At 39.2% G+C, this 72,089-nt stretch overlaps 1 non-coding gene and 5 pseudogenes across 1 annotated transcript; all 6 read right to left on the minus strand.

Moving 5' to 3' along the window:
• Positions 1 to 15,997: 15,997 nt before the first annotated feature.
• On the minus strand, positions 15,998 to 16,153 carry LOC145593395 (5.8S ribosomal RNA). The gene has a single exon (XR_014102727.1). It is a non-coding gene; the product is annotated as a 5.8S ribosomal RNA (ribosomal RNA).
• A 227-nt stretch (positions 16,154 to 16,380) lies between these two features.
• On the minus strand, positions 16,381 to 18,057 carry LOC145593373 (18S ribosomal RNA; annotated as a pseudogene).
• A 9,082-nt stretch (positions 18,058 to 27,139) lies between these two features.
• Positions 27,140 to 30,299, minus strand: LOC145593378 (25S ribosomal RNA; annotated as a pseudogene).
• A 234-nt stretch (positions 30,300 to 30,533) lies between these two features.
• On the minus strand, positions 30,534 to 30,643 carry LOC145593407 (5.8S ribosomal RNA; annotated as a pseudogene).
• A 2,480-nt stretch (positions 30,644 to 33,123) lies between these two features.
• Positions 33,124 to 33,790, minus strand: LOC145593374 (18S ribosomal RNA; annotated as a pseudogene).
• Positions 33,791 to 35,923: 2,133 nt separating this feature from the next.
• LOC145593377 (18S ribosomal RNA) lies at positions 35,924 to 36,223 on the minus strand (annotated as a pseudogene).
• Positions 36,224 to 72,089: the final 35,866 nt, after the last annotated feature.

Raw genomic sequence — 72,089 nt, forward strand, 5'->3', positions numbered from 1 at the left:
AAATTTCAGTATGCTCACTAATTAACCCCTCTTATATTCTTTATACATAGAGCTTTTTCTCTAAATTAATTAAATAAGTGTAATAGTTTTGCTTTTGCTACGTAGCTTAATAAACTTAATAGGTGATTAGGGAGTAGTTATATCTGAAATTGATATGAAAATTTGCTTTCTATTTTTTTTTCTTTGATGTGATTTATTATTGGTGATTTCTCAACTTAGCTGGGATGAATTCAATTTTCTAAATAAGAAGAGTTCTTGATGATGATATTTTTTTTTAGTTGCAGATGAATTATTTCAGATTTAGTGTTAGATTCTAAAATACCCAGCTTCATTATTTTGGTTGTATTGATTTGCATTTATTGTTCAAATATTGCTTTCGTTATAACTATGCTGCTTGTTTGGAGTGCTTGCTTGTTCTAATTGTCTCTGCTCCCTATGTTCCCATTATTGTGAACTGTTAATTTTGGGTAGCGTTTTGCTTTTGTTTTTCTTTAGACATGCCGTAAGTATTACAGCTTGAGGACGACACTGTTACTGTTATATCAAATCCTAAAGATTTTCCTAACTGAGAGGCTGGCTTCTTACATAGAATTGTAGGTTGAAAACTCTACTTTGCTGAAGAGCTATGGTAAATTGCATTTCTTGTACATTAGATTGATCTTTGTGGTGTTTAATTTGGAGCTTTACATGTTTGTGAAACAGATTCTAGTTCAACTAGAATTTTTCATCAGTATTTTGTACCGTGTAGTGGTACATATACCATGACACGGTGCTTTTTCCGTGTCTTTTTTGCGTTTTCCCACGCGTTTATGAATCTGGACGCAATTTTGGGTAGGCTATGCACCGTGACACGGCGCCACGTACCACGCCACAGTGGACAATGCCGCGTTGCGGTGTCCTTTGCCGTGTCACGGTACACTTACCGCGACACGAGATTTGTCTGTGTGCTCTCCGCATACAATTTTCACGCGCTTTGTCAGTTTACACGTATTTAGGGCAAAATTGTGCACCACAACACGGTAACCTGTACCGTGTCATGGCACCCTCTTACCGTGTCACGGTGCCCCAAATTAGGGTTCCGTGTGATCCCCTACTCATTTCCTCTATAAGTACGAGCCTCCTTTCTGCAGTACGGGGCACCAAATCATTCTCTCTTCCTCTCTTCTACACCAAAAATCATTCTCTTCTCTCTTTCTCATACTCTAAGACTTAAACCTATACTCCTAACCACATCATTCCTTCCCCTAAGCACTCCAAGGAGTCCATACTTGACTCGAGGTTCTGTCCTTAAACCAAGGCGTGAAAGGTATAATTAACTGAGGGTTTGGACCAAATCAACTCAAATTTTTATTTAATTTAATTTCAATTTAATTTATTTTTATTGAAGTTACTAACAATTTATTCATGATTTAGAAAATTCAAGGAAACGCGGAAAGTGAGTAATTAATCACTTAATTACTCTTATTTTTACTCTTGTTGCTAATATCAAGATTAGGTTTATTATGATTTGATTTGACTAAAAATCTATTGTTGAATTGATTCCATTATTAATGTTAATTTTATTATTTTTTATTGATCACCATATTGCATGTTTAAAGGGAATATGTAATTGAAATCATGCCTAATAAGATAATTTGGACGACCGGTTTAGGTTCCTTTTTAATCTTGCTATTAAATCAAGTGATCACAATATTTTAGAATTATGTGTTTCATTAATATTCAACCAATTTAGCATAATTATAGTTTGGAGCAAATTGAATCTTTGTTTGCATGCCTTTGTGATCGCAAGAATCACTTTTCATTATAAGAATCGAGTAGAGGCCAATACAAGCGAAACTGACTCCATGACTCACTTCGTACTATCATCCCCGATCCTCCTTTTGTGGTTCCGAATCATATGGAGTTAGTAATCTCATGCATTATGAATGGGGTATAACCTTCACGGGTCAATCGTTGTTGCCTTTCGTTGTCCCTTATCGTGGTTGCCTTTTATGATCAGTGAACGGTTTACAAGTTCCTTAAAAACTTGTTGGCGGCTCCCTACTTTGCTTTGTCCCTAATTGTATACGTTAATTCCCACTTCCTATGAGTACCAAGCATATTCACAACATGCTTATGTAGGCGCACTTCAAAAGACGCCTACAACACAAAACCCTAAAACATGCTCAAGATCCAACTACACCACAACCATCCCCTTAATGTGGAAATTACTCACTAATCATGCCAACACCAAGATTAATTAATAAATAACCAAGCATTAACATGATTAACAAGCAATAGTAACAACTTAATTAAAACAAGAATAAAATAGCAAGATAAAGAGAAAAGAGTAAGGATATGCTCATTGATTGAAGTTGAAGGTCTACAAAGAGGTTGATTAAACTTCTTCTTCAAAATCCAAATTCAACAATGGAGAAACCCTCACTTTCTCTCTCTAAATTACTCTAACCCTAATCTAAACCTAGAGAGAGAAGCTCTCCTAAAACTAATTAAGAAAAATAGAATAATAGATGATTGTTTAATTACCCTAAAAATGGGTATTTATACAAAGCTAGGAAAATAAGAAAAATAAAAGAAAGGAAATAAATAAAATAAAGAAAATAAAGAAAGAAATGTGAAAATAAAGGAAGAGGAAAAAGAAAAAGAAAATAAGAAAAGGAAATTAAAAGAAAAGAAATTAAAAACAAAACAAACAAATCCCCACAAAACTCATCAGACCCCCATCCCCCTCTTCTTCGATATTTCGGCTGCTCTTGAATCTTCATCACCGCCGTTCATACTCCATCATCAATCATCATCAGCAATTATCATCTTCAATCGCACCGTTCATCATCATTAATAAACACGTGCGAAGCTCGTGATATGTTCAAATTGAACCCAGACATGTGCGCCCGCGAAGACGTTGTGCAAAGGTCGCGCATTTGCTACTGCCTACAATCTGATTTCAACACTTCAATTGCGCGTCTTCTCACAATGCTGTACACCCGCGAAAAGCTCCAATCAAATTGGTTCGAAAGTGGTGGCCGGAATTCGCTGAAGCGTGGGCGGCAATGGTGGCTGGAGTTTGGGCGGTGATTGGAGTGTGGAGATTAAACGCGTCTGTGAGCGGTTATTGGTGGGGAATGAAGGCAGTAATTGATGCAGGTGTGTTGTGGTTGCGCGGAGAGGTTGCTGTGTGCATGATAGAGTGACGGAGGTAGGTGGTGCGGTTGTTTTTTAGTAATTGGTGTGGTGGCTGAAGCAGGGGGACAAGGGCTGCTGCTTGGTTTTGTTGGTGTGGTGGAGGCTAAGAAAAAGGTGGGGTGACGGTTAAGGTACTTGATTCGGACCCAAAGCTCCAAATGATATGATCAATTACATCACATAACTCGATCCAAACCATACCTACTAACACCAAACAAAACCGAGGGTGAAAGCGAGACAAATAAAATAGTATAATAAAATAGAAATAAATAAATTAAAATAGAAAATAAGATAAATAAAACTCAAACTAGCAAAATTAAATAAAACTATACAAGTAAATAAAATCAAATAAAATAACAAAATAAACATAAATTTAAATAAAACATGAAAGTAACAAGAAAAAAGAACGAAATAAAATAAATCCAAAGCAAATAAAATACGAAAATAAACTAAAACTAATTAAATAAAGAAATTAAACTAGAACACTCCATAATACCAAAATAAAAGAGAAAATTTTTAAATAGAAAATAAGAGAAATCGAGCCCGAAAATGACTCTAAAACTACTCCCTAAGAGTGACATGAATGTCACTCATCAAATTCCCCCAAGTTAAGTTTTTGCTCGTCCTATTCAAGCAAAGAAAATAAGATAGAAAGAATGTACTTTAACTTATTGTCGTAGGAATCACGAATGCATTTAGCGTATACATCAAGCCCTTTAAACCCCAAAGTCGCCAAAGAGGACGAGTAAGCTCTCGTGAGGGTTTACTAAGACAACTCTTGGCAATACATAACATTCAAGGCAAAAGTGAAATCAAGAAAACTCAAGTTTTGATATTTCAAACCAAACACAAACGACGGGCTAAGTGCACAAGAATACAATCCTTCTAGACATTAAAGATAGCCAAGCAAAAGAATATCTAAGATTGGTACACACATAAAGCATGCAAAGGGTAGAGAACTTAGAGGGACTTACATTCCTCCTTAACTCCAAACAAACTTCCGCGTTCTCACTAGTTTTGCATCCACTTTTAGGGTGATATCTCGAGATTCCTCGAAGGAATCGGAAGAAATAAACAATGAAAAACATTTAGGCTACCCCACATCTTGGCATCGATAGCTCGCTCAATAGGCTTGGCTTGATTACCCTCCACCAGTAGTAACTAAACCTCACTAAGGTCAAAAGGTCTTAAAAAGGATTGAAACGTTTAGGCTAGGGTAAAGGGTATGGAAATAAACTTGGAAATTGGTGGTGAACTTAGAAGTGAAGCAAGGTTGATCATTCCTCAATTCAAACTCAATTAACTACCAACTTTCAAATAAAAAATTCTAGCAATAGATCACAAAACAACTCTTCCCCCAAGCATATTCTTTTTCAACAAAATAACAAATATTTTTGTATTTTCTCAATATTTTTCACTTTTTTTTTATTTCTTTTTATTCTTTGCTCTCGCATCTTTTAACTTTGAGCGGCTTTTTCTTACTTTCCTTTCTTTTCTTCTCATTTGCTAACTATTCAACATAACAAATATAATCACAAGTACCAAAATTTCATTTTTTTCACTTCTTTTTCATTCTTTTTCTCACTTTCATTAACCAAACATACAAATCAAGTCCCAAGAATGCTTCACAAAAAGTAATAAAGGAGAAAATAAAGCGAAGGTCCATTGGTTTGTAATGTGGTGATGCCAAAGAAGGGAAAAAAGCTCAAATTGGGGTACTAAAGCAAATGCAAAAGATAAAAAGAATAGAAAATAATAAAACAAAACAAAAATCCTAATTGCCTTCGTCTTCCCCTAGGTTAGTGCGGTCTTGATCTCGGGTAGAATCAAGCCAAATTCTCGATATGAGCTAGTAATGCCAAGAATCCAAACGCCACACATGCAAGAAATGTAGAAGGCTAGAACAATATCGATACATCCTCACAAGAATGACGGTAGTGGAATAGCACAAATTACCTTTAAAGCTTCAACTAGCTAGAGAGCGATAACCATCTTACCACAAACCAAGTGAGCTAAGGTCTCATGCATAGCCCTTAAGTTCTACTACCTTGGCAATGTTATATGTGTGAACCAACCCCGACATCCAAGTGCATGAAAACCTCTAACAACTAGGAAATAGAGTATTCTAGGTGCTAACTACTAGAAAATTGGTCTTTAGTATCGGAAATTTTTCAATACTAAAGGTATACTTTCCGTTACCAAAGGTCATTAGTATCGGAAATAATTTCCGATACTCAACCGATACTAGTACCTCCGTGGCTAATGTGTTGGTATCGGTTTTATAATCCTATACTAAAAAAGGGCGCCTATAGTATCTGATACATCAATAGTATCGGATAACTAGTATCCGAAGTTTTAATACAAATATCATGTCTTGTGGTATCAAATATTCTTCCGTTACTATATATATACTACGGTGTCAAAAATATTTGATACAAAAGAGTTAAATCTTTAGTATCAGATTAGTTTTTGATACTAAAACATCCCTAAAGTGTCCGAAATTACTGATGCAATACTTTTTCCTAGTTTTACAAAATCTCTTTAGTATCCGAAATTTCTGATACTAAAGATTTACTAACTAACCAATAATTCTCTAGGGTATTAGAAATGTTAAGATGCTAAAGATTGTTTAGCATTCCCTCTGTTTCATAATGTTAGTTCCATATACTATTTTGGACGTTTCAAAAAGATCTACCCATATTGAATATATTTCATTTATAACTTGATTTTTTTTGGAATTAATTGATTGTGTATCATTGATAACATGACTCTAAGTAAGAAAATTTTTACCTTAAATTATGCAATTATGACTTGTGCTTTCCTAATAAAAAATCAAAAAAGTTAAATAAGGTAAACTAATTATGAATTATGTTGTACTTTAATGTTAGATTCCAAATATATTTGTTTTCTTATTTTATGTGATTGATTTCATATGGAACTAACATTATGAAACGGAGAGAGTATCAAATTTTCTAATATCATTATTCAACCAATTTATACATGATTCAAAATTAAATACACAAGTCAAGTACTTGTACAAAAGTTATATATATATATATATATATATATATATATATATATATATATATATATATATATATATATATATATATATATATATATATATATATATATATATATATATATATATACATACACAATTTTACATAAAGTTGTTCGAGTACAAAATTTGATGTATACATGCTTGTAACATTACTTATTCTTAACAAAAGTATACAATAGATACTTAATTTCCAAAAACCTATACTCTTCAAGTCTTCATCATCGATCATTGAACTTGGACATTCTAGATCATCAAAAGATTTAAGCTGCGATTGGAAATGAGAAAAAGCATCACATGTAAAAGCCTTCAACATAATTAACATCTGAAGCATCATGTAATGAAGGCAACATGCAATAATACATAACCAGATACGACAAGGACAAGCTTTAAAAATTAAACAATACTCTAGACAAGATTGAACAAGGAATAAAGTCACAGAAATAGTTTTCTATCATCTATTGTAATTTAATTTCTTAAGTATGGTGGGAAATGTAGTATATAGTTTGAGCATACATAACAATTGGTAACTCAACAAGCAATCAATATTGAAAGTGAGTTAGAAATAATACGCAATTCAATATACTATTATTTGAAGATTTTAAATTTCTATGAAGAAGACAAGACAAAATGGAGAAACTCATGAAGTTTTTCTAACATGAACTATAGGACGATAAACAAGATATGATATGCGTATCCATCAAGAGAGGAAAATGTAGCACCAATTTGTCCAACAGAGACATAATAATAGCTCCTCCACCTAACAAGCTATGAAGGTGTTAGTCATCTTAAATACCCCCTAAAACAAAAATAAAAATAAAATTCAATCAAAGATATACATTTTCTATTGAATTTTTATAAGATCTTACCTCAGATCAAGTGCTCACAACAAAAATCCACGTGGTAATCTCTGATGTTTTCCTCCTTGTTTCGAGCAATTTCCTTAGTGAGTTACAGGATAATCTTCCTATAAAAAAAGTATACTCACATTGTTCTCTCTATTGCTGGCTTGCTGCATAAACCAATTAAATTCATTAATAGACATAAGAAAGTTTACACTATAAAAAGATAAAAGTGTATTCATTAGTAATAAACTAAACCATGCTCCACTAGCCAAACTAAAGACAACAATGAATGACGATTGTTAAGAATAATAAATATTTGCTAGAATAGAACAACTAAACCCCTTCTTTATACTATGTAATAGAGATTAGAGAACAAGAAAGTCAGATCACCATTCAAATTCAAAAACTTTATAGCTATAACAATCTCAATTTATTTGTACCTGTTCCAATATTCTATGACAATTTGCACCATAAATCGTAATTTTAAATAAATAATTTGCAGAGTTATCAAGTAGTACTTGGAACAATCCAACATAAATCAAGCAACAAAGTAAAATTAGAGTAAATAATAATAATAAAAAATAATAGCAGCAGCTTACATAAACTATCAGCTCATCCATCATAAATCAGTCCAATTGTACAAATAACAAAATAGGTTTAGGTAATTTTGGCTTTTAATTTAGCAAGGATTAAATGCAAAGCAAAATGTAAAAATTTAAAAATGTTCAAAAGTTCTAACACCTCCTACTTGATCTATAAGAATTCTTCAACTTCCCTATTCAATACTCAAAATTACAATTCGCACTAACCTTATTCAAGAACCAACAATCATCGTTTTTCCGTCAATCCACAAACATTTTCTCAACATAGAATGCGGGAGTATGTGGCATCTAATTGCTTGACTAAAACTCTAATTAAGTTCATAAATCGAAACCTCAAATTTTATCACCAAAGAAAAATTAGGGTTTATTTTCATAAATTGAATTAATTGTTAAAAAAGAGTGAAAAAAAGAGAAAGAATTACTTGTTTAAGGACATGGTTGGTAGTCAACGATCGATGAAAGAGCAGGGTTTTCGAGCAAGATATAGAGGTTGTTGAAGCTTGTCCAGTGTCGAAAATGGTGGCTTTCAACTTGACTATGACGGTGTTAATGATGACAGTCGCCGGGACGGAAAGGGCCGCATTGGTCGTTCACCGACACTTTCCACATCATCAGAAAGAAGGTGTTGAAAATTTGAGATTAAGAGAGGGAAAGATAGCTGAAAGGGGTTAATAGAGATTAACAGTGGCGTATCCAGGAATTCCGAACTGTGGGTTCGGAATTTTTAAAAAAATGATGATCATATATTAACTAAATATTCAATACATAAGTTCATTTTTTTTTTTTAATTACAAATGGATGGATTTTACAAAAAAAAAAAAAAAAAAAAAAAAACACCTACAAAAGCATTTTTCGAGTTTTCATAGTTTGAAATTAAAGCGTGCTAATACATTACTACTTCTATAAATCTATATTTCTATTGCAAAAAATCAATATTACACATAAAAATAAAAATAAAAAATCTCAAGCCCCCAATAAACACAAATTTAACAATGTAAACTTCTTCTAATTATCAATTAAAAGACCAAGTAAAAATTTTAAATTCTAAGTTTCTACAATTCAATTTGTCAACAATTCAAGTATTCAACAATATATCAAAACCAATTAAAAAAATCAGTATGTAATTAACTAATTATCACTAATTTTAATAAAATCAACCATTAAATAAAGATTTAAGAATTAAGAGGAGTAGAGGAATAAGAGGTCTCACAAACTCACGAAGAACGGAAGAACTCGGAAAAAAATTACAAAAAAGAAAGATAAAAACATAAAATGAGATTAACCATTAAATAAAGATTTAAGAATTAAGAGGAGTAGAGGAATAAGAGGTCTCACAAACTCATAAAGAACAGAAGAACTCGGAAAAAAATATCAAAAAAAAAATAAAAACATAAAATGAGGGCAGCAAGAATCGAACCCAAGACCTAAGGAGGAGATTCAATGCTCTAACAATCACTCCCTTACCAATGTGCCAGGCTTTAACATTTGATTATTTATCTCACATAAATTATTTTTAACCCTTTTTTTCATTTTTTTTTTTAAAAAAAAAAATTAAAACTTATAATTTTTTTTCCGAAAAATCTGTGGGTTCAATGAACCCCCTTGAACCCCCCCTAGATCCGCCCCTGGAGATTAAAGAGTTGAGAGGGAGAGATGGCTGAAAAAGTTTGTTGGCTATTTTCTTAAGGGTTTCGTTTAATATATTGTAGGGTATTGAAATAGGAGGGAAATAAAAAAAAAAAAAAAAAAAAAAAATCATGCGCCTAATTCAAATTTCTTAAAATTTCAATGTGCCACCAACACCGAGTTAATGAATTTTTCAAAAGAGATATTCTAATGGGCTTTAGTATCGGAAAAATTTGTTACAACAAGTGTCTATTAGTAACGAAATTATTTTTGATAGTAAAAACCTAATTAGTATCAAAACGTTACTAATACTACAATATCATTTGTATCGCATCAAAAAACATCTGACATTATAGTAAATTCTAATACTTAGTTTGTGTTAAAACATAGGAATTAGTGTCAAAAAAAAATTATCTGATACTATTGACTTTTTTAGTATCTGAAATACTATCTGATACTAAATTTTCTGATACTAAAGACCAATTTTCTAGTACTGTATAAAGCCCGAATGTGTCCAAGATTGAAACAAAACATTTTGAAACTTTGCCTTAAATGCCATGGAAAGACACTATACACACGAATATTCACAAAAACAACAATACTCATGAATGCATATACAATTGTGCAAGAAGAAAGCATGATCAATCAAAACTACATACACCAAAAGTCAACTCAATAAGGCTCTTATGGCTATCCAAACATAGAAAACCAATCTCAATAATAGACTTTGGCAAGTATGAGAGAAATAAATCAAGCAATCAAGAGGCTATGGATTAAGGAACAACCAAGAGATATAGATAACCCCCCAAGTTAGTGAATAGCTACTCCCTGAATCTAGAATGAAGCATTGTCTTCAATGCTCAAAATAAAGGCACAAAGGGTGGGAGGGAGGGGAAGAAAGAAACCACATCCACACAACAAATCATAATTCATTCAATCCACATGCATATAAGAAAGCAAATCTAAGATGAGGGAAGAAGGAAAGAGTAAACCATATTCGAGGTGGGTGTTGAAACCCGCAATTGAGCACATTGTTCACATTTTCATCTAATTTCTCGTCTTTTGTGCTTTTCCAAATGCAAGCAATCATTGGTGCGCTTCTTCTCAAGGTTCTCAATCCAAAATCTTTGCACATGAGTATATGCATTAAGTACCTATACACATACACAAGAGAAAAAGAAAAAATGAAAAACGTAAAAGAAAGAAAAGGAAAGAAAGCAATAAAACACGGGTTACTTCCCGAGAAAGGCTTGCTTAACGTTCAAGCATGACCAATCCAGAAAATAACCCGACAAAGAGCGCAAAAGCTTGTCATATGCACCGGCAAACATATCAAGATATAGAGCATACGCGATGCCCATATGACAAGCAAACATAAAGTTCAAGAAAACTCTATGCTTAGGAGAAGGGGGAAAAAAAAAAGTAAAAGAATCAAAAGAAAAATCAAGAAAATAAGAAGAAGAAGTAGAAGAGGAAGAAGAAAAAGAAAAATAGGGAGGCAAATTCCCCTCATAAAAATCTTTATGGTTGACATTATAACTCTTTTCCTCATCAACAACCAAAGAGTTAGGGGCTTCAAAAGCATGAATAGGAAGAGGATCCCTAAGAGGTTCTTTGAGAAAAGAAGGGAAGAACATAGAATAGTAAGGGATATGGTTAAACCTTTGGAAGATAGGTGTACGAGAAAAGGGAAAAGGGGTAGCTACTCCCTCACCACAGGATCTCACATCAATAATGAGGGCAAAGGTCCCAAAATCGTGCATGAATGGAGGTAGATTCATCTTAACCTCATCTAAGTCCCAAGAAAAATTCTCGATGAAATCATCCAATAATCTATAAGTCCTCATATGACTCTCGAAAAACATTTGGGACATTACCTCAAAAGAGTCTATATACTCATAGATTGAAGGGTCATAAACATACACTTGAGACTCATCAAAATGGTAAAGGGGGTTAGGGCTCAAAAATTCAACATTAGCTTCACTCTCAACTCCTTCACCATCACTCGAATGCTCTCTATTAGGATCCTCACTTATATGGGGGAAGGGAGAAGATGAAGGGGAAATAGCTCGAGCTTGAGCTAGGTGGGAGATTTGGCTCTCAAGCGCCTCCATCCTAGCTTTCATCTCCTTGTTAAATTCTTTTTCTCTTTCTAGGTGAACTTCTCTCATCTCATTATCCTTCTCCATCATCTTCATATCTTCTCTTCCATCAAATTTACAATAGAATGACCCTCATAAAAAGATTCATTATAAGCATAAGGGGAATGATTTGGTGCCATGTAAGAACAAGAAGATGAAGAGGAAGGAGCATACATATTATTAACATGAGCATCATCACATTGGGGAAAGGGGACATAATCAAGCAAATGAGATTCATCATCAACAATAGGAGAAAAAGAGTTGAAATCACTTGTTCTAGGTTCACAAATGGGATCATAAGACAAACCATGGGGATTCATGCCACCACTAGAAATATTATCATATTGAGAATCAAAATTAGCAACATTACATGCCTTATTGCGTACATCCCTAGCAAACCATACAAAAAAGTTCCAAGCATCATGAACTGTTAATGCTCGAAATTCGCCATTAAACCTTCTTTCAACTTCATATCTCGTTTGTTCATTCATGCCATAATAACAAATCTCACAAGCCTCACAAGGATTACAACTATTATAGTTCAAAAGTCTTATAAGTTTATGGAAGTAGGTATAAAAAGACTAATCATCATATGGAGGAAAAGAAAAACATGGCATTTTTTTTTCAACAAAAGCAACACAAAGAAAAACCAACTAATAAAATGAAAATTATATACAAAGGACTAATCTCAATAAGATAACATAATAGTAATGGAAGCCGTTTCCCGGCAACGGCGCCAATTTGACAAGGGAATAAACGCGTCGTCAAATGCCTATCCCTAGATCAAATACAATTTATACAACCTAAACAAACCTAATACGAGTATAAGACAAGCATAGGGGTCGAACCACAGGGAACGATTAAACACCACCAAATATTATCAACAACTAAGCTAGTCCGAAATAGGGGATAAGTAAACTAAAAGTCTAAAGATGCTAAAACAAGAATTAGAACACAAAGGGAAATGGTTTAGGTATAGCATTCACTCAAGCATAAACAAAAGAATGGAAGTTGAATTAATCATGAACTAAACGTGCTTGAATATCGAAGTAAGGTCCAATCTAGACACCTGTGAGGGTCAACTGGCTTCTCCTAACATAGCCTCTATGTTATCACATCAGAACCATATTAGGAGGTGCAATCAAATAACAATGGATACAAATAAATCTTGCTAGGTCCGCTATTGCATCATCAAGCAATAATTCATCCTTAATCAACTAATTAACAACATGCATTTTGCAAGTAGATTGAAGAACATCAAGCATATAAAGACTTTAATCACAAACAAATCAACACCAAACCTTAAAACATGATCAAGATCCAACTACACCACAACCATCCCCTTAATGTGGAAATTACTCACTAATCATGCCAACACCAAGATTAATTAATAAATAACCAAGCATTAACATGATTAACAAGCAATAGTAACAACTTAATTAAAACAAGAATAAAATAGCAAGATAAAGAGAAAAGAGTAAGGATATGCTCATTGATTGAAGTTGAAGGTCTACAAAGAGGTTGATTAAGCTTCTTCTTCAAAATCCAAATTCAACAATGGAGAAACCCTCACTTTCTCTCTCTAAATTACTCTAACCCTAATCTAAACCTAGAGAGAGAAGCTCTCCTAAAACTAATTAAGAAAAATAGAATAATAGATGATTGTTTAATTACCCTAAAAATGGGTATTTATACAAAGCTAGGAAAATAAGAAAAATAAAAGAAAGGAAATAAATAAAATAAAGAAAATAAAGAAAGAAATGTGAAAAAAAAGGAAGGGGGAAAATAAAAAGAAAATTAAAAGAAAAGAAATTAAAAACAAAACAAACAAATCCCCACAAAACTCATCAGACCCCCATACCCCTCTTCTTCGATGTTTTGGCTGCTCTTGAATCTTCATCACCGCCGTTCATACTCCATCATCAATCATCGTCAGCAATTATCATCTTCAATCGCCACCTTTCATCATCATTAATAATCACGTGCGAAGCTCGAGATATGTTCAAATTGAACCTAGATATGCGCGCCCGCGAAGACGTCGCGTAAAGGTTGTGCATTCGCTACTACCTACAATCTGATTTCAACACTTCAATTGCGCGTCTTCTCACAAGGCTATGCGCCCGCGAAAAGCTCCAATCAAATTGGGGCTTTATTGAGGTTCGAAAGTGGTTGCTCGGTTTGGGAAATGATGAAGAGTGGTGGCCGGAATTCGCTGAAGCGTGGGCGGCAATAGTGGTCGGAGTTTGGGCGGTGATTGGACGCATCTGTGAGTGGTTATTGGTGGCGAATGGAGGCAGCAATTGATGCAGGTGTTCTGTGGTTGCGCGGAGAGGTGTAGGGGAATTGATGGCAGGGAGCAGGGGAAGTTGATGGAAGGTGGCTGCTCGATTAGTTATGCGGGCTGTGAGAAGGTGAGCAGGTGTGGCGAATTGGTGGGTGTGAATTGGAGCAGAATGTGAGGTTAAGAAAAAGGTGGGGTGACGGTTAAGGCACTTGATTCGGACCCAAAGCTCCAAATGATATGATTAATTACATCACATAACTCAACCCGAACCATACCTACAAACACCAAGCAAAACTGAGGGTGAAACTGAGACAAATAAAATAAAATAATAAAATAAAAATAAATAAAGTAAAAGAGAAAATAAGATAAATAAAACTAAAACTAGCAAAATTAAATAAAACTATACAAGTAAATAAAATCAAATAAAATTACAAAATAAACATAAAGCTAAATAAAACATGAAAGTAACAAGGAAAAAGAACGAAATAAAATAAATCCGAAGCAAATAAAATAAGAAAATAAACTAAAACTAATTAAATAAAGAAATTAAACTAGAACACTACAAAATACCAAAATAAAAGAGAAACTTTATTAAATAGAAAATAAGAGAATAAAAGGGAAAATAAGAAAAACCGAGCCCGATAATGACTCTAAAACTACTTCCTAAGAGTGCATAAATGTCACTCATCAAGGTTCGGAATCGGGACCGAGAATGTGGTAATTGACCCCAAAACAGGGTGCTTGGGGGACAGTTTGGGTTGTTGATGATTGTTTACATGAGATAAGATATGATACTTATATTACAAACATGAATAGTTTGTTCTAATATATCAATCAACATAACACATCACATCATATCAATCAACACACGTGTGAATAGTAACATGGTTATCCATAATTACTATTTTTAAATAAATCATCACATCATATCATGTGTTCATTTCCATTACTATTGTCAAACCACATCACTATTATGGTTACACCACATCACTATTTTACGCATATTACATCACTTGTATAGCATAATTATACTTTTATGACATTACTATTGTCAAGTCACATCATATTATGACATCACATCATTAAAAATGTACTTCCATAATATGACATCATTATAGTCCAGTCACACCACTTTAATATATACTTTCATGAAATCATTATACTCAAGTCACATCCCTTCAATATACTTATATTACATCATTATGTATATATGACATCATTATAGTCAAGTCACATCACATTATTACACTTATATGACATCACGATATTTCATGAATTTCAAAATAGATTCAAAACTCATTCTTGGTACTTTATAGACATCTTTATCGGTCAGTGGTGCATCCGTTAGGGGATCCTGCCAATTAGCTTCCTTGCGACATACGGGTTTACTCGCCCGTTGACTCGCACACATGTTAGAATCCTTGGTCCGTGTTTCAAGACAGCCAGAATTGGGGGGCCTGCAGGCCGATGCCTAGAGCGCGCAAGTGCCGAAGCACGCCGTGACAGTGCGCGCTGATCGAGGGGACAAAGCTCCCTGACAACCCGAGCCGATCGGTGGTATGGCCATTCCACATCCGACCGGGGCGGATCGCCGGCCCCTATCCGTTTCCCTCCAAACAATTTCAAGCACTCTTTGACTCTCTTTTCAAAGTCCTTTTCATCTTTCCCTCGCAGTACTTGTTCACTATCGGTCTCTCGCCAGTATTTAGCCTTGGACGGAATTTACCGCCTACTTGGGGATGCATTCCCAAACAACCCGACTCTGCGACAGCGCCTTGTGGTGCGATAGGGTTCGGGCATGACGGGGCTCTCACCTTCTCTGGCAGACTCTTTCCAGGGGACTTGGGCCCGGTCCGCTGCAGAGGACGCTTCTCTAAACTACAATTCGGACGACAAATCTGCCCAATTTTAAAGCTGGGTTGTTCCCGGTTTGCTCGCCGTTACTAGGGGAATCCTTGTAAGGTTCTTTTCCTCCGCTTGTTGATATGCTTAAACTCAGTGGGTAGCCCCGCCTGACCTAGGGTCGCAACGATTTTACCGACCTTAAAGGCAAGTAAACTAAGGGTCCTACGAGTCCTCAAAAGCTATAAAGTGCGCGACTATGATGCATCCTAGGCTGGGCCTAGTCTCCTACCTATCGCTGCAGCACTTCGTAACCCGGGCTCCGTATTTAGGCCATCCACAGTCGGTAAGGCATGGGAGGCCATCATCCTCCGCCTCTCCCACTCAAGGTGGGTGGGGAAAGACGCGATGCGTGACTCCCAGGCAGGCGTGCCCTCGACCTAAAGGCTTCAGGCGCAACTTGCGTTCAAAGACTCAATGGTTCACGGGATTTTGCAATTCACACCAAGTATCGTATTTCGATACGTTCTTCATCGATGCGAGAGCCGAGATATCTGTTGCTGAGAGTCGTTTAATGATATATAATACTTGGTACCACCTCCACAACTGGAAAACCAGCTGCAGAAGGGCACACTTGTATCCATGTTCCTTGGTGCAGACCGCACCAGGGTTCGTTATTGTGCTGAGAAGATACCCCACCGAGGCGGAGTACCTTCCCAGCTTAGGGATGGGGCTTTTTCCACATCTCCGTTCATGATAAACATGTTCTCTGGTTGCTGTGCTGGGCAAGTTTAGACAATGATCCTTCCGTAGGTTCACAAACGGAAACCTTGTTACGACTTCTTCTTCCTCTAAATGATAAGGTTCAGTGAACTTCTCGCGACGTCGCCGGCGGCGAACCGCCCACGTTGCCGCAATCCGAACTTTTCACCGGACAATTCAATCGGTAGGACTGACGAGCGGTGTGTACAAAGGGTAGGGACGTAGTCAACGCAAGCTGATGACTCGCGCTTACTGGGAATTCCTCATTGAAGACCAACAATTGCAGTGACCTATCCCCATCACGATGAAATTTCAAAGATTACCCGGACCTGTCGGTCAAGGTTATAGACTCGTTGAATATATCAGTGTAGTGCGCATGCGGCCCAGAACATCTATGGGCATCACAAACCTTTTATTACCTTAAACATCCATGGCCTAAAAGGCCATCGTCCCTCTAAGTAGCTAGCTGCGAAGGTATACCTCCGCATAGCTAGTTAGAAGGCTGAGGTCTCGTTCGTTAACGGAATTAACCAAAGAAATTGCTCCACCAACTAAGAACGACCATGCACCACCACCCATAGAATCAAGAAAAAGTTCTCAGTCTGTCAATCCTTACTATGTCTGGACCTGGTAAGTTTCCCCGTGTTGAGACAAATTAAGCCGTAGGCTCCACTCCTGGTTGTGCCCTTCTGTCAATTCCTTTAAGTTTCAGCTTTGCAACCATACTCCCCCCAGAACCTAAAAACTTTGATTTCTCATAAGGTACTGGCAGCGTCCTAAAAGTAACATTCGCTGATCCCAAGTCGACATCGTTTATGGTTGAGACAAGGACGGTATCTGATCGTCTTCGAGCCCCCAACTTTTGTTCTTGAGTAATGAAAACATCCTTGGCAAATTACTCCTATCCCAAAGGCCAACATAACAGGATTAGAATCCTATAATGTTATCCCATGCTAATGTATATAGAGTGTAGACTTGCTTTGAGCACTCTAATTTATTCAAAGTAACAGTGCAGAAGGCACGACCCGGCCAGTTAATGCTAGGAGCGCATCACCGGAGAAAGAGGCAAGACGGCCGGTGCACACCTAAGGTGGACCGGTCGTACCACCCTAAGGTCCAACTAAGAGCAATTTAACTGCAATAACTTAAATATAAGCTATTTGAGCTGGAATTACCGCGGCTGTTGGCACCAAACTTACCCACTAATGGATCCTCGTTAAGGGATTTAGATTGTACTCATTCCAATACCAAACTCAAAGGGCCCGGTATTGTTATTTATTATCACTACCTCCCTGTGTCAAGATTGGGTAATTTGTGCGCCTGTTGCCTTCCTTGGATGTGGTAGCTGTTTCTCAGGCTCCCTCTCCGGAATCAAACCCTAATTCTCCGTCACCCGTCACCACCATGGTAGGCCACTATCCTACCGTCGAAAAGGCCGTGCGACCCGTCGAGTTATCATGAATCATCAGAGCAAAGGGCAGAGCGCGCGTTGACCTTTTATCTAATAAATGCATCCCTTCTAGAAGTCGGGGTTTGTTGCACGTATTAGCTCTAGAATTACTACGGTTATCCGAGTAGCAGGTATCATCAACCAAACTATAACTAATTTGATGAGCCATTTGCAGTTTTGCCGTCAGAATTAGTTCATACTTACACATGCATGGTTTAATCTTTGAGACAAAATATGACTACTGCCAGGATCAACCAGGTAGCACTCCTCGCTCGACACCGGCACTCATGAGATCTCCCTTTTAACATGGATAGTCAACTCGTACATGGACGTCATTCGTGCTTAGCGTAAAACGCCCATTCCCTCTCAACATTCTGCATCTCGAGGCACAACTAGAGACCGTACTACTAACCAACTATGCTTGACTTTTGTCGTCAAGGTTAGAGGATGGACCCAGCTACAAGGTCCACCAAACACCCAAAAGGATGTCAGGCTGAAACAAAAGATTTACATGGACATCAATACCGTCATTAGGAATTAAACATAGAAAACCATACCTTGCCTAAGGCTTACTGCATTGGAGCAACCACTGAAGAGGTTTATCATCGTGCGGTTCGATGCACAAGCATTGTGCCCGCCAACCAAAAAAATCGATCACTACTCACACGTGTTCCATACCACTATGTCAAGAAATCCCGAGCGTACAACCCACAACCACAAACATGACTGCAATAATTCGTCGGAATTCCTTAACAAGCACCGTAAGACATAAAAAAAACAATTCAAATCGTTAACTCAGTCTAGACTCGCTACTACGATGATTTCCTGCAACAACACATCAAGAATTGGACTACTCACAAAAACTAATCGTCCTCGCCCGTATTCGATTATAGTCCGCATCAAGCCACCTTTAACACTACTTCCTCATCGTTTTGCGGATACCCTATGTAGACGACTAAAATAAAGCAATAGACGGTGTTCCATTAGTTAGCCAAGGTTTCCCGACGGTAAATTTGCCAAAATCCCCAAACTCACACAAGTTCTCCATCAACGAATATTTGTCGCGTTGTACCACTGCTTTGTCGAGTGAATCCCCGAACTACAAGTCCTGCAACAACAAAAGTCATTACGAGAAAATATGGTTGAAAACACCCTAAACTAACATAAAGTACAACGTCAACGGTGGGACGATTAATCAAAGGCAAGACAAACAATATCGACTTTATAGATTCGAGGTCGCCCGCATCGATCCAAGCATATGGCCGGGTCAACATTCCCGGCCTCGAAGCTATAACACCGTCATATGCCCCTAGTGAGATTTTTTTTGTGCATTTTTCTAGCGTCTACAACCTACCTCAGGTCCGGAGAAGGAATCAACATTGAATAACTATATTATAGCTATTCAACATTGAGTTGCCCACCTTCGCATATAGAGCTTTATATTGTACCTCTTGTGAAATCTTAGTGAACACCCTGCTGACGGTAACATAATAATGGGTCAAAACTTGTGAAAATGTGATAATAACACCACGCTTTTTTTTGTGGAATCCAAAGAATGGGTATCAATTTACATTTTGACACTTTTATTTTTTCAAAAAATATTTCTTGTGGGCGCCAAAAAGAAAAAATACGGGAAAAAGGAGATAATTGGAAAAATATGAAAATTTGCTGAAACAGTGCAGAAGAAGGGGAAAAGGTTAGGAATAAGAGGGGGATGGGTTTTAAACACTTTTTACATCACATATTTCCCTTATTGTTCTTTTTTCGAGGTTCGGGACCGGGACCCAGATTGTGGCGATTGACCCCAAAACAGGGTGCTTAGGGGACACTTTGGGTTGTTGATGGTGGTTTACATGAGATAAGATATGATACTTACATTACAAACATGAATAGTTTGTTCAAATATATCAATCAACATAACACATCACATCATATAAATCAACACACATGTGAATAGTAACATGGTTATCCATAGTTACTATTTTCAAATCAATCATCACATCATATCATGTGTTTATTTCCATTATTAATGTCAAACCACATCACTATTATGGTTATACGACATCGCTATTTTACCCATATTACATCACTTATATAGTATAATTATACTTTTATGACATCACTATTGTCAAGTCACATTATATTATGACATCACATCATTAAAAATGTAATTCCATAATATGACATCATTATAGTCCAGTCACATCACTTCAATATATACTTTCATGAAATCATTATAGTCAAGTCACATCACTTCAATATACTTATATGACATCATATTTTATATATATATATATATATATATATATATATATATATATATATATATATATATATATATATATATATATATATATATATATATATTTGACATCATTATAGTCAATTCACATCACATTATTACACTTATATGACATCACTATATTTATCCTCTAGGAGTCCAATTGGGTGGGTTAAACCATCCAATTTGCCTTAAAACGGTCAATTTACCCGTTTTCGTACATGCCTCTTGTATTCCCTATAAGCTTTCACGGGGCCTGTTCCGTAAAATTATATGACCCCGGGATGCATCCTGTAGTGTTCCGTAAAATTCTAACACCGGGTTCCGACACCTCCTAAAGCTCCAATTTTGTGTATTGCCTTCATATTTGGCTTCCGTACATCATTTTTTCAGCCGGCGAGATTATGCATCCAAGTAATTCCATGGGTTTCCAAAGGGCCTTAGGAGTCATAAATAGTGCCCGAAACCATCTCCTTCATCCTTAATCATCATGTCTTAAGGGCCTTGGGAGTCGTAAATAGTGCCCGAAACCAAGTCCTATCAGGTGCACATGTCTTGTGCACATGCCACACGGCCCCTTGTACCATCCAACATCACAACACTTAGGCTTTGTGACTTGTCTTAATCCCGTACTTAGCATTTTTTAGCATACGAAATGCATCACTAACATCGTTTTCCAAAATAGGTGTTTTTAGGGAATAGGGTGGGGGAGGAGGGACGAATCGAAGCGACATAGGGCTGAATCTCAGTGGATCGTGGAAGCAGGGCCACTCTGCCACTTACAATACCCCGTCGCGTATTTAATTCGTCTGTAAAGGATTCAACCCGCCGCTTAATAGAAATTGTACTTCAAGGCGGCTCTCACAGTACATCCACCGCGCGAGCTTAGCCTACATGTCACGGTTCGGGATTTGGACCCCGAGACGTGCGGCACACTCTAGCTTTTTGGCGGCAAGAATGCTAGCCTTGAGCGGAAGATGGGCTTGTGAGCACAAAGCAACACAAGCGGGCAATTAAATCAAAGGAGCACTCACGTTTATTTGGGCAACAGAGTGTAGGTGGTTGGGGCTTGTAACGGCCGATACTTCAAGGCGGGCACAAGCGGGTCTGAACCACGAGTTCTTAGTGTATGAAGTTGGTTTGGAGGGGAGCTATTATGCAAGTATGTAACAATATTGATAGGCTAAAGTCATAATCACCTAATCAAAAATAATATTTAAATCCACTAACTATGTAGAAAGGGAAGAAGGGTCGAACCACAGGGAAACAAGTTAATTTATTCCTAATAAATCTATATAATCTAGATTATCAAGTAACCAATTTGTTATTATAAAGGAGAACTAAACTACTAGGAGTAAAAGTGGAAAGGAATAAAAGTAGGAGGAAAATAAAGGAATAAAAGACCTAGGGCATAGGTTCACCAATAAATAATATAACAGGATAAAACATAATAATCAATCATCAATGCATCAATTAATCAGATCATAAAGGGCTTTCGCTACGTATTACAATCACAGAATTAATCTACTGGTATTAAATCTCATCTCTCGAATCTCGACTTAACCATTTATAAATTAACCTGCCTATTGAAACTAGACCTAAACATCAATTCTCATCTCTCGAATCTCGAATCAATATTGTCAAACTCATGCATAAAAGATCAAGCCTAATCTAGTCACAGAGCATTAAATCAATCAATAGGAAATTAATCAAGCTTTGACAATCAACAACAATAAATTACCCCTTCATATTATTTACGGATCCCCATAAACCCTAGAAAGAAAACTACTCAGACATAATCGAACATAAACTAAACAAAGCAATTAAACAAGTCATGATGGAAGAAATAAAATAAATAGCTGAGATTAAAGGAGAAGAAATCGTTACCAAAGTTGAAGGAAACAAGAGATGAAATTAAACAAAGAGTTGTAGAGAGAAAAAATAATACTAGAGTTTAAGAGGAGAGAGAGAGAGAAAAGTTAGAGAGGGAAAGAGAGAGAGAGTCAGGGAAAGGAGAAAAAAGAATACTAAACTTGCTTAACAAAAGCGTATCTAAAACTAAGCTCGAAAATCCTAAATTAAAACAACTTAAACGACGCTTAAACTTCTCCTCAGAAACACGCGCCCGATCGGGCAAGGCACCGCCCGATCGGGCCCGCCTTTTTTTTTTGTGAGCTTCTCTTCTCGCGCCCGATCGGGCGCGCCATCGGGCGCGACACCGCCTGATCGGGCCCGCCTTCGGGCGGAGACCCTTCGGGCTACTTGGACTCCTTGTTTAGGCTTGTAACTCGGCCCAAACCAAATATCCTCCTTGGGGCTTTAATCATTCGGTCCAATGCCTCATCTTCTCATAAGTCGAGCCCTTAATCACCGGTTCGATGACTCTAACCGATCTTGGGCTATGAAAGATGGTCGTGCTCCTCCAATGCTCGTAGCCGCTTCATAGAATCCCGGGAAAATGCTCCAAGAGTGGAATTCCCTATAAAACTCAACCAAAACTACAAAAACACTAGAAAACACATATTAGTAATAAAAGTGGCTCTAAAGAGCCAAAAGCACTACTAATTATGACCAAGGGACGGGGGTAAAATACTATATAAAATAGACTTATCAAATATCTATAAAGGTTTAACAATAAACAAGCATAAAAGCAAGGTAACACTTGGTTGAAGGCTTAAGATTTCATTAATCATTCACCCTCTAAAGAGATTTAATTTGATTACAAGGAGAATCCCTAGTGAACATTGAACTGAGAGTAACACAATAATGGGACCTTAAGCTTAGAAAACATAAAGTAAACTCTAAGAAAGCATCTAAAGGGAATCTAATACATCAAAAGGAGTCGGATTCTAACATCCTCCCCCACTTAAGCTGTCGACGACCTCGTCGACTTACAAGAGTTACAATCAAAATTAGAAAATCCTAAACTATCTTGAGTCTCTAGTGCGCCGTTGATGCGGCTAACTTCTTGAATCTTTGCTGACTCTGGAGATGAATCTTCGTTGTTGTCGAGGAGCTTGTCTTTGGGGTTGCTGTGCTCAAACAACTTGGTTAGAGCTTCATCTCTAAATTTCCTCCTAAGAGTGGTGTTTGTTGAGCTCTGGGGGAAAGCTGCTTCCACGATCATTTGTTGGGGAGCTGCTTCCTTAAGACTGTGGTGGTGAGCTTCAAGTTGTGGCTGGTGCCTCTTTGGTGACCATTGTTTCTGTGATCCCCTATACGTGACCTTCGCATACCACTGTTTTCCCCTCTCTCTTGGGTGGTTCTCCTTTGGTGCCTCTTTGGTGTCTCTAGGCTCTTCGCTCTTTGCTTCGAACTGGGTGTCTGATTTTGAGTTTGGCGGGGGTGCATCTTGGATGTTGCCGACTCACTAGGCTTCATCTCCCGCTTCTGGGTGTCTATGGCGCGAGCTTGTTTCTTCTATGTCGCCTTCTTCCTTGGCTCCATCACTCGCATTGCCGATAGGTATCGGACTTTTGGTTCTTCCTTAGGTGCTACCATTCTCATAGCACTCATTCGGTACATGGAACCCGTCCTGCATGTGGGCTCCTCATCGCTGCTGGTCTCTCTTGGGGCCTCCTGAACAGACATGGATGACAATCTCTTCTAGATCTTGTCAAGCTCTTCTTTATGCTCGCACTCCCACCATTTGTGTGGGCCTCGACAAAGAATGCAATTTATCGGCCTTGTGTTTGCCGAGGACTTTCCGGCCTTAGAGTTTCCAGAGATGTGGGAGGGGGTAGATGTTGATCTCTGGGCATCACCTCCCCCACTTCTTCTATGGTATTGTAGACACCCAAATGTGTCTCCCCAAAACCAAACCCAGTGATGAATACCTTTTTGCGTTGAATGATAATCGAACGAGGTGAAAGTGTGAAAGGTCAAGTGTTGCGATTGGTTTTTATTAAAAATTCCTTCTTTCTGTTTTTGAAAACAACTCTATTTTATGAAAACAGCCAATCCATTTTATGTTGGTCAATGACAAGGGTCCAATAATAGTGTAGTTGGATGGGGCTTGCAAAGAGCTTTCCAACGATATATTATAAGCCCAATTCCGATGAATAATGAGGAAGTTATGGCCAAAATACTAAAATGGGCCCGGTTTGATCTTTACATGCGGCCCGATGATCTAGGGGAAGGCCCAATGTTAATTATTATTCCTAGAGTTATTAGAATTAATTATAGTCTTCTAGAATTCTCTAGAAGGTTCTCTTTAGTCCTAATAGAAGTACAATTAATAGTTATATTTTGATAAGTTTTATTTGGAATAAAATGTTATTTTATGGAAATTACGATTTCGATTTTCATACGGACTTTACAAATCGATTTTGATTGATAAGTGGACTCCGTTTTTGAAAGCGCGTAGGAATCCAGCCCGTCGCCACGCGACAAGCCTTGTCTCCACACGACAGAGCTTGTCGCCAAACGACAGGATTGTCGCTACGCGACAAGCCTTGTCGCCACGCGACAATACTTGTCACCAAGCGACAAGGTTGGTTTTGCAGCGACAGAGTGGTGTTTTATTCCTTATCAAATTCTACCTATTTCCGGACTGTTTTCTTATAAATAGGGTCCTGAACCTCCGTTTTCAATCAACAAAATCAACAACCATCAATTCTCAATCATCATCTTCAATCAATCATCTCTCTCTAAACTCTCTCTAGCTTTTCACAAACAAAATTCCGCATTCACGAGATCTAGAAACACCTAGCCGAGTTCGAATTTGCCTTTGCCCTAGACGTGAAAGGTTATAATTTCTGAGGGTTTGGTCCCTAATCTCTATTTCAATTATTTAATTTAATTGTTTGATTTTATATTTTCCTTGAAGTTACTAACGCGTGTATTTTGTTATTAGAAAGAGGTACGAGGCATCAAAGTATGTAATCTTATTGCTCTATTCTTGTAGAAAGCATGTTTAAATTTGTTTAATTCCTAGTATCATGTTAAGATGTTATTATTGCTTTCTAGTATCATGTTTAGGGTGCCTTTTACTCTTTTCTAATATCATGTTAGTATCATGTTAGGGCTAAGGCTTTGATATTTATTTCTTAGTGACATGCTAGGGTTTGTTATTAATCTTGTTAGTATCATGCCTAGGATCTTGCTATTATATTTAAGCTTTGTTATTAACATGATTATAATTATTGTGATGATTATTATGTTGCTTGATATTATATTACTGTTATTGCTTGATCACGCCCTTTTATGCAGGATTAAAGGGAATTGGTACTTGTAATCACGCATAATAAGATAATTAATAATCTTGTTTAGGGCTAATATGATTATAATTCAAGTGATCGCCAATAATAGTTTATTTGTGCATTAATATTCAACCAACATAGATAAACAGGTTTAGGGTTAACCTAATGTTTGTGTGCTAATCAGAAAGCGCACATGAATACGAGAAGAATAAAGTAGAGGCCTATTTTTAGGGCAGGTTCAATCTCTTTTAGGTTGGATTTGTACCTTCATCCCCGAACCCTATTTGGTTCAAGACCTTTTAGAGTTGACGATCTCCTAGATCGTTAAGGGGTGTAATCTTCACCTTGTGAACGGTTTACAAGTTCCTAAAACTTGTTGGCGACTCTTTTGCTCTAGCTTCCTTCCCTTTGGACGCCACCATGCTTAAGTGCAAGATCACAGTGGGGTTCAAGCTTGGGGTTAATGGCTTGAAATATTCCCTACAGATATGTATTGACGGTGTTGGACGATACTCGAGAGTCGTTCTGTGCACCCTTTTGAGAGCTTGGAGTCGAGCTATTAGAGCGTGTTGACGTACCACTTGAATCATTCTCGGATTGACGGCCCTTCCCGACTGAGTAGTCTATCAATCTCTCAGCATCATACATAGGAGCATTGAGGGTATCAATCTTCTACCTTAAAATCTCTCGCTGCGCCCATTCCTTTAACCCATTGACAAAGTTGAACACATGATCTTTCTCGTTTATGTCTGTGATGTCCAACATTATCACCGAGTATCCCTTCACATAGTCGCGAAGAGAGCCCTTTGGGCGGTACTCCAGCAACTTCATCCGAGCAACAAAGGCTGTGTTGTCGGGGTAGAATTGTTCTTTGTGTTCCTCTTTGAACTCCACCCATGTATCGATCTTTATCCTTCCTACTTCGATGTCTGCGTGCTTGGTGCGCTACCAAAGCTTAGCATCTTCGGACAAGTACATGATGGCAGTATCCACTTTCTGGTCGTCACTCAATTGACATACTCGGAAGTACTGCTCGATGTCGAAGAGGAAGTTGTCGACTTCTTTGACATCTCTAGTGCCACTGTAGTCGCGAGGTTTGGGCGGCTTGATATTCGCCGCACCAACACCAAGTGCGTCTTCGCCCACATCGCGCATAAGGGTAGCACATTTCTCTAGTGCTTCATCAGCTTAACTTTGAACAAATTGCAATTATTCACGGAGAGCATCTGAATCTTCCATTAATCTCACAATTTGCTCGGCTTGCTCGTGTACCACGACTTGGAGTTGGGACCATTCGTCCGCCTTCTCCTCGAGCCAAGCGAGCCTTTCTTCTACGAATTCAATCTTCGTGTAGCCCTCCTTGGTGCCTACACAGGTTGCTTGCGACGAGGTTTGGACCTCGGCTCTAATACCAACTGTCACGGTCCGGGAGTTTGGACCCCGAAACGTGCGGCGCGCTCTAGCCTTTTGGCGGCATGAACGCTAGCCTTGAGCGGAAGAGAGGCTTGTGAGCACAAAGCAACACAAGCGGTCAATTAAATCAAAGGAGCACTTGTGTCTATTTGGGCGACGGAGTGCGGGTGGTTGGGGCTTGTGACGGCCGATACTTCAAGACGAGAATAAGCGGGTCCGAACCACGAGTTTTTAGTGCATCAAGTTGGTTTGGAGGGGAGCTATTATGCAAGTATGACACAATATCTATAAAGGTCTAACAACAGACAAGCATAAAAGCAAGGCAAAAATTGGTAGAAGGCTTAAGATTTAATTAATCATTCACCCTCTAAAGAGCTTTATTTGATTACAAGGAGAATCCCTAGTGAACATTGAACTGACAGTAACACAATAATGGGACCTCGAGCTTAGAAAACATAAAGTAAACTCTAAGATAGCATCTAAAGTGAATCTAATACATCAAAAGGAGCCGGATTCTAACATTATGACACGTGCCCTTGGGGTCCGAAACCCCTACTGTACGACAGCAATCGGGCGACGGGCGCATGCGTCGCTTATGGCCCGGATTCTGACTTAGAGGCGTTTAGTCATAATCCAGCACACGGTATCTTTCCACCACTGGCTTTTCAACTAATCACGATGACCAATTTTTTTAATCAACAGCCCTCTCGTACTTGGTTGAATTATCATTAAGACACTATCATCAGTAGGGAAAAACTAACCTATCTCACGACGATTTAAACCCAGCTCAGGTTCCCTATTGTTTGATGAACAATCCAACGCTTGGTGAATTATGCTTTACAATGATAGGAAGAGCCGACATCAAAGGATAAAAAAGCAACATCTCTATGAACGCTTAGCTGCCACAAGCCAGTTATCCCTCTAGTAACTTTTCTGACACCTCTAGCTTTAAATTCAAAAGGTCTAAAGGATCGTTAGGCTGCGCTTTCACGGTTTGTATTCATACTGAAAATTAGAATCAAACGAGCTTTTACCCTTTTGTTCCAAACGACATTTCTATTCTCGTTAAGCTCATCTTAGGACACATGCGTTATCTTTTAATAGATGTGTCGCCCCAACCAAAATCCCTACCTGACAATGTTCTCCGCCCGGATTGGTCTGTAAAGCGGACCTTAGGTCTAAAAGGAGGGGAATTGCCCTTATTCCAACTCACGGAGTAAGTAAAATAGAGTTAAAAGTAGTTGTATTTCACTTGCGCTGAAGCTCCCACTTGTCCTACACCTCTCAAGTCATTTCACAAAGTCGGACTAGAATCAAGCTCAACAGGGTCTTCTTTCCTCGCTGATTCTACCAAGCCCGTTCCCTTGGTTGTGGTTTCACTAAATAGTGGACAAGGACAATGGGAATCTTGTTAATCCATTCATGCGCATCACTAATTAGATGACGCGGGGAATTTAGCTACCTTAAGAGAGTTATAGTTACTCCCGTCGTTTACCCGCGCTTGGTTGAATTTCTTCGCTTTGACATTTAGAGCATTGGGCAGAAATCACATTGCGTTAACATCCCAAAGGACCATTGTAATGCTTTGTTTTAATTAAGTAGTCGAATTCCCCTTGTTTGTACAAGTTCTGAGTTGACTGTTCGACGCTCGGGGAAGGCCCCCGAAGGGACCGTTCCCAGTCCGTCCCCCGGCCGGTACGCGGCGACCCATTCTCGCCACGGAAGCAGCTCGAGCAGTCCGCCAATAGCTGATGGGTTTGGGACTGGGACCTCCGTGCCCAGCCCTTAGAGCCAATCCTTTTCCCGAAGTTAAGGATCCATTTTCCCGACTACCCTTGCCTATATTGAGACCTTGGAGACCTTGCCCTCTGTATTTTCAAGGACCGGACACCACAAAACGTGCAGTGCTCTTCCAGCCACTGGACCCTAACTCTGATTGAGTCGATTCCTGGGTGGGCAGGCTATTAAAAAGAAAAGATAACTCTTCTCGAGGCCCTTGTCGACGTCTCCGGTTTAGGAATTTTAACCCGATTCCCTTTCAAAGCTCGCGTGTATCGGACAGGCTTCCTCCGTCTCTTAGGATCGACTAACCCATGTGCAAGTGTAGTTCACTTAGTACCTTTCTGCTCTTTGGCCTTCAAGGTTCTCATTTGAATATTTGCTACTACCACCAAGATCTGCACCAACGACCGCTCCTCCTTGGCTCACGCCACAAGTTTTGCAGCGACCGCTGCACCCTCATACACATTGGGGCAAGGCACTTCCCCTGACGGCCGGGTATAGGTCACGCGCTTCACCGACATCTATTTTTGGGGCTAGTTGATTCTGTAGGTGAGTTGTTACACACTTAGCGGATTTCGACTTCCATGACCATCGTCTTGCTATCTTAATCGACGAACACCCTTTGTTGGATCTAGGTTAGTGCGTAGTTGGGCACTGTAACCCGGCTTCTAGTTCATCTCACATCGCCAGTTCTACTTACCAAAAATGGCCCACTTGGAGCTCTCGATTCCATGGCACGACTCAACAAAGCAGTCGCACCGTCCTACCTATTTAAAGTTTGAGAATAGGTTGAGGGAGTTGCGCCCTGAGGCCTCTAATCATTGGCTTTATCTGATAAAACTCGTGAATGAGCTCCAGCTATCCTAAGGGAAACATTGGAGGGAATTAGCTACTAGACGGTTCGATTAGTCTTTCGCCCTTACACACTAGTTAGACGAACGATTTGCACGTCAGTATCTCTTCGGGCCTCCACTAGAGTTTCCTCTGGCTTCGCCCTACTCAGGCATAGTTCACCATCTTTTGGGTCCTGACAGGTATGCTCTCACTCAAACCCTTCTTAGAAGATCAAGGTCGGTCGGTGGTGCACCCGCTAGGGGATCCCGCTTATTAGCTTCCTTGTGTCGTACGGGTTTACATTCCCGTTGACTCGCACACATGTCAGACTCCTTGGTCCGTGTTTCAATACGGGCCGAAGGGGGGCCCGCAAGCCGACGACTGGAGTTCACAAGCGTCGAAGCAAGCCGTGACAGCGCGTGCTGCCTGCCACGATTGAGGGGACGACACTCCCGGAAAACCGGGGTTTAGCCGCCCTCCCAATCTGAGTCGGTCTGCACCCAGAGTCGATCGGCGGGCCGGCTTATGGCTGTTCCATATTTGACCTGGGCGCATCGCCGACCCCTTTCTGCTTCCCTTCCAAAAATTTCAAGCACTCTTTGACTCTCTTTTCAAAGTTCTTTTCATCTTTCCCTGGCGGTACTTGTTCACTATCGGTCTCTCGCCAGTATTAAGCCTTGGACGGAATTTACCGCCCATTTGGGGCTGCATTCCCAAACAACCTGACTCGGCGACATCGCCTTGTGGTATGAAAGGGCTCGGGCACGGCAGGGCTCTCACTCTCTTTGGCAGCCCCTTTCTTGGGGACTTTGGCCTGGTCCGTCGTAGAGGACGCTTCTCTAGACTTTTATTCGGACGACAAAGCCGACCGATTTTAAAGCAGAGTTGTTCCCGGTTTGCTTGCCGTTACTAGGGGAATCCTTGTAAGTTTCTTTTCCTCCACTTATTGATATGGTTAAACTCAGCGGGTAGCCCCGCCTGACTTGGGATCGCCAACGGTTTTACCGCCCCTAAGGATAAGCAACTAAGGGTCCTGCAAGTCCTCAAAAGGTACAAAGTGCGCTACTATGATGGATCCTAGGCTAGGCCTTTTCTTCCACCTAGCGCCGCGGCACGTAACCGGGGGCTCAGTATTTAGGCCATCCACACCTGGTGAGGCATGGGACGCCATCATCCTCCGCCCCTCCCACTCAAGGTGAGTGGGGAGGATACGCAATGCGTGACGCCAGGCAGGCGTGCCCTCGACCTAAAGGCTTCGGGCGCAACTTACGTTCAAAGACTCGATGGTTCATGGGATTATGCAATTCACACTAAGTATCGCATTTTGCTACTGTAGGGAATATTTCAAGCATTATGATAACCCAAAACTTGAACCCCACTGTGATCATACACTAAAGTACGGTGGCGTTCCAAAGGGAAAGACAAAGAGCAAAAAGAGTCGCCAACAAGTTTTAGGAACTTGTAAACCCAAAAGACAATCCAAAAGGACCATCAACTACTCCATAAGGTCTTGAACCAAACAGGGTCCGGGGATGAGGGTACGAATCCAATCTACAAAAGAAAGGACCCGCTCTATAAAATGGGCCTCTACTTTGTTCTGCTCGTATTCATGTGCGCTTTTCGAATAACATACAAACATTATATTAAACCTACCCTGTTTATCTATGTTGGTTGAAATTAATGCACAAATAAGACTATTATTGGCGATCACTTGAGTTAAAATCACATTAGCCTAAACCAAATTATTAATTATCTTATTAAGCGTGATTTCAAGTACAAATTTCCTTTAACAATCATAAAAGGTGTGATCAAGCAATAACGATAAATATAATCAAGCAACATAATAATAAATCAATAACAATAATGACGATGATAATAACATGATAAGGCATAATAAAGCTTAATAATAATAGCAAGATCCTAGGCATGATACTAACAAGATTAATAACAAATCCTAGCATGTCACTAAACAATAAAGATCAAAGCTTTAAACCTAACATTGTACTAACATGATATTAGAAAGCATAAGATAACATCCTAACATGATACTAGAAAGCATAAAATAACATCCTAACATGATACTTGAAAGCATTAAGAGCATCCTAACATGATACTAGGAATATAAAACAATAATAAGCATGCAATCTACATTGTGAATAAAATAGGGAGTAAGCTAATCTACTTACTTTGAAGACTCGTACCTCTTTCTAATAACAAAATACACAAGTTAGTAAACTTCAATGAAAATAATAAAGAATAATTAAAGAATCAAATTAAAATCAAATTAAATAAAGTTTAGACTAGTTTTGGACCAAACCCTTAGAAAATATCAAACCTTTCATGTCTAGGGCGAAGGCAACTTCGAACTTGGTTAAGAGATTCAAGATCTTGTGAATGCGGAATATTGTTTGTAAAAAGGTAGTTTAGAAAGAGAGAGAAAATAAGAATTAAGCTATATTGCTTAGAGAGAGAATAGAGAGAATTGATGAGAGTTGATAGTAATTGATTGAGAGAATTGATGATTGAAAAAAGGGGAGATATGACCTCTATTTATAAGAAAAAAGTCCGGAAAATCATAGAATTTGATAAGGAATAAAACTCCACTCTGTCGCTAATCAAACCGACCTTGTTGCCAAAGATTTATCTTGTCGCCAGGCGACAAACCTGTCGTTTCGCGACAAGATAGTTTTTTGCGGATTTTGTTTTTATCATATCTTTTGATCTAGAAGTCTAAATAAGTCATATAATATGTCGTTGGAAAGCTCTTGAAGTATACTTTCTAATGCAATTAGAATCAGATTAAAATATTTTGTAAATAAAAAGATATGGCCGAAATAGTGAAAGGGTGTCAGTTTTGGATAGAGTTTCGTATATCTTTAATATCTTTTTCGTTATAGCTCGGATTTATTATTATAATATATCATTGGAAAGATAATTCAAGATCTATCCAACCATATAAAATTTGGATAAAAATTATGAGGCACGAAAATAATATCTGACTATCTTTGAACATCTTTAAATCCGAATAGATTTAGGAAAGTTTTAAAAAAGGAAAGTTTATATTCAAATCAAATTCCATAATCTTATCTTTTCAAAAAAAGATAATTAAGATATTTTAGAAACTTATAGAAGATTCTAATCAATCCTAATTAGTTTAGGAATAGGATTAAACCTTTGGACCCTCCTCATGATCATTGGGTCGTAGGTAAAATCCGGTTTAGGCCCAGTTTAGTATTTTGGCGATAACTTCCTCATTATTCATCGGAATTGGGCTTATAATATATCGCTGGAAAGGTCTTTTTGAGCCCCATCCAACTACACTATTATTGGGCCTTAATTATGGACAAAAATAAACTGAATTGGACGTTTTCATAAAATAGAAATGGGTTTTCGAAAACAGAAAGAAGGATTTTAATAAAAACTAACCGCAACACTTGACTTTTCACACTTTCACCTTATTCGATTATGGTTCGACGTGAAAGGTATTCATCACTGGGTTTGGTTTTGGGGAGACACAAATGGGTGTCTACAGCTACGTTCTTCATCGATACAAGAGCCGAGATATCCGTTTCCTAGAGTCGTTTAATGTTATATACGACTTGGTACCACCTTCATAATTAGCGAACTAGCTACAGAAAGGGCAAATTTGTATCCATGTTCCTTGGCACAGACCGTGCTAGGGTTTGTCATTATGCTGAGAAGATACCCCACCGAGGCGGAGTACCTTCCTAGCTTAGGGATGGAGCTTTCGCCACATCCTCGTTTATGATAAAAATGTTCTCTAGTCGCTCTGCTAGGCAGGTTTCGACAATGATCCTTCCGCAGGATTAACTACGGAAACCTTGTTACGACTTATCCTTCCTCTAAATGATATGGTTCAGTGAACTTCTCACGACGACGCCGCTATCCGAACACTTCACCGGGCCATTCAATCGGTAAGAGCGACGGGCGGTATTTACAAAGGGTAGGGACGTAGTCAACGTGAGCTGATGACTCGCGGTTACTAGGAATTCCTCGTTGAAGACCGATAATTGCAATGATTTATCCTCATCACGATGAAATTTCAATGAATACTTAAACCTGTCGGTCAAGGCAATAAACTCGTTGAATACATCAGTGTAGCGCGCGTACGGCCCATAACATCTTAGGGCATCACAGACCTGTTATTGCCTCAAACTTTCGTGGCCTAGAAGGCAATAGTCCCTCTAAGAAAGTGGCTGCAAAGGTATACCTCCGCATAGCTAGTTAGCAGGCTGAGGTCTCGTTCGTTAACGGAATTAACCAGATAAATTGCTCCACCAACTAAGTACGGCCATGCACTACCACCCATAGAATTAAGAAAGAGCTCTGAGTCTGTCAATCCTTACTATGTCTGGACTTGGTAACTTTCCTCGTGTTGAGTCAAATTAAGCCGCAGGCTCCACTCTTGGTGGTGCCTTTCCGTCTATTCCTTTAAGTTTTAGCCTTGCGACAATACCTCCCCCGGAACCCAAAAACTTTGATTTCTCATAAGGTGTCGACGACGTCCTAAAAGCAACATCCGTCGATCCCTGGTCGACATCGTTTATGGTTGAGAGTAGGACGGTATCTGATAGTATTAGAGCCCCCAACTTTCGTTCTTGATTAATAAAAACATCCTTGGCAAATGCTTTCCCAGTTGTCTGTCTTTTATAAATCCAAGAATTTCACCTCTGACTATGAAATACAAATGCCCCCGACTGTCCCTGTTAATCATTACTCCGATCTTGAAGGCCAACACAATAGGACCAGAATTCTATAATGTTATCCCATGCTAATGTATACAGAGCGTAGGCTTGCTTTGAGCACTCTAATTTCTTCAAAGTAAACGGCACGACCCGGCCAGTTAAGGCCATGAGCGCATCGCCGGTGAAAGAAGCATGACGACCGGTGCACACCAAAGGCAGACCGATCGTACCACCCCAAGGTCCAACTACGAGAATTTTAACTTCAACAACTTAAATATACGCTATTGGAGCTGGAATTACCGCAGCTGCTGGCACCAGACTTTGATGTGTGTCATAAATGTCACCCATTTGATGAGCATTTTCGGCGTTTTTACCTTATTTTCATAGGTTTCCTTCTTAATAAATGCTTAGTTTCATGCTTTTGCTCTTTGTTCAACCTTTTCTCTCTTATTTTGTGGTTTTGTGCATTTCTATGGTTTTTCTAGTCTTTTCTCCTTTATTTGTTCTCTTTTCGTGGTTGTAGGTATTGTACGAGGTTCGAGTCTTGATATGGATTGATTACTAAGGTAGAAGATGCATTTGGAGCAAGCTTATAGCATTGCTTATGAAGTGGATTCTCCAAGTTCTAGCTCTTGCGCTCTCAAGCCGTGCTCTTATGAAGATGGGGTGTTGAACCCACTGTCAAGTGCTGTTTGAAACTGCCACTCTTAGTGTTCATCATCATAATTCGGTGCGCTCATTCGAAGCCATTAGCGAACGCACGAAGAAACCTAGAGGAGCGCGGGCGCGTAACCAACGGGCGTGGGCGCGCCTCCCTGGGTCCCTGCTTTGCTCGGTTTCATTTCGCGCCTCCTATAAATATCTACTTGTAACCCGATTTTTGTAAGGAGAATTAGAATTAGAATTCATATTCTTAGCTTAGTTGAGAGCTTCTCTCTTTAGTTTTAGGGTTAGTTTAGGAGTAGATTTAGAGAGAGAAAGTGAGGAATTTCAATGGTGATTGAGAGATTGAAGATTCAATGGTGACAATTGTGTTGAAGATCTTCTCTATTATCAATGAGCATTTCTAACTCTATCTCATTTTATTGCTTAGTTTAATATTCATGTTTGTTTGGATTGATTTTGATGTTTGATGCTTGATTATTGTAGTTGTTCTTGATATTTTGTTGATTCTTGATTTCCTTAATTGTTAGTTGATTAGATGATGATGTTAGAGTAGTTGTTTGGCTAGGGATTGGGTAAAACTTGTATAATTGATTGATTGTGCTTAATTTGGGAATTATGTTGATTGATTGTTGAGATTAAAGTGATTAATGGAAATTGTGCATGTGTGTAATTCGATAGGCCTTGAGAATTATGCTAGATTGCATTGTAGTTTCTAATGATACGCACCATTGATTTAGGAATTGCAATTGTCGATTGAGCTTGGTTAGTGACGTTCCTAGTTAGTGTCTCTCGTAGTTGGCGCTAGTTAGACCTCTAGGAGATAGCTTGTCGAGCTCTTTTGATTGCTCTTACCATTAGTCTTCGCAACCATTGATTTACATGTTGTTCCCGAGTTGCTACAATTGTCATGATTACTTGTTGATCCCCATTCCCTAGTGTTTTATTTGTTTGGTTGTTTGTTTTTTAGTTGTTAGTGTTCTCTCTTATCTTTGGCTTCAACCTAGCTTAGACGCATAATTGAGAGTGCTTGAACATTACCGTTCCTTTGGGTTCGACCCTTGACTTGCCTCTATACTTGTATTTAGGTTTGTTGAGCGTTTATAAATTTGTTTGGCTCTAGGGAGGATTAGATAACGACCTACTTTTCCCTACGTCAGACTTGCCCTCCAATAAATCCTCGTTAAGGGATTTAGACTGTACTCATTCCAATTACCAGACTCAAAGAGCCTGGCATTGTTATTTATTGTCGCTACCTCCCCGTGTCAGGATTCGGTAATTTGCGCACTTGCTGCCTTCCTTGGATGTGGTAGCCGTTTCTCAAGCTCCTTCTCCGGAATTGAACCCTAATTCTCCCTCAACATTCTGCTTCCCGGGGCATAACTAGAGACCGTACACCTGACCAACTATGCTTGTTTTTCGCCGTCGAGGTTGGAGGACGGACCCAGCTACAAGGTCCACCAAACACCTAAAAGGATGTCAGGCGAAAACAATAGATTTACATAGACATCAATACCGTCATTAGGAATTAAACACAGAAAACCATACCTCGCCTAAGGCTTACCGAATTGGAGCAAACACTGAATAGGTTTATTAGCGTGCGGTTTGATGCACAAGAATGGAGGCCGCCAACCAAAAAAACCGATCACTACTCACACGTGTTCCGTACCACTATGTTAAGAAATCCCGAGCGTACAACCCACAACCACAAACATGACAGCAAGAATTCGTCGGAATCCCTCAACTAGCACTGTAAGACGTGAAAACAACAATTTCATCATTCACTCAGGCTAGACTCACTACTCTGATGATTTCATGTAACAACATGTCAAGAATTGGACTACTCACAAATACTAATCGTCCTCTCCCGTATTCGATTATAGTCCGCATCAAGCCACCCTTAACACTACTTCCTCATCGTTTCACGGATACCCTATGCAGACAACTGCAACAAGGCAACAAACGGTGTTCCATTAGTTTGCCAAGGTTTCCCGACGGTAAATTTGTCGAAATCCCCCAACTCACACAGGTTCTCCATGAATGAATATTTGTTGCGTTGTACCACTGCTTCGCCGATTGAATCCCCGAACTACAAGTCCTGTGACAACAAAAGTCATTACGAGAAAATATAGTTGAAAACACCCTAAACTAACATAAAGTACAATGTTAACGGTGGGACGATTAATCAAAGGCAAGACGAACAATATCGGCTGCATTGTTCCAAGCATATGGCCGGGTTAACATTCCCGGCCTAGAAGCTATGACACCGTCATATTTTCCGCCTTGCCCCTAATGAGATTTTTGTGTGCATTCTTCTAGCGTGTGGCAACACACACAACCTACCTCAAGTTTGGAGAAGGCATAAACATTGAATAACTATATTATAGCCATTCAACATTGAGTTGCCCACCTTCCCTTATAGAGCTTTATATTGTACCTCTTGTAAAATCTTAGTGAACACCCGACTGACAATATGTAGCACAATAATGGGTCAAAACTTATGATAATGTGATAATAACATCCCCCCCCCCTTTTTTTTTTGGAATCCAAAGAATGGGTATTAATTTACATTGTGACACTTTATTTTTTTCAAAAAATATTTTTTATGGGCCCCAAAAAGGGAAAATATGAGAAAAAGGCAGTAATTGGAAAAATATTAAAATTTGATGAAATAGTCCAGAAGATGGGGAAAAGGTTGGGAATAAGAGGGGGATGGGTTTTAAACACTTTTTACATCACATATTTCCCTTATTGTTCTTTTTTCGAGGTTCGGGACCGGGACCTAGAATGTGGCGATTGACCCTAAAACAGGGTGCTTAGGGGACAGTTTGGGTTATTGATGATTGTTTACATGAGACAAGATATGATACTTACATTACAAACATGAATAGTTTGTTCAAATATATCAATCAACATAACACATCACATCATATCAATCAACACACATGTTAATAGTCACATGGTTATCTATAGTTACTATTTTCAAATCAATCATCACATCATATCATGTGTTCATTTTCATTACTATTATGGTTACACCACATCACTATTTTACCCATATTACATCACTTATATAGCATAAATATACTTTGATGACATCGCTATTGTCAAGTCACATCATATTATGACATCACATCATTAAAAATGTACTTCCATAATATGACATCATTATAGTCAAGTCACATCACTTCAATATATACTTTCATGAAATCATTATAGTCAAGTCATATCACTTCAATATACTTATATGACATCATTATATATATATGACATCATTATAGTCAAGTCACATCACATTATTACACTTATATGACATCACTAAAGGTGGGCATCGTGCCGTGCCGGGCCGTGCCTTGGTGGGGTTCGTGCCGGGCCGTGACAAATTTTGGCACACCCCTACCCATGCCCAGCACGGCCCACGTGCCTGGCGTGCCGTGCGGGGCTGCGGGCCAACCCATATTTTTTTAAAAATATATATGTATATAAAAGAAAATCGATATATATACTTTTTTTTGAACAACTTAAGTTTATATAAATAATGTTATTAATTTATGTTTATGTTAATATTAATATATTTTTTTTGGACAATTTTAATTTAATTAGGTTTATATAAATAATTTATGTTTAACTTTATATAAACTTAATTAAATAAGTTAATATAAATAAACTTATTTATTTATTAATTAAATAAGTTTATATAAATAAACTTAATTAAATAAGTTTATGTAATTGGGCAAGGGCCGTGCCGGCGTGCAGTGTCGGCGGGCTGACTACCGTGCTGCCCGCCGTGTCCGTGCCGGATTTCAGTTTTTTGTTCACGGCACGGCCCACGGCCCATAAGTGGGCCGCCGTGCCGGAGTTGTGCCGGGCCCGTGCCCATCTTTAGACATCACTATATTTCATGAATTTCAAAATAGAGTCACAACTCATTGTTGGTACTTTATGGACATCTTTATCGGAGTCTTATGGTTTAAAACCCCTTTATATGACCCAGGAGTCACCCAACACATTCCGTTCATTTTTTGAAAAAATGTTTCAAATTGACCCAAATCAAGTATTATATAGCCTTCAATTTTGGACAATTTTCCACTTATTTTGACCCAGGAATAAAAATTTCCGAGATGCTCACCATGGACCCTAATACACCCTGGGAGTCTATTTGGGTGGGTGCAATCATCCAATATGCTTTTAAACAGTCAATTTACCCGTTCCAAACTTGCGCCGATTTCTTGAACACAAGCCTACCACGAAAATTTATGACAATATATAATGCTCATATATTGTTCTAAATGGAATTATATGACCCTTAGATGTATCCCCTAGGGTCTCAAGGCTTTTCGCCACCGGGCCCCATTACCTCTAAAATTCTTCAAAAAACTTTCAATTTTGGAATTTATTGACCTTTTTCGCCCGGAAATAAAAATAGTTGAGATGTTTAACATGGTCCCGAATACCCTCCGGGAGTCCAATTTAGTGGGTGGAACCATCCAATTTGCCTTAAAACGGTCAATTTACCCTTTTTCGTATACATCACTTGTATTGGCTATAAGCTTTCACCGGGCTTGTACGTAGCCGAATAATGGTCATATATGGGTCGAAACATTATTATATGACCCTGGGATGCATCCCGTAGTGTTCTGTAAAATTCCGACACCGGGTCCCGACACCTCCTAAATCGCTCCGATTTCGTGTATTAGCCTTCATTATGGCTTCTGTACATCATTTCTTCACCCGGCGAGATTATGCATCCAAGTACTTCCATGGGTCCCCAAAGGGCCTTTGGAGTCATAAATAGTGCCCAGAACCATTTTATTCATTCTTAATCATCATGTCATAAGGGCCTTGGGAGTCGTAAATAGTGCCCAAAACCAAGTCCTATTGGGTGCACATGTCTTGTGCACATGCCACATGACCCCTTTTACCATCCAACATCCCAACACTTAGGCTTTGTGACTTGTCTTAATCCAGTACTTTGCAGTTTTTAGCATACGAGATGTTGGGTTTCGTGATGTCCGACATTTCACGGAACAAAACCCATCCAAAGACCCGCACAGAAATTAAAGCAACTAAAACATGTATATGAATTAACAACATAATTAATCAACTAGAAAGAGAGAGAAACATTCATACCCTCGATGCGTGAATTCCACTCGCATGAACACGGACTCAATAACCAGAATAGGGCCCCAACCGTGACCCCTCCAACGAAGTCCAACCGCGCGCCCAAACTTGGTCAAATTACCGGCTAGGATAAATTGCAACACTAATAAACAAGAGAATCTCCTTATAAGGTTTTCTCAAAATTTGAGATGCCTTTTATAGTTCTTACTCTTGTGTCAATTCCCAAGATATGCCTTTGGTATTTATAAGGAGTGGATCCTTGTGAAATCCTCTCATATTTCAATGTGGGACTTTTCCCAAAAAGATCCCACATGGAAGGATTGTTAAATTTAATTCCTAATTAAATTAACCAAGGAATCACTAGGTAACAAGTGTCACATGCATGTTGATCAAGTGGTTAGGTGAGGACCACTTTCCCACTTTCTCCTCAAGGCAGTTCACATCCAATGTGAGCTATCCATGTGGCACCCAACATTGAACCCCAAGTTGGGTTCGATTGGGATCCCACCCATCAGCCCGTGTCCGTGACATGTTAGCCCGCATCCGTGGCCTGCATGGCTGGGCACGGCATGCTTCCAACAAGCCCAGCCGCTGCCTACGCAGTACTGCCAGCTGGGCGCGTGTTGCAAGCGAGGCAAGCTGCTAGTCCAGCTAGTGCTGCCTATTGGTGGCAGCCCGCTGGCAGCTTGCCGCTTATTTTTGCTAGCTTCCCTAGCCAACCTAGCCTTCGCATGGCTAGGCCATTGCGAGGCTAGGGTTTTTACTTATGACTTGAAGGATTTTTCCATTTCTCCAATTCCCAAATTTTGGCTCGACTTTTGAGACTTGGTTTCGACGCTCTAAGCTCGGAATCCGACATTGGAATACGTTTCCTCTTGTTTGATGTATTAACGCCTCCAGCTTAATCATCGCCTTAGTTTGGTTGCATGCTTGGGTGTGACTCGAAGGGTTCAGTTAGGTAAAGCTGTGAGATTAATATAATTAAACTCACTGATCGGAGATGACCTTTAGCCCGATTTTCCGATCACTTTAATTCACTGAATAATTAACTTTGTAATTGATTCCGAACCCTCTATCGGAACAATACACTTGTTCGAAGGACACAATTCCTTTCAATCTCCCACTTGTCCTTCTGGACAAGTGTGCTGTTAGTGTATAGCCTGTTTCCTATGTCACTTAATATTTCTTCATGAACTATAAGGTAAGATTCTTCGTCATCCTTATTACGTCTAAAAGTGTTTCTCGATTTCCGAGTTCGATTGTTAATAAGGAGATGATTTCTAAAATCCATCTAAGCACGACCATGCATTTTCACAATCTCGCTCATTGAGAGGCCTTGTAAACAACAAAGACATGTTCCCTATTGTTAATAGGGGGACATTCTTAGTCTTGCACTGTTAGCTTCTCTTACTAAGAGGACCTAGCCGCCCGAGTGTTGCCTTTATAATCCCCTTGTACGGTAGACGTTTGACAACATCAAAACGGACTAGTACTCAAACAAGAGAACTTACAATACTCATGGTTGAGGAAAGAGGTTCCGATAGCCATAATGAGAAGTATACTTATGATGATTTTAAATCTCTTAAAGTATTCTCATAGGTCAATCCAGTATAGTTCCAAACAGATACCTGTGCAAATGATTTATGACAATCATGTCCTTGTAGCACAAGAAATGGTGCTATAAATCATATTACACACTAATCTCAAGTGGTCATTAATCGTCCAACATTTAAATGACCTTTGATTAAGGATAATTTTTTATTAATGTATTCAACGTTCACTTAATAGGTGTTTCTTTATCCAAGACATGGTCTTGATACCCTATTTTGAATATCGTCAAATCGAATGGACTTATAATTTAATTCTAAACCATAATTAAATGGTTTTGTGGAATTAGTAAAATTTAATCCCACTATGAAACCTTTCAACGTTTCATCTTATGATAAATGGTTTTCCCCAAAGTTTTTAAGAGTAACGCTCTTTACAATACATTTATAGAAATCACACCCATATTTAATATGCTTGATTTCTTTAATGCAATTGTGAATGTTGTGGTTCACTTATTGCATAGGTTTAGCTTTGATTACTTGGCAAATCTTAGCATCTTCATTATCGATCACTCTCATAATAAGATGATAAAATTATGAGTGTGTTATGGATTATATGTGATTTAGGATTTATTGTCCAAGTGATGGCTCCCACTCATTTTCATGATTTGAGATCTTCTACTTGGCAACCTACAATCATCAATGTTCAACAACGAACTATCCATTGAACAACTTCCTTATTATTGCCTTTAAGGCAACAATATCCTTAACATATATTTTAGTAGACTTCCGAATGATGCTATGCTTGGATTTCACTCCAAACGGCTCATAATGATTTGGGATACCCTAATAACTTGTGATCATGGAAATTTACCTTCAATTTCCGCACGTTACACATGGATGCTCGTCCATGTCACCGTTCTCAAGACACGATGCATCTAAGCTAGTGCTTATAATGGCTTCCTTATTAAGGATCTGATCCTTGTTAAGGTTGTACTTGCAACATCAATACTCATATTATATTTGTTTCCATGCATCAAGAACTCATCCTTTTTACTTATCCATGTACTTTAGATGTTCTTGATCATGATCTAACGATCCATTACTTAGATTCAAGTTGATTGGTACTTTATACTTCACATGCTCTAAGCAAGTTAGTCGTGTGACGATTCCATATTGTAGCATACATGATGGATTCAATTGCAAAATTATTCCCAAATTTATTCCATTCATGTGACATTTTAGCTCATTCAGTGAATTGTTAAACTGTTTTCTATGTGATATGGTTGAAAGTCTCTACCAAAGTCTTTCTTGTTTGACTTAGTATTAGCCTAGCTTATACTTAGTCCAAACATTTACTTAGTTTTATACATATGGGTCGAAAGCCTTTCAAAATCCTTCATGTTTAACACAGTAAATTCCTTTGCACGTTTAAACATTTTATTAAGTCTATATAATAGATCTTAATTTCTAATATATACTAAGTATCACCTTTAGCTTGGTCTGTTGTCGAAAATACTTTCAAGTCTAACCAATTAGCATTTGATAGTCATTTCACAATAGAGTTTGTAAACTTCTTGTTGGACCTTTACATAATTGACTTTTGCTCCCTCTAAACTTGTTATTCATAAAGATCTCTATGTTTCTTTATAAGACAATCCTTCTATTAGCTTTATGAGAAAACACGTTCCAATTCCTACATGCAATGCTTCCCTCAATCCCACAATGGATTTCTTGAGCTTGCATTCAAATCTAGCATTATTTAGATTTTTAAAAACCCTTAAACTATTTCCATAATCTCTTCCAAAATCCTATTTTAGGAAGGCGATTTTGGTATCTAGTTTCCCATATTTTATATGCGCAATTTTGCTAGAATAATCCTTTTCAACCAATCTATCCATGTATGCATATACATTTCCATATTTGTTAGTTTTCTCTTCGAAAACTAACTTGCCATTGATGGGTCTTTACCCTTCATGCAAATTAATCAAGTTTTAAACATGATTTTCAAACATGGAGTCTATTTCAGATTTTATGGCCTCTAACCATCATTTGGAATTTGGATTTGTCGTAGCTAATTTACAAGACACTATTCTCTTACCATCTAATAGTAAATAGTATATATACTTGTAAGTCTTAGGTTTATTTCTAACTTAACTGAAATTTATAGGATTTAATCTAAGCCTTAGGTAAATTCTATACCTATACGTGGTAATTGCATCAAATACTGAGTTTTAAGGCGCTTTTAAAGCCCTTTGTGAAAGGAATGGTGTCTTTCGAACAAATGTTTTATTCTGATAGAGGGTTCGGAATCAATTACGGAGTTAATTATTCAGTGACGTCAAGTGATCGGAAAGTCGGGCTAGAGGCCATCTCCGATCAATGAGATTAATTATATTAATCTCGCAGCTTTACCTAACTGAACCCTTAGGGTCATACCCAAGCGTGCAACCAAACTGAGGCGACGAATTAAGTGAAAGACCTTATTGCGTCAAACAGAGGATTTGTATTCCGACATCGGATTCCGAGCTTAGTGCGTCGAAGCCGAACGTCGGACGTCGAGTTAAATTCTAGTAATTAATGAGACGTACAAATAAGTCAAACAACAAGTGTAGCCCTAGCCTCAACATGCCCGAGTCATCCGAGGACTAGCCATCAAGGGCTGCCAGCTTGCGAGGCATGGCACAAGCCCAGCAGTAGCATACGCGTGCTAGCTGGGCAGCTGTACCATGCCAAGCTAGCTAGCAGCGCTCGCTAGCTGACTGGCAGAGCAAAGGACCATCATTGCTGGCGCGCTAGGCTTGCTAGCAAGCTAGCAGCGCTAGCATGTGCCGCACCCAGCAAGCACTAGCAGCCCGCAAGGGTGTGCGAGCTTGCGGGAGCAGCTGTATTGCCCAGCAGCGAGGCACGCAGCCCGCAAGCTACGATAGGTCGTGGCTGGCAGGCCCAGCCAACAGCACAAGGCTGCTAGCATGACAAGCCTTGTTTCTCAAGGCAAGGCCGCCAACTGGCCCCTATTTAGTGGAGCCGGTTTTAGCTTGGGGAGCAAGGAGGGCCTTGTGGTCCTCACCTAACTCTCCCATATTTGTGCCACTTGTTGATTGATTTTTTGACTTTTTATTTAATTTATTTTAGAATTAAATTAAATGCAATAATTTCTCAAACTCCCACATTGATGAGAAAGGAAGGGGATTGAGATGTCACTCTTATAAATACCCAAGGCTATACTTGGGAAGTGTGGAAAGAGAAAGAACTTTATAAAAGGCATCTCATATTGAGAAAACCTTATAAGGAGATCCTCTTGCTTAGTAGTGTTGGAATCACCCTAGCCTGTAGACATCTACTTTTGGAGTCCCAACAAGAAGTGTTATGACGATAAATAAAACCATCTTTATTTTGGATCAACGTGAAGAATGCTTATGGACAACTGATTAAGCCACAACAATGCAAAATGAGTAGCCTAACCCAAAACAAAATGAATTAAGGTGCCAATTAACTAAGCCCGATCATAATTGAGCTTAAGCCCGAGGTTAAAACCTAATTATGACGGATTTAGAGGCGCCTAGGTTAAAAAATAAATGTTGCCACAGAGAAATCCGCTCGCATCTCAATGAGTCGCGGTGGTCTGGCGCGCGTAACTCACAAGGTTGCGCGTGACAACTAGCACAACCTCTAGTGATGCGCTTGCGGAAGATTCAAAATTTCATAAAAATATAAAATCGAATCTTACCATAGTACCGCTCGCAAGACGTTCAATTGCGCTGCCCATAGCAGCGCATCTAAATCACTTGCGCTGGGCTGTCGCACACAACCCATTCAGATGCGCGTGACACCTGCTGCGGCAGAACACTTAAAACCCTAAACGCATACATTTCTATACATAGAGGCTTAATATGAGGCTTAAACAAACAGAAATTAACCTAAAACTCTGGAAGAAACTTTGTGAACTTGTGTACTACCAAACCCTCTTGTCTTAAACACTCACCCCTTTAATACTTGTTACTACGGTGGAGGTTCCCGAACAAGAAGGAGTCCATAAGTGTTCTAAACGAAGATCTAGCAAGGAGAAGTGGTATATTCCCGAGCACTTAGATGAATCACCTTTGTTTCTTGTTTAAATAACTTTTAATTAATTAATTAGTGTTGTTTGATCACTTTAAACGAACTTTTTATTAATTAATTCCACATAGTATCTTGATTTAAAAAAGAATAGAATTGAATAACTAATTGTTGATTGATCACCTAAGTCAAGGCGAATCTTGTTTATTTATTGTTCTTTTCACGAATATTAATTAAATAAGAATAACGACTTTTGCGATGTAATACCTACGTGATTGACGTGTGTAAATAAAATCAACTAACTTAGTTTTTAGGTATCACGTTGCATATTGTTTGGAGATGAAGTTGTGAAAAAGGAAAAGCTAGTAGAGGCTGCACTAGGGCTAGGATAGCGATTCCCCCCTAAAGGGAACGTTATCTTAGTACCCTCGCTCCCAAACTCATTTCTGGTACACGTAGACCAATTTAGGCATGGGTAAACTTACGATTTGTGCTAAATATCCCTTGAACTCTACTTGGAGAAAGGCATGAACGAGGTTTATGAGTTTTTCCTAAAACTCATTGGCGACTCCTTACTTGTTTCTTATAAAAAAGCGTGATGATAGGATCAAATCTAATTCAAGGTCCCCCAAACAGTCAGGAATTCTAATCCTAATACACCCTAACAAGTGTAAAATCCTAGGCTTTTAAAGGGCCGTGGGCATTTAAGGAGAAGGATCCCCTTTAATGGGCATATCCTCCTTACAGTGGAGACTCCATTGGTGACTTAGAGGTTACAAGATTAATTTTTAGTTATGGTCTAAGGTTTCCAACACTAGGTTGCCTATGGGTTGTAACGGGCAAAAAAAAAAAAAACTTGGATAATCTCTAGTTAAAAAGTGAGACTTGAACGCATAATATCTTCCTTTTCAACAAAAGTAAAATTCAAACAAGCAACATTGAATCATGCATAATCATAGCACACTATAACCCTTGGGGATTCGCTCATTGACTAGGGGTTGCCAACACTAGGCTTCTATCCCGAAATCAATAACAATCATCCCACCCATATCGCCAACAAAATGTTGGGAGGACTATTCCATGAGTCAACACGTTGAGTGATTGATTTGTGCATCGTTCCTTAAGATATGGTACCTTTGGATACCCAAGCTTGCGACCTTAGAAAGGCATTGTGTGAATCTTGGCTTATTGTATGCTTATGTGATTACATGACTATGTGCGAAGTGTTTAGGATAGCCTTTTTTTTTTAGTTTGGTTTAGGTTCCCAATTATGAAGTTGTCCCTTTGTAATTTTGAGTCGCATTCGAAGGGTAGCATAAAAAAAATCGAAAAAATGATGAGACAAAAAAAAAAAAAAAAACTGCTCGAAAAAAAAATATCGCATGAGCAGGTGGCGCGCGCAACTCATTCAGTTGCACGACCACTACTAGCGCAAGAGCCAGGGACGCGCGCTTCTTCTGCACGCAACCTAGTTACTTGCGTGCACCCATTGTTACGAGATCTTTTTTATTCCTTAAGAACAATTGACTCGTATAAATAATATCATTATTAATGAATTTAAAGGTGATGTTCTCCATTCAAATGCATCTGGCGTCTTTTCTTTCTTCCTTTCTTCTTTTTTTGTCTCTTAAACAAGCGTATCGATTTAGTTAACCTTTCTTACTTCTTTTAGGGTTGGTTTCCAAGCTTGGGAATGAAGGCTCTCGGGCTCTTGCGTTCTACTTTTACCATCAAACAATTCACCCCTTTCAAACAACCTTCCCTCAACAACTTAGTCTAGTCCATTAACAATGTCAACCATAGAGCAACTCCAAGAAGATATTGTTCGTTTGCTAGAAGAAAAGGCTCAAGAAGCTGAGGAGGAGAAGAATTAAGAACATAGAAAAAGCTGAAAAGAAAAATGCCGAAGCTTTGGCTTTGCAACAAAAGATGGATGAACTATCTATAAAAGAGAAGTCGTTAGAGAAGCTTGTTCTTCGTTCCACAATGGGGAACAAGTACTTCGATGCAGAAAAAGTTTGCTCCTCCTACATGACTCACTTTACCAGAAAAGTTCATAGCTACGGACTTACCAATATTCAAGGTGACCAATAATCCAAAAAATCATTTAATGAGTTTTACTGGCACCATGGCTATAAAGGGAGTTGATCCTAAGCTTTTTTCTTTGACTTTCCCTTTATATCTAGAACCAGTCGCGAGAGAGTGGTACTATGGGCTAGATGCTAAGTTCAAGACATCATGGGAAGATGTAGTTTCGGCTTTCATCACCCAATATGAGAGTAACGTAGAGTTCAAATCAACTTTGCGTGTACTTGAAATGCTTAAGAAAGGCGACGATGAAGGTTTCCTTGCTTTCTATGGTAGATGGCGAGAAAAGGCGGCCCATTTTCCCAAAGGCCACTTGAACTCGCATTGGTACAAAAGTTCATTGACAATTGTCATGAGAAGTACAACAAACATCTATGCTACCTTGGTTTAGACACTTTTCAAAAGGTCTATTCCGTGGCTACTAGGATTGAAGATGATCTTGCTAAAGAAAAGGCAAATAAGCCTCATCATCATCAGCCTAAAAACGATTACAAAAAGGGGAATGATAACACTTCATCCTTTATTGATGGATTTACGACTTGCACACAATATAATATCACAATGAGATATAATGACCCTCGAAAAACATGGACAAGAGAAAGAAGATTCATAAAATTTCCTATGAGCTATAAAGAATTGCTAGAAAGTTAAACGAAAAAGGATTGCTCGCACCAACAGGGCCAATGCTACCCACTCCTCCAGAAAAAAGAAACTCTCAATGGGATGGTAACGCCTATTGTGCTTATCATAGAGGTATTGGACATGATACTGAATGTTGCTTTGTCCTAAAACATAAAATTCAGGATCTAATAGACGATGGGAGAATTCCCACGCCTAAACCCAACAATAAGTATCCCCATTGGGGACATTTCACATTGATGAGGATCATATGGGAAGCGATACATTCAATCCTTTGAATTATATCACTCCCATAGGGAAGCCTCTAACCACAACACTCATAGGGGCAACTAATGAAGTGCGTTGGTTATGGGACGACGACTTCCAAGACTTATATGTCTAAAAGTATGCCGCCGTCCCACCTCCACCTTGTCTACAAAATGAAACAAGTGGAGCGCTTGATTGGGATCATTTCTTGGGGAAATCATAAGATTTATCAAATCTCTCCTAGGATGAACAATGGCATCAAGCACAACTCATGGAGAATCTTGAAATGGAGGCACACTCAAAGCCTCTAGAAGAAAGTTGGTTCACGAGTCCTACGACTAACCCAAATGGGATAGATCATCTAACTCGTTCTGGGCGAGTTTATCAAATGCAACCAATTGGATCTTTGACCACTCAAAATCAAGTTCAAAATCCAGTACCAGCTCCACCCGAGGCAGAAGATCCATTGGTTAAACAAATTCGCCAATCTAAGGTGAATGTTAGCATTTGGGAACTCTTAAGTACTTCTAAAGAACATAGGAATTCTCTTATGAATGCTCTAACGGCTTTTTCTGTAAGTACGGACACAACTCCACAGGATCTCGTTAGCTTGCTTACTAGCGAGAAATCCGACAAATCAATCACCTTTACTAGTGATGATTTGCCTTCAAAAGACACTACCCACAACAATGCATTATACCTAACTGTGGGATGCAAGGGATACAACATCCCTCTTACTTTAGTTGACAATGGGTCTGCCGTAAATGTATGCCCATTACGAACTGCGAAATATTTAGGCCTTAATCCAAAAAAAGACTTTCAATCAACAACACAAAGCATTAGAGCCTATGACAATTCAAGGAGATCGGTGTATGGGACTCTTAAGCTACCAATTACCACAGTCCCAATACAAAAGATGGTTGAATTCCATGTCATGGACATTAAACCTACATTCAACCTTCTTCTTGGACGTCCTTGGATACATGAGCTTGGAGCAATATTGTAGGGAATATTTCAAGCATTATCCCAAACTTGAGCCCCACTGTGATCATACACTTAAGCATGGTGGCGTCCAAAGGGAAGGAAGCTAGAGCAAAAGAGTCGCCAACAAGTTTTAGGAACTTGTAAACCGTTCACAAGGTGAAGGTTACACCCCTTAACAATCCATGAGATCGTCAACTCCAATAGGCCTGGAACCATGACTGGAAGTTCGGGGATGAAGGTACAAATCCCACCTAAAAGAGATTGAACCTGCCCTAATAATAGGCCTCTACTTCATTCTTCTCGTATTCATGTGCGCTTTCTGACTAACATGCAATCATTAGGTTAACCCTAAACCTGTTTATTTATGTTGGTTGAATATTAACGCACAAATAAATCTATTATTGGCGATCACTTGAATTATAATCATATTAGCCTAAATAAGATTATTAATTATCTTATTAAGCGTGATTACAAGTACCAATTCCCTTTAAGCATGCATAAAAGGTATGATCAAGCAACAACAATAATCATCAAGCAATATAATAATAATAAAAATAATAATCATCATAATAATAATCATCATAACAATCATAATAATCATAATTATCATAATCATGTTAAAGCATAATATTAATAGCAAGATCCTAGGCATGATACTAACAAGATTAATAACAAACCCTAGCATGTCACTAAACAATAAAAATCAAAGCTTTAGCCCTAACATGATACTAACATAATATTAAGAAAGAAATAGGAAGCATCATAACAACCATACATGATATCAGAAATCTTAATTAACCCTAAACATGATACTAGGAAGCAATATAACATCCTAACATGATACTAGGAAATAATTAAAGCATGATTTCTATATTAAAGCAATTAAACCACTAAAGCACTTACTTAGATGCCTCATACCTCTTTCTAATAACAAAATACACACGTTAGTAACTTCAAGGAAAATATAAAATCAAACAATTAAATTAAATAATTGAAATAGAGATTTGGGACCAAACCCCCAGAAATATCAAACCTTTCACGTCTAGGGCGAAGGCAACTTCGAACTTGGCTAGATGTGTCTAGATCTTGTGAATGCGGAATTTTGTTTGTGAAAAGGCTAGGCTAGAAAGAGAGAGAATATCAAGAAATTCTTAATGAGAGTTGGTAATTTTTGATTATTAAAAACGGAGGTTTTGGAGCTATTTATAACGAAAATCAGCCGGAATATGATAAAAAAGAATCAGAGTTCGAAAAGGAATAAAACACGACGCTGTCGCCGCAATAGCCTCTATCGCCGTGCGACAGGCTTGTCGCCAGCCTGTGGTGCGACGCTGCAGGCAGTTTTTCCACACGTTTTCATATTTTGATAAAATTAAGTGTACGAGGGGTAAAACTGTGATTTTATTTAAAACACTTCTTTTATCCTAAATAAAACTCATAAAACTCAATTATCAATGCTAATCACATTAGTATTCAAAAGAACCTTCTAGAAGATTCTAGAAGACTATAATCAATCCTAATTGCATTAGGAATCATAAATCATAATGGGCCCTTCTCTAGATCATTGGGCCGCATATAAAGGTTAAACCGAGCCCAATTTAGTAATTTGGCCATAACTTCCTCATTATTCATCGGAATTGGGCTTATAATATATCGTTGGAAAGCTCTTTTTGAGCCCAATCCAACTACACTATTATTGGACCCTTGTCATGGACCAAACTAAACTGGATTGACTATTTTCATAAAATAGATTTTCAAAAACAGAGAGAAAGAAGAGAAATAAAAACTAACCGCAATACTAGATTTTCCACACTTTCACTTCATTCGATTATGATTCGACGTGAAAAGTATTCATCACCCGGTTTGGTTTGGAGAGACACAAATGGGTGTCTACAGAAGCCCCCACTTTGACTGAGTTTGGAGAAACGCAAGTTTCGAAAACAAAAGTCAAAGTAGTGATAGGGACGGAGAATGATTCAAAACGTTCTGCGATCCTAAATCACTCTTGTAACGCCGATACCTGCAAACTAGCGTTAGTTAAAACAGATAAAAGAGTTAAGAAACGCGTATCTTGCACCATCGAGCACAAGTCTCTGTAGGTAACCGATTTGTTGTGTTTGCTGTTGTGACAACCTTCTACAAGCTAGGGAATGCCATCTTGTTGTTTTTGACGATCTCCCTCAAGCTAGGGGATACCGCCTGAAGACTGCTTACGCTTGTGACTGCCTCCAATTTCCGCTGTGATTGTCTTCTGCAAGCCAGAGAATCCTATCGAAGACTGCTACGCTTGAAACGATCTTCATTGCTTTGTGACCATCTTCCGCAAGCTAGGGAACATGACCGAAGATTGCTTCGCTTGAAGCGATTCTCATTTGTTTGTGACAACCCCCGCAAGCTAGGGAACGCTGTCGAAGATATCTTCGCCTAAAGTCATCCTCATTTGTTGCGATAATATTCCGAAGAATATCACCAAAGACCAACGCTTGTCGATCCTTTAAAGTTCGCTTGAACTTGCTTTTTCTATGCCAGTGCGTCGGCGCTTTTGCTTGCTTGTGAACCAGTATGTCGGTGCCTTTGCTGTTTATGAACCATTATGTCGGTGCCTTTGCGGTTTATGAACCTTTATGTCGGTGCCTTTGCGATGAGCCAATGTTTAGGCGCTTTAAACTAAGTGAAACGATCATTTATCAGGTCGATCACCTAATGCAATTGTAACCGAGCCGATTACTAAATCATATCAAGTTTCTTATAGGGGCTAACTGGCGTACCAAGGAACCCAAACTGCTGTATGAGGTTGAAATAATCGTTCTGAGAGACCTAGCGTTCTGTCGCCGCTGCGACTTGCTGTCGCCGACTTTTCTTTATGTCGCTCGGCGCTGCACTCTGTCGCGCGGCGACAGAGTTGTCGTGCAACTCTGCTGTCGGGATTTCTGAATAAATTCCCTTTCTTCCTCATTTCGCTGCTACTGCTTTTTTTATTTGAGTTTCGCCACGAAAACTTTGAATTGCCCGTTCTTGCTCGTTTCTCAACCAAATTCGTTCAAATTTGTTGCAAATCGAAGCTTCGTTCATCTAGTTTGCTGATCCATGTAAATTTTTCCAAACTCACTCGATATTTGGTGAATTTTGCACATTTTTTTTCACGAATTTCTTGAAAATTCGAAACTTATATTGCTCAATTTGCTTTGTTTGTCAAATTTTATGCCATGAAATTGCTTGATTATGTTTTTATATTGCCTTGGGGGTATTTTGAGACTTGTTTGACTCAATTTGGTGAAGAAACGAGCGATTCACCATTATTGAACCTCTTAGGGTCGTGAGAACAATGTGGCTCGTTCTTAATGTTTTTTCTAGCAATTCTTGTTCAATTTGTCACAATAATTATCATAATATTGCAAGAAGTTGTTTGGTTGCTGGAAAAATGCCATATAGGCTTGAATTGAAATTGTGCTCTGTTTTAATACTACGTACTCTGTCTTTTTTGCGAATATAGTATCATGCGGCTAGGCGAACTTTAGATACTATAGAGCCTTAATTTTTGTCAATTTTGCATAACATAGTATGGCTAGATAACGCGGTTCCGATTCTCGGTCCCGAGACACACGACGGGAGCACGAGCCCGTTCAGGAGGACGCCGATCCGTCCACCTTTCTCGGTCCCTTCCCTGAGTGGGACGAGCAGACATTATTCTTTGCCCCCGAACATCATATTTCCGAGAGGGTGCGTCGTGGGATTGTTAGTGGTAGGACTTGTAGCCACGGCTCTAGCAACGAGACCATTGGCTCATTGTACGACAAATATTTACGCAATGAAGAGTTGCGACTGCTCTGGGAGTCTTGTGGGTTGACTGCCCTATTTCGGGCTACGCAGGCCATGTGCTCGTTCGATGCGGGCCACCACGTGGTTCGCGCTTTAGTGGAGTTCTTCTGGGATACCACCAACACTTTTCACTTTCCTTGGGGTGAGATGACTGTCACCCCAGCCGACTTCAGTCTCATCTCGGGACTGGAGTTTTGCTCGACTACGCTGCCGTTCGACAACTCTATTAGTGTTTTCTCTCCTGTGGTCGATGAGCTGTTGGGTCCGATCGCTGTTCGGGCCCGTGCTAAGGTGGAGCCCTCACGATTTAGCTCTAGGTGCATTCGTTGGTCGACTCTGGTAATGGCTTTTGAGGACGATACGACCACCCGAGAGAAGAGGGTGCGCAACTTTGCACTTATTTTGCTGTCAGGGACCTTTTCTCCTGACAAGGGTAGTCGGGTGCTGCTTTACTACCTTCCTGCTCTCCGCGATCTTCAGTTGATCGGGACTTACGATTGGGCCAGCTTGGCCTATGCTGAATTTTTGCGGGGATTGCGAGACTCCTGTTGACACCGGTCTTACACAGGAAACATAGCTCTCTCTAGCTTCTGCAGAGTTGTAGAGGTACACTTTGTCTCTTTAAAAGTTAACTCTAAACTCTTATCAGGATCTGCTGATTTCCTCTTTATCTTCGTAGATCTGGTTTTACGAGTACTTTCCTTCGCTTGCACCGGCGAGACCATCTCCACGCGAGCTCCCTATTGGCACCTGTTGGGGAGGTCGCTTCAGTAACCAGGCGACTACTACCCATGTTCGAGAGCTGATCCTCTCGGTATGTTCTTTTTGAATAGTTGACATATTTGTATTGCTTTTGGTAGAGCTTCATCTTATAGACATTCTTTGTAGGAACCCGAAGTATTATACCGACCATGAGACGGTCTGGTTATTCCTGCACTGGCTGCGCTGTACACTGCTGAGCGTCACTACTTTCAGGGAACGTATGAGGCGGCGGTGTACCTAGGAGAGAGAGTTGCTATTCAGCACTCCTCAGAGATTTTCGTCGTCCTTGCTCCTCCGCCTTGCCACATGTTCCATGATGCGATGCTGCTTAATTTATCGAAGAGGTCGCCTGCTGGTACCCCTTGGCGATCTCATGCTAGCTCGGGGCGATGCTACGAGGAGGATTTGCTGCCGTTATTAGCTCCGGACCCTGTTTTGTCTGAGGAGGCGGCGGTATGATTTTTGTCTTTTATCTCTTTGCTAAGTAGCCCCCAAGTGGTATTTTATTCACTTTGGTTTGCTTTTTCGTCAGACCGAGCCTACTGAGTTCGTTCCCCCTCGTATATCCATCCACTATCAGGGAACATATGGGCCTATTGAGGAGATGATCCTTCCGGCTCCCGAGGATCAGCGTTTCGTTGAGCGATCTATCCCTTGTCACCAGACTTGGGTGAGTTATTTACCTGCTATTTGTTTATATCTGTCTTATTTTGTTATTGACTTTATTTCTTTGACAGTTCTCGCGCGAGGTGGTTACGGCGATGGCGAGGTGTATAGACGCCGTTCGGAGCCAGCTAGTGCGGATGAGGAACGTGGCTTCCTATCGTCGTGACGACGCTGCTCGGGAGGTAGCTTTTCCTCTTTATTTCTGCTTTGTTTACATTTCTATTTTCTTTACATCTGACTTGATTTCTTTTTGCAGGGACAGCCTATTCCTTCCCGTATTCGGATGAGACCTGAGGCTCGGAGAGAGCCGGCTAGGTCTAGGTCGAGGCGTCGCCGTACTACTTCCGGCGGTCGGGGTGGCCGATCTGATGCTGCCTGGACCGAAGCGGTGGAGGGCTCGGGTTCTTCTTCTGAGGGTGCACAGGCTGGGCCGATGGGCCAAGGAGAGGCGACATCGGCTCCAGAAGGTGGTGGGACGTACGAGGTCGGCTCGTCGTCGCAGCAGCCTCCGCAGCCTCAACCTTTGCTGATTCATCACCAGGGCGATCTTGGGTGGACTGGTCCTGAGTCGAGTTTTCCCTACTCCTGGCGAGACCGGAGTTGGTGGGGAGCATACTCCTCGATCTACGTAGTTATTTGATATGATGAACATTCCTCATTATCTGCGTCCTCCAACGCTGTAGTTGTACCTGTGTTTATTTATTTTGACTTTTATAGGACTTTGCCTAACTGACTCGTTTATTAGCTACATTTGTTAGACATCTTTTGTATATACATATTATCATCTATTATGATTGTATTATCTTTGCATTTATTTTTCATTTTTATGTGCGTATGTGTGTGTGCAAAAAATTTGTGATTAATTTTGCGCAAAAATTTCCGTCATTTTTATTACTAATGGAGGGTATCCGACTTTCTCTCCCAAAAGAACAAAAAATGAAAAATAAATCGGACTTGAAACAAACCTAAATTTAATTAAGCTAGAATAAGTCCAAAGAGAAAAGAAAATATATTGAGTAATATGTATGGGTATTTGAACAAAGGGCGAAATTGTAAAGTCATCGTACGAATTCGAATCATGGCCAGAAAAATGCGGTTTGCATAGCACGTTGAGGAAGCGCTGCAGCGCCGCGTGTCGCCACGCGTTTTGCGCTGTCGCCAGGCGATAGGTTTGTCGTTCGGCGCTGCAGTTTGCTGCCTCCGAATCCTTTTCGGAGTCAAACTACATCGATTTTGTAAATAAATAGCCCCGTAATCTGTTGATTTTCTGTATAATTTGAACAGATTAATTATAACCTTAGTTTCCAACAAATAATCATGTCTTTAGTCACTAAGAGTTTTAGCAATTTCACTCATGAGTGGTGTCGTTCTTTACCTGCTAAAGAGAGAAAAGAACTCGACTTTTTTCACATGGGAGGTATTTATGGTATTAAGGGGGTAGATCTTGACGTGGATTTTATTCATACCGCCTTAGCATATTAGGACACAGATACACATTGCTTTAGACTAGGGTGCGATGAAATTAGCCCTTTACCGGAAGAATTTGGTGCCATCCTAGGCTTCCCTTCATTAGATCTAGCGGTAATCCCTAGAATAAATGAATATTATTATAAAGATTTTGAGTGCTTCTTTAATTTAAGAGACAGAGATCTAACCAATATTGTAGATGGTAGTGTAGTCAATCTAAAAGAATTTGTACGCCACTACTTTGATAGACCTAATTCTGAATCTTTTGCATGCCATTAATTGTTAGAGAGACTATGCTTAGTCTTGATGAATTAAAGAAAGATCCAAAAGCACCTTTTCGGGGTTCTCCAATTTTATTACAGGTAGAAAAATAATATTTTTAATTACAGAAATCAAAAACATATTTTTGTATGGTAATACTAATTTATTTGCATTGAATTTTTTGCAGATATGGGTAATGGAGAGACTAGAATTAATTAGTCCTCCTGACAATATTGAAAAATATACTCCAAATTGTTTTGTGAGGCGAAAGAAACGCTTCTTTAAGATGGGGCGCCATGAGTGGAATAAAGTCTTTGCTTCTTGCAACTTTGCTATCAAGTGGGTCGTCCCGTGGTGGAAAATAGAGAGGATGGTTGGTGTCAACAAGCAACCCTTCTGTCGTCTTCCAAGCTTAACCAAGATGACTTTTTATTATCCCTGCAGGGTAAAAAGGTAGTACGGTCTACTTCAAACAATTCCTTCCGGGGATCTCCGTCGTCCCTATGAATTCCCTGTCTCACAAGAAGTAGAGAGATTTGACACATATTGGAGTGCTAGGACTTTATGGGAAATAATTACCCAAAAGGTTCCTCCTTCCCTGCCCAATGATGTGAAAAGATGGCTTCTTAATAAGCCTACCAAAGATATGAAGAAAAATCAAAGTAGAACCAATGTGAAGAATCGTCTAGGTGACAAAGTGATTCCTGTTAAGGAACGCTTGGGTGAGAAAATTGAATTTAAAACACCTGTGATGCCTAAGAAGAAAAGTACTACAAAGGATAAAGGGAAAAGAAAAGCTGACACTTCAGAAAAAAAGGTTTGGGTAGAAAGGAAACATGGAGTCCTAGCTAAAGGAGAAACTATATACTCTAAAATTGAATGTAGGTCCTCTAAAGGATGCCTACTAGCTAAAGTCATGGATGATGAAGAGGATGCAGATAAAAATTGGAAAAGGTCAAAGAAAGAGAAGAAAGATTGAAGCATTACTGAACTTCCAATTTATTAGACTATTTTAAATATAAAGTCAATTTTATTTTATTAGAATTCCATCAATAATGTAATTTTTGCTTTCTTTTATTAATGAAATTTCAGCATTTTTAATTAAATCAACTTTTTTACATTTAATTTATTAAAGCAATGAAAACAAATTAAATTATTTTATTTTCCAGAAATTTTATCGAGTATGGAAGTCGAAAAATTTCCGAAAAACACCGAAATTTGCCCAGATATTCCCAGAAAAGCGGCGCCGCTGTTTTGCGTCTGTCGCCAAGCGTTGATGTCTGTCGCTGAGCGACAGGCTCTGTTGCTTTGCGCTGTAGTCTGTTGGCAGGCGACAGACCTTTTTCTGTGGCGCTGCTATTTCGTCGAATTTCTTCTTGTTTCTGGGATGCGAGGCTTGCAAAATTTAAAGTGGCCGCACCCTGTAAAGGGTTGCCTACGTATCCTATCTTAAGGAATCAGGCCAAACGTAGCTCTCTTGAGTGTCCTACTCAAGTAATTATGGGTAGTACTTTTTAAGTTGGTCAAGGTTCGTCATGTTTGAGAACTCATTGCCATCTATGTCGGTTAGTTTTGTTGCACCTCCTGATAGGATGGTTTTAACGATATATGGTCCGGACCAATTAGGCCTTAATTTGCCTCTTGGGTCCAAAATGTTTTTCCTTAATGCTTTTAACACCAAGTCTCCTACTTTGATGTCTCTTGTCTTGACCTTCTGATTAAAGTGCCTAGCCATACGGGTTTGATAACATTGGGTATGATGTAGAGCTTCTAGTCGCTTTTCATCGAGTAGGATTAGCTCTTCGTATCTTGCTATAGTCCATTCGACTTCATCGAGTTTACTTTCTAATGCAATGCGTAGAGACGATATCTCTAGCTCTACCGGTTGTACGACATCCATTCCATAAACCAAGGAGAATGGCGTATTTCCTGTTGATGTGCGAATTGACGTGCGATAACCCCAAAGTGCAAAATGGAGTTTGTCTGGCCAATCCTTGTAATTTTCTGTCATTTTCTCAATAATAGTCTTTAGGTTTTTATTAGCTGCCTCAATTGCTCCATTTGCTTGAGGTCTATAGGGGGAAGAATGATGGTGTTGAATACCATATTTTTGTAACAATTCTTCAGATTCAGCTTGAAAGTGAGTTCCATTGTCACTTATGATCTCATGTAGGACTCCATATCGACAAATAATATTCCTTTCGATAAAGAGTGCTACATGTTTCGCAGTGAGTTTAGCATATGATTGTGCTTCAACCCACTTTGTGAAGTAATCAATTGCTACTAAGATGTATTCATGACCTCTTGTCCCAGGAGGGGTAATTTTACCGATAATATCAATTCCCCATGTAGAGAATGGCCATGGTGAAGTGTAGGTGTAAAGTAGAGATGGAGGAACATGTTGTAAGTTAGCGTAAATTTGGCACTTAGGGCATCTTTTTACATATTGATGACAATCCCTATTCATGGTAGTCCAATAGTACCCTTCTTGCATTATCTTTTGGACTAACATTTTGCCATTAACATGGGTTCCACAAATGCCTTCGTGGACTATCCTCATAGCTCTTTGGGCGTCTTTTTTCCCTACACATAAAAGAGCTCGACCCCTAGGTACCCTTTTATGTAACTCGTTGTCTATGAGTACGTATTGGGAAGCCAAGAGTCTTAATGCTCGTTTTGCTCTTTTGTCAGCATGAGAAGGATATTCTCCTTTGGTGACGTAATTGAGTATATCCGTATACCACAGTTCTTCTTCTTCTTCTTCATCTTGGACCACTTCATCATCTTCTATGGCTTGAATGTAAGCTGGTCTATGCCTTTTCTCTATAGTTATAGGCATTTGTTCGATTTCCGTACGAATCCTAACCATTGAGGCTAGTCTTGCCAAAGCATCAGCAAATTGATTATCCTCTCTAGGTAGATAGGTGTATTCTACTTTTTCCAGCTGGTTGGTGAGAGTTTCCAGATAAGTTTGGTAAGGGGCTAGACTCTCACTCTTTACTTTCCATCTTTTGGAAATTTTGTTGATGATCAACGAAGAGTCTCCGAATATTCGCAATTTCTTCACTCCCAATGCCAAAGCAGTTTCAAGGCCTACTATGCATGCTTCGTATTCGGCAGCGTTATTGGTAACGTCGAAATCTAGCTTTATAGAGATTGGAACATGCTCTTCTTTAGGTGATACTAATAGTACTCTAACGCCACATCCCTTTTGGTTTGAGGCTTCATCGAAGTATAAAGTCCAAGTATCATCTTCTGTGACCATCAAGTCTTCATCTGGAAATTCATTGTCATGTATTGGCGTCGAATCTTCTATTGGGAAATCCTCTAGGAAGTCCGAGACCACAGATCCTTTGATAGCCTTTTGAGGCATGAATCTTACATCGAACTGGGCTAAGTTGACTGTCCACCTTGATATGCGCCCATTGAGTATAGACTTTTCGAATAGATACTTAAGTGGGTCCATTCGAGAAACTACAAAGACTGTATGCACGAGCATGTAATGTCTTAGCTTGGTTGTGGCCCACACCAATGCGAGGCACAATTTCTCAAGCGGTGTGTAGCGTACTTCATACTCGAGCATTTTCTTAATTAGATAGTAGATTGCGTTTTCTTTACCTTCTACTTCTTGTGCAAGCATAGCCCCCATTGTCTCCTTGATGACTGTTAAGTACAACCTAAGAGGGATCCCTGGAAGCGCTGGTGCTAATATGGGAGGATTCGCAAGATAGGCTTTGATCTTTTCAAAGGCCTTTTGACACTCGTCGTCCCATATTACTGGCACATTCTTTTTGAGCTTCTTGAATATTGGTTCGCATATCGTTGTTAACTTCTATATGAACCTACTTATATATTGCAATCGGCCAATAAATCCTCGAATTTGTTTCTCGGTTTTGGGCGGTGGCATTGACATGATCGCCTTGATCTTGGTTGGGTCTATCTCTATTCCTCTAGAGCTTATGACATATCCCAAGAGCTTGCCTGAGGTGACTCCGAAAGCACACTTAGATGGATTCAACCTCATGTTTTATTTTCTTAGTCTTTCAAAAAATTTTCTTAAGGCTACTTGATGTCTTGGGCGATCTTTTGATTTCACAATCATATCGTCTACATACATTTCGACTTCTTTGTGCATCATGTCATGGAGTAGGGTAGTTGTTGCTCGTTGGTAAGTAGCACCCGCGTTTTTCAACCCGAATGGCATTACTGTGTAACAGTACGTACCCCACGGTGTTATGAATGTTGTTTTCTCCATGTCTTCTTCTGCCATGAGAATCTTGTTGTACCCTGCGTATCCATCCATAAATGAGAGAAGTGCATGATTCGCTGTATTATCTACTAAAATATCGATGTGTGGTAAAGGGAAGTCTTCCTTTGGACTTGCCTTATTTAAATCTCGATAGTCGACACACATTCTTACCCTTCCATCCTTCTTTGGAACTGGGACCACATTTGCTACCCATTCGGGGTATTTGGATACCCTAATAAAACCTGCAGTTATTTGTTTCTGAACTTCTTCTTTTATTTTAAGAGCTACGTCGGGTTTCATTCGACGCAGCTTTTGTTTTACAGGTTTCATTCCTGGAATTAGTGGTATAGTGTGTTGAGCTATTTCTCTATTAATGCCTGGCATATCTTCATATGACCAAGCAAATACATCGATAAATTCTATGAGTAGATTAATTAAATCGGTTCTTTCTTGTTTATTAAGTGTTAATCCGATTTTAACTTCTCTTTTAATGGTTGAATCATTTGAGATATCAACCGTATCAGTATCCTCAATTATCGGTGTTTTCTTTTCAAGTGTTTCCATTGCTTTAATAATTTCTTTGACATTTTCATTGTTAGTTAAGCAATGCTCGTCATCCTGGGTTAATGAAGAACACGAGGAGTAAGAGGAAGAAGACATATTATTGAATTCTGAAATCATTACATCGAAAAGAGAAATGTCCCCAGGGACTTGATTGCTAACTATCCTAGGAATAAAATTAGAAACAGGGGGTGCTATGGCTACGGACTTAGAAGACTCTACAGGAAAAGACTCAGACTCAGACTCTGACTCAGATGATTCTTCAAACATTGGTCCTTGCCCTGTTGTTATTGAGATTTTTCTTCCATTCGGAGTAGTCACCTTGACCGTCTTGCGCCATCCTTACATTAAACCTTCTACTGGAGTGATAAGCTTCGAAGGGTCAAAGTTCTCACTTTGTAGGACCGTTTGGATAAGTGAGGAGTTATCTTCTACATATTTTGGCTCATTCTTTTCACGCCCAAAGAGGAGACCCATGACATTAAAGTCAAAGCAGGGGGGTGCTTTCTCCTTGTGAATAGGAGTTGGGATCTCATCTAGAAAGTAACAATTCAGAAAGATTTCGAACCTAGGTTGCCTTATGCCATTTACAATAAAAGGTTCGGGAAATTCATAACATGGATAGTCCTCTCCTTCTCTTATGAACTGTCCGTTGAGAGTAAGAGGGTACTGGTCCATTGGGATTGCTTTCTTTGGGTGTGAGCGTTCCTACGCGCCTTAGACCTTTCCTAGGCTCGCATAAGATCTTCCCGAGTTGGTTCGAAACCAAGTCCGAAAGTATCTAACTTAGGGAGGCCAGGTGATTCCATTTGTTTTGCTATCTCCTTTTTCTTTCCTAGAGTCATTCAGAGAAAGTGTCCTTGTCTCTTGAGAATAGCATTTACCGTCATATTGGAGTGGGGGTCTTGACAAAGAGGGGTCCTTTCTTCCTCCTCGATTAAGGAGACCTCCTTACTAAAGCCCCACAAGTCTTCGTCATCTTCATCGTGCTCCACATTAATGATCGGATTTTCAACAGCTTTAATCCTCATAGGTGAAGCATCGATTGTAATAGGGATCCCTCCAACTATAGCTTTTACTTATTGGTGAAGAGATGAAGGGACTGCCTTGAGGTCATGAAGCCAAGGGCGTCCCAACAATAGGTTGAAGGAAGCCTTAATATCTACCACTTGGAAGGTAGTAGCATGTTCTATTGCTCCCGCCATTACATTCATAGTGATTTTTCCCAGAGCTTGGTGACGAGTATTGTCGTAAGCTCTTATTCCTTGTGTTGACGGGGTTAAGTCTTCATCCGTTATGCTTAACATCCTCGCAGTTCTGAGTGGACAGACATTGATTGCCGATCCGTTGTCTACAAGAGTCATTGGGACATTCATCCTCTTGCAGATTATCGTGAGGTTTAGAGCCTTGTAATGTTTATCACCTTCCGGAGGTAAATCTTTGTCGGAAAAGGTGATTAGACTAATAGGACTAGGGAGATCACTCGTAAGGAAATTAGCCAACCCCTCAGGAGTGGTATCGGAATCTATCCCTATCTTATCCAAGGCATTCATTACCGCCATCCTATGTTCTCGAGATGTAGCTAGAAGTTTCCATACATTCATTTCGACCTTGGTCTTCTTGAACTGTTTGACAATATCATTGTCCTCTGTAATAGGTATGGGAACTTGTTGCACAGCAGGAATAGGTTGTGTAGAGATGGGAGGTTGCATTCTCCCAGATCTTGTGAGGACGTCTATGGGTGAATCTTCTTCATCCCAAAAATCACTTACAGGATATACAACGGAAAGTGGAGGTTCTTTGATATCCTTAAGATAGACGTCTTCGTCATCGCTGTCCCAAACCCCATTAATGCTTATATCTTGTTCTTGTGGGATTTTAACTAGTTTCTTATCATCAATCATCTTCTGAATTAAATCTTTGAATTTAAAACAGTTTTCAATGGTATGTCCCCCTGATTGATGGTATGGACAGTAGAACCTATTTGTCCTCTTTAGAGATTCAAATGGTCTCGATTCGAGAGGTTTGACTTTACCATTCTCGGGGAGCATTTTGAACATTTTAGCATAGGAAGTCCCAATTGGAGTGTAGAGTTTATTACTCTTCTTGGGTGTGTCAATTACTTGGAGAGGGAATGGCTTCTTCTCCCTAAGTGGAACTTTAGCATGCTTGCTTTGAATCTCCTTTCTTTGTTCTTTCACTAATTCAATAGCTTCACGTAACAAGTCTATCCCTCCCACATTGATCGTATGAGAATCCATACTTCTTCCTTGGTTGCAAGTTCTTGTTCAGAAGGGAAATCATCCATGGCATCGAAAAAGGTTTCCTCCTCTTCTTCGATAGTATTAATTTCTTCAACAGGTTTGATGAGAGATGAGGGATCAACATGGTCTTCTTCATCAGAGATAGCCAAGGAATCGGAGAGAGGTGCATTGTTAATACTTGGCTTCTTGCTTGCAGGGGGCAATGGTAGCTTATTGTTGTCAATCAAATCTTGGATAGCTTCCTTAAGCTTCCAACAATTCTCAGTGAGATGGCCTCTACCTTGGTGATACTTGCAATGTGCATTGGGGTTCTAATTGGCTGTCCTCTTTTCAAAAGGTGGATTCCCGAATGGTCCAATAGGAGATATAAGACCTTTTGCATTCAGTCGATCGAATGCGGTGTCATAACTCATACCAATAGGAGTAAAGTTCCTCCTAATGGTTTCTTTTGTCCTTGGTTGTTCATAGCAAGGACATCACTCAAATTAAAGGTGCTAACATTATTTGATTAGGTGGTTTTGGAAGAAGAAGGGTTGTCGTTCTTCTTACCTTTCCAGCCACTGTTGGAGTTATTGTTAGCAGCTTTTTGTTTAGCTAGGTCATCTTCAATATTAATTCCAATGTCATAGACAGCTTTGAAAGTATGAAGATTGTTTTGGTACTTAAGGTGCTTGGAGTACTTTTCTTGGAGGTTCTTGATGAACATCCTTACAGATTCTTTCTCACTTGGTACTTCAATCATCCTAGCAGAGGTTTATCTCCATTTATTGAAGAAAGAAGTGAAACCTTCATTCTCTTTTTGTTTAAGTATTTCAAGTTCCCTATGATCAGTTTCAACTTGAATATTGCATTTATACCTATCAATGAAAGCGTTTACAATTGATTCCCAAGTAGAGGTTTTCTCTTTGTCAAGGGAGAAGAACCATTGTTGGCAAATGGTCTCAAGAGATAAGGAAAATAAAGAATGAAATATTTTTCTATCAATACCCTTAATATTCATTATAGTTTCAAAGGCTCTAAAATGAAAATAAGGGTTATCAATTGCCTTAAACTTTGGGATGTCGTTGGCATTGAACTTCTGCGGAAGAAGCTCCTTGTCCACAGAGACCCCTTGTGAGCTAATGTCCTGGAACCTGTAATCATTAGATATCTTGCTCAAGCTTTCTTGCATGAGCTCCATTTGTTGTTGTTTCATAGGGTCATTGATTTGGAGGGTCAAAGCCTTCAACACCTCAGTAACGCTAGCCATTTGCTTCTTAAGCTCATTGACTTCTTCTTGACTCACTATTATCTTCTTAGCTTTTCTTTTCCGACTGATTGGTTTATCAAAAAGCTGAACTTGAATGAAGAGGTTATCCTTGATTAAACGCCCTTCCTTTCTTAACCACGCGCTGTAAATTAAACCATTTATTTGTTTTAATGACTTAACTCAAATTGACTTTGACTTTGACTTTACGAGTTTATAAAGAAAAAGGAAAAAAGCAAAAATAGGGTGTATATTTTTGGGAATCAAGTATATGGGTTCAAACAAGTGGTTTAATTGGAGGATTAATATCCAACTTGCCTACCTAAAAAAAAATGACGGAAAACACGCGCATACAAGACTCTCTAGACATGGTCAAAGTGTATATACATATTAGTGTGTGCTTTATTTGTGGGTGTAAGTGACATGTTTTGACTCTTGTGTAAGACCATGGGACTAAGTTCCTAGACTCAATTAAGGACTAAACAAGGGTACTGTTATTAACAAAATAATCGAACTGATTAGCAAACTGTTTTAATTAGACTCTTCGTGATGACTCGAGCAAAATCCTAAACCGTTGCCAAAGCAACAGAACTGTTGCCGCCCGTTGCAGTGCAGCGCCTGACGACAGGGTTGTTGCTCGGCGTTGCAGCCCACATTTTTGCGCCATTACTGGAGCATTAATCTGGGACTGCTTTCAGTATTTTTACTCTACGGGACAGGCCTAAAGTCGTACTAAGTCAATTTTGATTAATTTATTCAACTTTGATTACCCAAATTAATTAGGCAAAAGCCTTTTAGTCATTAATTAATTTATTTAGACTTAATCACAAGTCAAACAAACAGTTAGGAAAAATATATAGAGTATGCACAACAAATAATGCACAAATAGTGAAGTAGGCACAATATGATGCAATGAGTTTGCAACCTAACCATGGCTCTAGTTCTCTAAAGTAGGGGATATGGGTTAGTCAAAGAGGGTCCATGGTTACGAGTCCGGATGCACCGCGCGGAAGCCTTACCTTTGGAAGGGTTGGCGCGAGTGGATGGGACCCCACAAGTTAAAAACTTGCTTCCACGGTTTGGTGGATTCACAAACTCGGATGTACCCGTCGTTGCCAGGAGCGTTCGATTGGGTAGATGGAGCGTGAACCCCCAGATGGTTATGTCCATATGTAGAACACATATGGGTTTCAGAAAAGTGAGAAAAACTCAATAAGGAAGTAGAATCGAGCCAACAGTGCTAGAATTGGTTGAAATTAGAACTCATATTTCTTGCTCGGTATTGGAAGAACACAGCACCAGCCAACAGAGACTGTCGCCTGGCGACAGAACCATATCTTCGGCGATAGGCTCTGTTTTCTATACGCTAGTTCCTACATGCCTCAACAGCTTTCTGTGTTCGTAAAATTTTTCCAGTTTTTCGCAGCATTATTTCGGTTCTAGTTGTGAAAGATATTCCTCAAATTTCCTACGTGTAAAAATCCTATGTTTTTTGACTCATTACGGATGGTCTTTCTAATGAGAACCTTTTTTATGCATATGACAATAATGTTAATCAAAATTACGCACATGAAATACTTAGAACATTTCGAGTCTTAACCACTCATTCTAAATAATTGCCAAAATAATTTAGGAATTGAAATAGAAATCCTCCCCAGTGGAGTCGCCAAAAACTGTAGGGAATATTTCAAGCATTATCCCAAACTTGAGCCCCATGGTTACGAGTTCGGGATATGGGTTAGTCAAAGAGGGTCCATGGTTACGAGTCCGAATGCACCGCGCGGAAGCCTTACCTTTGGAAGGGTTGGCGCGAGTGGATGGACCCCACAAGTTAAAAACTTGCTTCCACGGTTTGGTGGATTCACAAACTCGGATGTACCCGTCGTTGCCAGGAGCGTTCGATTGGGTAGATGGAGCGTGAACTTCCAGAGGGTTATGTCCATATGTAGAACACATATGGGTTTCAGAAAAGTGAGAAAAACTCAATCAGGAAGTAGAATCGAGCCAACAGTGCTAGAACTGGTCGAAATTAGAACTCATATTTCTGGCTCGGTGTTGGAAGAACACAGCGCCAGCCAACAGAGACTGTCGCCTGGCGACAGAACCATATCTTCGGTGACATGATCTGTTTTCTAGACGCTAGTTCCTACATGCCTCAGCAGCTTTCTGTGTTCGTAAAATTTTCCAGTTTTTCGCAGCATTATTTTGGTTCTAGTTGTGAAAGATATTCCTCAAATTTCCTACGTGTAAAAATCCTATGTTTTTTGACTCATTACGGATGGTCTTTCCAATGAGAACCTTTTTATGCATATGACAATAATGTTAATCAAAATTACGCACATGAAATACTTAGAACTTTTCGAGTCTTAACCACTCATTCTAAATAATTGCCAAAATAATTTAGGAATTGAAATAGAAATCTTCCCCAGTGGAGTCGCCAAAAACTGTAGGGAATATTTCAAGCATTATCCCAAACTTGAGCCCCACTGTGATCATACACTTAAGCATGGTGGCGTCCAAAGGGAAGGAAGCTAGAGCAAAAGAGTCGCCAACAAGTTTTAGGAACTTGTAAACCGTTCACAGGGTGAAGGTTACACCCCTTAACGATCCATGAGATCGTCAACTCCAATAGGTCTGGAACCATGACTGGAAGTTCGGAGATGAAGGTACAAATCCAACCTAAAAGAGATTGAACCTGCCCTAATAATAGGCCTCTACTTCATTCTTCTCGTATTCATGTGCGCTTTCTGACTAACATGTAATCATTAGGTTAATCCTAAACCTGTTTATTTATGTTGGTTGAATATTAACGCACAAATAAATCTATTATTGGCGATCACTTGAATTATAATCATATTAGCCTAAATAAGATTATTAATTATCTTATTAAGCGTGATTACAAGTACCAATTCCCTTTAAACATGCATAAAAGGTGTGATCAAGCAACAACAATAATCATCAAGCAACATAATAATAATAAAAATAATAATCATCATAATAATAATCATCATAACAATCATAATAATCATAATTATCATAATCATGTTAAAGCATAATATTAATAGCAAGATCCTAGGCATGATATTAACAAGATTAATAACAAACCCTAGCATGTTACTAAACAATAAAAATCAAAGCTTTAGCCCTAACATTATGATACTAACATAATATTAAGAAAGAAATAGGAAGAATCATAATAACTATACTTGATATTAGAAATCTTAATTAACCCTAAACATGATACTAGGAAGCAATATAACATCCTAACATGATACTAGAAAATAATTAAAGCATGATTTCTATATTAAAGCAATTAAACCACTAAAGCACTTACTTAGCTTAGATGCCTCATACCTCTTTCTAATAACAAAATACACACGTTAGTAACTTCAAGGAAAATATAAAATCAAATAATTAAATTAAATAATTGAAAAAGAGATTTGGGACCAAACCCTCAGAAATATCAAACCTTTCCCGTCTAGGGCAAAGGCAACTTCGAACTTGGCTAGATATGTCTAGATCTTGTGAATGCGGAATTTTGTTTGTGAAAAGGCTAGGCTAGAAAGAGAGAGAATATCAAGAAATTCTTAATGAGAGTTGGTAATTTTTTATTATTAAAAACGGAGGTTTTGGGAGTTATTTATAACGAAAATCAGCCGGAATATGATAAAAAAGAATCAGAGTTCGAAAAGGAATAAAACACGATGCTGCCCCGCAATAGCCAGGCGACAACCTGTGGTGCAGCGCTGCAGGCAGTTTTTCCACACGTTTTCGTATTTTGATAAAATTAAGTGTACAAGGGGTAAAACTGTGATTTTATTTAAAACACTTCTTTTATCCTAAATAAAACTCAATTATCAATGCTAATCACATTAGGATTCAAAAGAACCTTCTAGAAGATGCTAGAAGACTATAATCAATCCTAATTGCATTAGGAATCATAAATCATAATGGGCCCTCCTCTAGATCATTGGGTTGCATATAAAGGTTAAACTGGGCCCAGTTTAGTAATTTGGCCATAACTTCCTCATTATTCATCGGAATTGGGCTTATAATATATCGTTGGAAAGCTCTTTTCGAGCCCAATCCAACTACACTATTATTGGACCCTTTCCATGAAACAAACTAAACTGGATTGGCTATTTTCATAAAATAGGTTTTCGAAAATAGAGAGAAAGAAGAGAAATAAAAACTAACCGCAACACTAGAATTTTCACACTTTCACTTCATTCGATTATGATTCGACGTGAAAAGTATTCATCACCGGGTTTGGTTTTGGGGAGACACAAATGAGTGTCTACAAATACCATCCTCACTCCATCAAATGATTAGGTTGAACTATCAAGGTCTTCTTATGACTGTACATGCTTCTCCTCTTAAAATAGCAATAAATGATCAATCACTTTTGGAAATAAACCATGATAATGATGAAGAGGACATGTGGGGATTTGTCGCGGAGGCAGTTTGCACACTAGAAATGGAGGAAAGCCTTGAAGAACCAATCAAGCTTGATCCATATTCTACCCCAATAGTAAACAACATCTTATTCAAGAGTAGTAACTTTCCAGAGATGCCTTTAGGAATAGGAATAATGTTGGGTTTCGGTGAGTCCGACCCACCGCGGAAGGAAACCCGAGCCAAGATCACACTGACAATAATTATAACCATAAAGCATAATTAACTTAAACAACAAGATTAAGAAAGAGATTAACACCTTTGTCGCGTGCTTCACTCACTTAATTGAGCTCTTACTTCGAAATCTCTTAGCCCTGCTCACACAAGGACCTCCAACGAAGTCCACCCGCAACCCGAGCATTGAAAATGATCCAATGATTAGGATTTAGCTAAGCCCGACCTTAAAACCCGAGTAATTAATTGTATTCAAAGGTTTTCACGATGGTGACGCCTTTTTCAACACTTACTCAAGAAATTTTCCCAATACCCCAACTTGGGTATTTATAGGGAAATGCAAGAGTGAAAAAAGCTCATCCATCAATATGGGAGATTTGATTTTTTCATTTTATTTTAAATCAAAAATAAAATTAATAATCAAGCTACTAATAAATCAACAAGTGGCAAGCTCACATGAGAGGTTAAGTGAGGACCATTTGGAGTAGGGGGGACTAAACTTGCTCCCCACTCCTCTCCCATACCCGGCTAACACACCACCCTCAAGCCAATTACTTCAGGCCACGTGGCACCCACCACTTGGGCACCAAGGCACCCAAGGTGGGCTGCCAGCAGCTGCCACCCCTACCGCCCAGCAGGCCACACACGTATGGGTGGGCTGCTTGGCCGAGGCCTGCTGCCAGCAAGCCACACACCAATGTGCGTGCTGCTGGCCGTGGCCTGCTAGCATGCCTCGCACATTTGTGCGGGCTGCTAGCAAGGCCTGCTGCTAGCAAGCCACGCACATTTGTGCGGGCTGCTGGCTGAGGCTGCTAGCACGCCACGCACATATGTGCGGGTTGTTGGCTAGCCTAGCTAGCCAAGGTGCGCTAGCACGTACCAGCCAGCCTAGGCTCGGCTTGGTGCGCTTGCTAGGCCATATGCCCCTCGAACTCGGGTATTCCGATGATAGGGGAATTTTAGTAATTTTTTTGATTTATTAGTAATTTTCTCGTCTATTCTTTTATTATTTTCGACTCGACTTCCGACGCTTGGTTTCAACGCTCCAAGCTCGAATTTCCAACGTCTAAATATTAATTACTCGGTCGACTCATTAATTCCTTTCGAATTAATTCGTCGCTTTGGTTCGTTAGTTGCTTGGGTGTGACCCGAAGGGCTCAGTCAAGATTAAGCTGTAATATTACTTATATTAATATTATTGATCGGAAGCGGCCTTCACCCAGGCATTCTGATCACTTGACCTCACTGAATAATGAGCTTTCTAATAATTCGGAACCCTCTTTCAGAATAATACACTTGTTCGAAGGACATTATTCCTTTCAATCTCCCACTTGTCCTTCCGAACAAGTTTGCTTTTAGTGTATAGCCTTTTTCCTATGTCACTTAATGTCTCTTCATGAACTATAAGGTAAGATTTTTTCGTCATCCTTATTATGGCCAGAAGTGTTTCTCGATCCCGAGTTCGACTGTCAATAAAAAGATGATTTCTAAAATCCATTCGAGCACGGCCATGCATTTTACAGTCTTGCTCTTCGAGAGGCCTTGTAAACAACAAAGACATCTTCCCTATTTTTAGTAGGGGGACATTCCCAGTCTTGTAATGTAGCTTCTCTTACTGAGAGGACCTAGCCGCCCGAGTGTTGCCGTTATAATCCCCTTTTACGGCAGACGTTTGACAACATTAAAGCGGACTAGTACTCAAACAAGAGAACTCACAATACTCATGGTCGAGGAAATAGGTTCCGATAGTCATAATGAGAAGTATACTTATGACGATTTTTAATCTCTTAAAGTATTCTCATAGGTCGATCCAGCATGGTTCTAAACCAATACCTGTGCAAATAATTTATGACAATCATGTCCTTGTAGCACAAGAAACGGTGCTGTAAATTAAACTTCACACTAATCTCAAGTGGTCATTAACCGTCCATCATTTAAATGACCTTGATTAGGGATAATTCTAGATTATAATATTCAATGTTCACTTAATAGGTGTTTCCTTTCCAAGACTGGTCTTGAAACCCTATTTTGAATATCCTCATAATCGAATGAACTCATTATTTAATCCTAAACCACAATTAAATAGCAAATGGAGTGATAAAATATTGCATGAAATTTTAATTACTCCAAAACTTGAATGGTTTTTCTTAGTGTCTTACATTAAATGTTCAAAAATTAACTAAAACACTAAACAGGGAAATCAAAGCCAGTCTCCAACGTGCCTGATTCCTATTGCCTCAACGTGCTTGTTGTTCTTTACTTGAGGCAAAGGTTTAGTAAGTGGATCACCTATATTATCATCCGTTCTAACTTTGTAAATTCTGATTTCACCTTCTGATTTCCATTCTCGAATCATGTGAAACCGTCGCTTGACATGTTTGACCTTCTGATGTTCCCTTAGCTCTCTGGCCTGAGAAATAGCTCCATTGTTGTCACAATAGAGGGTTATTGGACCCTTGATTGAGGGTACAACATTAAGTTCACCAACAAACTTACGAATCCAAACAGCTTCCTTAGCTGCTTTAGCAGCTGCCAAGTATTCGGCTTCAGTTTTAGAATCTGCAGTTGTGCTCTGCTTGACACTCTTTCAACTAAACGCTCCTCCATTTAGACAGAACACATATCCAGATTGCGATTTGAAATCGTCTCTATCTGTCGGTATAACAACAACTAATTCCTCTAAACCACCATACACCTGGAATTTATCCTTGTTCTTTTTCAGATACTTTAGGATATTCTTGGCCGCAGTCCAATGGGCCTCTCCTTGGTCTGATTGGTAACGGCTCGTAGCACTCAAGGCATCTA

Source organism: Chenopodium album, chromosome 18 (genome assembly GCF_948465745.1).
Source record: "Chenopodium album chromosome 18, dcCheAlbu1.1, whole genome shotgun sequence".
Taxonomy (NCBI): domain Eukaryota; kingdom Viridiplantae; phylum Streptophyta; class Magnoliopsida; order Caryophyllales; family Amaranthaceae; genus Chenopodium; species Chenopodium album.